The 72,089-nt window shown below is 43.5% G+C and overlaps 1 long non-coding RNA gene across 1 annotated transcript; it reads left to right on the top strand.

The window, feature by feature from the left end:
* Positions 1-31,728: 31,728 nt before the first annotated feature.
* On the top strand, positions 31,729-47,775 carry LOC308458477. The gene is made up of 4 exons (XR_013977459.1): positions 31,729-31,851; positions 40,416-40,564; positions 42,495-42,691; positions 47,553-47,775. It is a non-coding gene; the product is annotated as an uncharacterized lncRNA (long non-coding RNA).
* The last annotated feature ends 24,314 nt before the right edge of the window (positions 47,776-72,089 follow it).

Genomic DNA, 72,089 nt, shown 5'->3' with positions numbered 1-72,089 from the left:
ATTGGATTCTCCAAATACTTTGAGTTTAAAACATTTGGACTTCCGGGGGCGGCGCGAACGGCAATGGCGGTCCTCTTCTGAACGGGAGAGGAGGCTCCGCAGGCAACGGGTCGTCCGCTACGGCGAAGCGGAGACCCACTCTGGAAAACCCCAGGCGGCAAGAGCCTGGGGTCTTGAGGCTCGGTGGGCGCCTAGAGCGACCCTCCAAGTGCAGAAGGAACCCCGTAAGGGGCTCCGGAGCACGGAGGGGGGTTGCGGCGCTGTGAGCTGTTTCACAGCCTGAGGAGCGAAGCCGCGCTGCTACTGTCGGTGAGCGCTGATCCCTTTTCCTGCTAAATTACGGATCCGGACGAAAAAGCAACTAACTCGTGAGTAAAAGACTGAATCACTTGAATTTGAGACTTTAAAAGGGAAACTTAAATTGGCTTGAACTTGGCTGAGAGCGGAGAGACGTGGAAGCAGGAAGTCCGTCTTCCGCAGCCATTGAACTTGGAAAAAAAGCAATCAGCTGGAGGAGTGGAGGCTGAAAGAAAGAGACTCTAAGTTTTACAGATCTAAGCATCTATTTGAACTTGCATCTTAAAGTAAAGACTTTAAGCTAAAGATTTGGGATTTCTATTTGCACTTGACTTTCCTCCTCTTATTGGATTACAAACTAGAAGGTGAAACCCAGAATCAGGAGCTGCCTGAGTACTAAGGGAGCTGTCAGTACTGCAGATTTGGATACTGTATATTGGAACTTGAAACAATCTGAGGGTATTGAGACCTTTTAAATTTGAAACATTCTTTTTGGAGATAAATAAGCACTGTCTGCAACAAAGTGACCATTTATAAACTCTGCTAAACATTTGTATTTGAAGGTTCTTGGACATTAAATTAGACTCTGAAAGACAGATTAAGCTCCCTCTAGAGGATTGGATTATAACAGTGATTTTACATACACTTTTTACTTTCGATTCCCCTTGCTGTTTGCTTGCTCTGGACCTTTCCATTCCCATGGGAACAACTCAGTGTGACCTTGACTGACAGATAACGTTGGAATGAGTGGCACAAGAAAAAGAGGGAGAGCTAAACAAACAACTCTAACAACTCTAACCTCAGCCTCACAGACACGCAGATCATCTGTGCCTACTTTGCCCTCAGAAGTGGAGGGAGAGGGCGAAGCAGAGCAGTTACAACTGGAAGATATGGCCTCAGGAGCATCTGTTTCTGTACTAGACAAAATTTTTGAAAAATTGGAAGCTTTGGACAAGAAAGCAGATGCGCAATCAGCAAAGATTGATAAAAACACAGAATGTCTAAATAAATTAACCACACAAGTGGTACAGAATGCACAAGCAATTGGACAGTTAACGGAGGCCTCAGCAGAAAATCGGAAATTGACTGAGGACACCAGACAAAGATTTGAAAATTTAGAGCAAGAGGTAAGACCACTCACTAAACAAGTCGGGGAACACCAGATTTATCTCTCGATGATAGAACTGCGAAACCGTGAGAACAACTTAAGGATTAGATCACTACAAGAGGCAGAAGAAGGACATCTAACTGAGTTTTTGACCAAAGAATTCTCCAAGTTCTGGAACTTGGAAGAAAAGGACTTTAAAATTGTGTCAGCTTTCAGACTTGGAAGATTTATAAAGAAGGAGAGGCCCAGAGACTGTTTGATAACATTGAGATCAAAGGAGGAAAGGGATAAGATTTTGGGACTACACTTTGTAAAATCACTGGAGGTGTTGGATAGAAGAATTGAAATTTATAAAGATATCCCAAGACTACTGCTTGATCTTAGAGCCGCCTATTCTGAACTTGTTAAACTACTAAGGAGCAACGCAATTCCATTCAGGTGGGAATTTCCCCAAGGATTATCTTTTACCTTTAGAGGGAGAAAGGTCAAAGTGAGAACACTTGAAGAGAGAGACAAATTCCTGTCTACATACGGAGAGGACCTTCAAAAAAGAATTGAACTACCTTCTGGGCCTGAGGCAACGCCAGTACCAACATCAGCATCTGTGGAACCTGAAGACCCTGAGAAGATACCACCCCTTGAAAAATAACCAGATAGTTCAGGATGTCTCTGCAACTGTTGAGCTGGAATATTAATGGTTGTAACATTCCGGAAAAAAGGAAGAAAATATTTCATATATTAAAAAAAGAACAATTGGACATTATTTGTTTACAAGAAACACATGTGACGAGGCTCCACAGAAAAGTGTTAATAAATAAAAGATTGGGCCAGGAATTTGTATCTTCGGACAAAGTTAAGAAGAGAGGCGTGGTGATATATGCAAAAGAGAGCCTGTCACCTAAATTCCTGTTTAAAGATGAACATGGAAGAATTTTGGCTATTGAGATACAATATCAAGGAGAGAAACTGCTGATATTAGGAATTTATGCACCTAATGAAGGGAAATCGGAATTTTACAAGAAGCTGCAGGAGACAATGCTGGACTATCTAGACTACAACAACATCATAATGATGGGAGATATGAATGGGGTCGTATCAACTAACATGGACAAGTCACAAAGTCAAAATGTTACAAAAGACGGCAGACTACCTAAAACCTTTTTCGAAATGATTGACAATATGGATTTGATTGACATTTGGAGGACAAAGAACCCACTAGGAAGAGAGGGAACATTCTTTTCTGAAGCCCAACTGACCTGGACAAGAATCGACCAAATATGGATTTCTAGAGGCCTGGCACCTAAGGTCAGAAAAGTGGAAATCTGCCCAAAGACCTGCTCCGACCATAATGCAGTAAAGATGGATATGACACTATTACCAACTGGATCCTTTAGATGGAAGATGAATGACAATTTGTTTAGAGATCAGGAAATTACCAAGAAGGCCCAAAAAGTTTTGAAGGACTATTTTGAGATAAACATGAATAATATGGTGGAAAAAAGAATAATCTGGGACGCAAGCAAAGCTGTAATGAGGGGATTCTTGATACAACAGAATGCAGTGAAGAAAAGAACACAAAATGAGAAAAAAGATAAGATCTTGGATAAAATAAAAGAATTAGAGAAGAAATTAAGAGTGAATCCGAAGTCACAGCCAACTCTGAGAGAAATTAAACTTTATCAAACACAATATTCTAAATTGATAAATCAGGAAATTGAATGGAAGGTTAAATTAATGAAACAAAAAACGTTTGAGTCGGCGAATAAATGTGGAAAACTGCTAGCTTGGCAGTTGAAGAGAAGACAAAGATTAAATACTGTTACAAACTTAGAGGTTGATGGAAAAAACATCCAGAATCCAGTGGACATTAGAAAGTGTTTCCAGAGATACTTCAAAAAACTATACACCCAAGGGCCGCAAGATGAGGTTGAGATTAAACAATTTTTGGCAAAAAACGGACTATCTAAATTGTCACAAGAAAATAGGACAACCCTGAATTCTAAAATAACACGACAGGAGATCGAACAAGCTATCCAGAACATGCAACTTGGCAAATCTCCAGGACCAGATGGGCTGACCTCCAAGTACTATAAGACATTGAAAGACTATTTGATACAACCTTTGATGGAGGTCAGCAATGAAATTATGGAGGGGAGGAGGGCACCGGAGTCGTGGAAGGAAGCGTTTATCACATTAATACCAAAGTCGGAAGCTGAAAAGACACAACTTAAGAACTACCGTCCCATCTCTCTTTTAAATGTGGATTACAAAATATTTGCAGACATTTTGGCAAATAGATTTAAAAAAGTTTTAAATGAAGTAATTCATAAGGACCAGGCTGGCTTTCTCCCAGGAAGACATCTGTTTGCCAATACAAGGAACATTATTGACATTTTGGAACTTTTGCAAACAGACATAAACACAAAAGCAGTTTTAATTTTTATAGATGCGGAGAAGGCCTTTGACAATATCTCCTGGAAATTTATGATGGGAAATTTGAAAGAGATGGGAGTGGGACGGGGTTTTGAGAATGGGATTGAGGCGATATATTCAGAACAGAAAGCTAAACTGATAGTTAATAATGTGGTTACAGAAGAGTTTAAAATTGAAAAAGGGACACGACAAGGTTGCCCTATCTCCCCTTTGTTATTTATTTCGGTTCTGGAAGTGCTATTGAACATGATTAGAAGGGATCGGTTGGTGGAAGGAATTCAGGTCGGTCAGAAACAATATAAATTAAAAGCTTTCGCAGATGACCTGGTTTTGACCTTGCAGAAGCCAGAGCCCAGTACGAAAAGAGTATTACAATTGATTAATGACTTTGGTCGGGTGGCTGGATTTAAATTAAATAAACAGAAAACTAAGGTTTTGGGGAAAAACTTGACTAATACAGAGTCAGAACGGTTTCAGAATGAGACGGAACTTAATGTGGTTAAAAAAGTAAAATACCTAGGGGTAAACATAACAGCAAAAAATCTAAGTCTATTTAAGGACAATTATGAAAAATGTTGGACAGAAATTAAGAGAGACTTAGATAGTTGGTCAAAATTGAAACTTTCTTTGTTAGGCCGAATTGCTGCTATCAAGATGAATGTATTGCCAAGGATGTTGTTCTTATTTCAAACACTTCAGGTTTTGGACAAAACGGAGTGCTTTCAGAAGTGGCAGAGAGACATTTCTAAGTTTGTCTGGCAGGGCAAAAAGCCCAGAATTAAGTTCAAGATATTAACCGATGCAAAACAAAGAGGGGGCTTTGCCCTGCCAGACTTAAAGTTGTATTATGAAGCCGCAGCGTTCTGCTGGCTAAAAGACTGGCTACTTCTTGAAGACACTGATGTGTTAGATTTGGAAGGGTTCAACAATACCTTTGGATGGCATGCATATTTATGGTATGACAAGGTTAAAGCAAATAAGGCCTTTAAGAACCATATTGTCAGAAAATCATTGTTTAATGTCTGGACAAAATATAAAGACTTGCTGGAAAATAAAACACCAAGGTGGCTTTCACCTTTGGAAGCCAAGGCCCGAAAAAGACCCAATATGGAGGCTAAATGGCCAAAATATTGGGAAATACTAGAAAAGGATGGAGACAATTGGAAATTGCAGAGTCTGGAGAAAATGAAAGACAAAGTGCGAGATTGGTTACATTACGCTCAGATTAAAGAAGTTTTTAAAAATGATAAGAAACTAGGGTTCCAGGTGGAGAAATCGAAATTAGAAACAGAATTGTTAGAACCAAAGATTAAGGTACTTTCAAGGATGTATAACTTGCTGTTGAAATGGAATACACAAGACGAAACGGTTAAATCGGCTATGATAAGGTGGGCACAGGATATTGGGCATAATATCATGTTTGAGGACTGGGAGAGGTTGTGGAGTAATGGATTGAAATTTACTGCATGTAACGCCCTGAAAGAAAATGTAATGAAAATGATTTATAGATGGTATATGACCCCAGTCAAACTTGCTAAAATTTACCACCTGTCTGATAATAAGTGTTGGAAATGCAAAGAGTGTGACGGAACGTTCTTCCACCTCTGGTGGACTTGCCCTAAAGTGAAGGCGTTCTGGGAAACGATTTATAATGAACTGAAAAAGGTATTTAAATATACCTTCACTAAGAAACCAGAGGCTTTCCTTTTGGGTATTGTCGGCCAAGGGGTGGCAAAGAAGGACCAGACATTTTTTATGTATGCAACAACAGCAGCAAGGATACTTCTCGCAAAACACTGGAAAACTCAAGATCTACCCACACTGGAAGAATGGCAGATACAACTGATAGACTACATGGAACTGGCTGAAATGACCGGCAGAATCCGTGACCTGGGAGAAGAGAGGATTGAGGAGGACTGGAAGAAATTTAAGAACTATTTACAAAAGTATTGCAATTTGAGTGAATGTTAAATAAGATGCTAGATCAAAATAACTGAGCACCACTAAATTTAGAAGTTTTTAAGAAAATAAGTAAGACTGTGAAATTTAGCTTCTTCTGAGAATTATAAGATTAGGAAATATAGAAGGGATATAAGAATTTAAATAAGAGGATAAATTGCTGACAAAATGTTTTAACGATGAAAATGGGAGCGGGAGATGTGAGGAAGTCCAAAGAAAATGTGAAAATATGTTAAGATCAATGTTACATTGTTTATCATGTTTATTTTTATTGTAAAATTTAATAAATTGCTTTAAAAAAAAAAATAAAACATTTTGATTTTGTGGGCCCTTTGATGGGAGCATGAAAGAAACTGAAGAGACTGACAGTTAACATATTCTCAAGTCTTCCTGCTGTTTAGTCTATGAATAAAAGGCTTTTGTTCACATGTGATAAAATGTGTTTCACCGCAAAGGTAAAGGGGGGGGCATATTGCCATTGTTAAGCCTTTAGTCTATGCTCTCACACTCATAGCCACAGCTTATATTCAACCTAGCACAAAGGTTAAGGTTCCACCAAGACAAGGATTTTCCCATCTCTTCCCTCTGTGCACCTTCCTAAATCTGTCTTGGGAGTTCTCCCAACCCTCCAGAGCAGATATAGAGGAGGAGAGGGGGGAATTCCTGTTGCACTGATGGGAATCCCTGCTGTAGTTTCCACTAGCATGATGAGTTAGGATCCCATGCTGTCAAGTTACATTTATAACACAGCAAGAGCCTTTCCTGGAGTTTGGAGGTGCTGGGATGGGAACCCAGTAGGGAGCTTCAAAAACCTGACAGGCAGAGGCCAAGAAAATTCCAGCACCCCATTTCAGAGGTTGTGAGATAATCAGAGAGTGGGGTAACAAAATACAAGTGGGTCTAGGTTTGTGAAAGTAGTTCTGGTAAAGGACCTGGAAATCTCAGTGCTCTCCATGGCTAATTAATGGATACATGTGACAGGTTAGGATCCAAATAGCTGGAGTGCTTGTTGTTGTTTAGTTGTTTAGTTGTGTCCAACTCTTCATGACCCCATGGACCAGAGCACACCAAGCACTCCTGTCTTCCACTGTCTCCAGCAGTTTGGTCAAACTCATGCTGGTAGCTTCGAGAACACCGTCCAGCCATCTCGTCCTCTGTCATCCCCTTCTCCTTGTGCCCTCCATCTTTCCCAACATCAGGGTCTTTTCCAGGGAGTCTTCTCTTCTCATGAGGTGGCCAAAGTATTGGAGCCTCAGCTTCAGGATCTGTCCTTCCAGTGAGCACTCAGGGCTGATGTCCTTCAGAATGGATAGGTTTGATCTTCTTGCAGTCCATGGGACTCTCAAGAGTCTCCTCCAGCACCAGAATTCAAAAGCATCAATTCTTCCGTGATCAGCTTTCCTTATGGTCCAGCTCTCACTTCCATACATCACTACTGGGAATACCATAGCTTTAACTATGCAGACCTTTGTTGGCAAGGTGATGTCTCTGCTTTTTAAGATGCTGTCTAGGTTTGTCATTGCTTTTCTCCCAAGAAGCAGGCGTCTTTTAATTTCATGACTGCTGTCACCATCTGCAGTCATCATGGAGCCCAAGAAAGTAAAATCTCTCACTGCCTCCATTTCTTCCCCTTCTATTTGCCAGGAGGTGATGGAAACCAGCTGGAGTGCAGAAGGTGATTTTTGCCAGTATCACAACTGGGAGATTGAGGCTTAAGTTCCCTCCTCTCCTGCTGCCCTTGCCCCAATCCTACTCAGTGAGTATTTACTATGTGCCTGTCAGCAATGCAATATTGCAAGTTCAATATTGCATCTAATTTGGCCCTAACAGCCTTACCATGGAATCAGAGGCGTGTTTTCTGCAATTGAGCCCTTTTAGCAGCCATATAATATTTACCTATTTGTGAAGTCACTTACTTATTTCAGAGCATTCTTGGCAATGCAGTAACTGTCTTGGAAATAAACCTTAATAGATGTAATGTTCGTTACCGAACGAGCATGCAAGTGCATCTGGATAGTCTTGTGGCAATTTATTTTAAAGTCCTACCAGCTGCTAAAATGAACCATATTAGAACGGTGTTCTTGCTAAATTGACATGCAGGTCTTGACCTGCACAATAGACTAACATATCCTTTCACAAACATCTGTTATATAGAAACTCATTATTCAGAACTTGAAATATCACAAGTAAATACTTTCGGCAAGATTATTAGTGTCATGTATATCATTTAAAAACTTCAATTGTCATTGGTGAAGTATACAAGCTGCTCAATTAAAGCAGGCGTGTGGTGCAGTAAAAACAAAAGCTCTGTAAATTGACTTCATGTTCATTATAACTGACTCTATATTTTTCCCAAATAACGGTGTCAACATACTATTGTCAATTACTTTGCCAAATACCAAAAGGACTCATAAAAGGAAATGCTAATCAGAACCATGGGGATGAACTGCCAGGCTTTGCTCATAAATATTTTTAGTATTTTATATTTAAATATAAATGACTACATCATTTCTATAATGATTACTCCTCAATAAGATAATTGGTTTGCAATGTCTTCTCAGACTACATTCATTGTTGCTGCTCCTTTGCCTTGAATGAACACCTAGACTAGGTTCTTTCCTAGCCCCTGAGTGTATACCATTAGACTACTATAATAAAAGTTTATTTATTTCCTTTTGGATTTGGTCTTTGGTGGGAGCCAGGACCCCAGAAGAGTGAGGTGTCTACACCCTAAAGCCTTGCTTAATGGCTCCCAGCTTGGGTGAATATATGTTCTCTGATGGGAGAGTTTGGAAGGACTGCCATGTGTTGTGATAACCCACAATAATGGTGGGTATAAAGTCCATCAAAGTAAGAGCAACTGAATTACCCCAGGTGGTAGGTGGGGCGAGGTCCTTGGGTGTTGAAGATTGAGTCTCAGACCAAATGTTCATATCCCACTCCTACTTTTTTTATTCTTTTTTCTTCTGTTTAGTTTCAGTCCTTTAATTAACCTAGCTTATTTGCATTGTTTTATGCAATGGTGTTTAGTTTAAGCTGTTAAAGTAGGTTAGTTTATTGTTTATTTATTACCCAATATTGTATGGCCTAGGACCCTCGTACTTATGGGACTGCCTCTCCCGGTTTGCCCCATGGAGGACCTTAAGGTCCATAAATAGCAACACCCTAGAGGTCCTGGGCCCTAAGGAAGTCAGATTAGCCTCAGCCAGAGCCAGGGCCTTTTCAACACTGGCTCCAGCCTGGTGGAACGCTCTGTCTCATGAGGGCCCTGTGGGATCTGATTTCTCTCCGCAGGGCCTGTAAGACAGAGTTGTTCCGCCTGGCATTTGGCTTGGAATCAACTTGATCCCCCTCCCCTCTTTCCTTTTTCCTTTCTCCTTCTGTGATGGAACTCATATTTGGGGACCTCCCTGGCTTTTTTTCTGGCCCACGTAGGACCAGTTTGGATAGTTGGCCTTGGTGAAGATTTGACATTTTCATCCCCAAAAAGTTTTTGATTTGAGTTTCTACTGCAATGAGGCTGCATTTTAATGTTTTAATGTTGTACTTAATCTTGTTTTTAAATTGTATTTTAATCAATTGTTTTTACCTGGTGTTAGCCACCCTGAGCCTGGTCTTGGCTGGGGAGGGCAGGGTATAATTTATTATTATTATTATTACTGAGTGATGTATATTTTTGGTATTCATTGATACAGTGGTACCTCAGGTTCCATACGCTTCAGGTTACATGCACTTCAGGTTACAGACTCTGCTAACCCAGAAATAGTGCTTCAGTTTAAGAACTTTGCTTCAGGATGAGAACAGAAATCGTGCTCTGGCGCTACAGCGGCAGCAGGAGGCCCCATTAGCTAAAGTGGTGCTTCAGGTTAAGAACAGTTTCAGGATAAGAACGGACCTCCGGAACGAATTAAGTACTTAACCTGAGGTACCACTGTACTGTGATTTATTATTGTTTCTAATGCTTCTGAATGGTTATAGTAAGAGCCAGTGTGGTGTATTTATTGGTTACAGTGATGGATTAGGACCTGGGAAACCAGGGTTCAAATCCTAGCTCATCCATGAATTTCACAGGGTGACTTTGGGCCACTCAGTCACAGTCTCACAGCCTAACCTACTTCACAGGGTAGTTGTGAGAATAAAATTGAGAGGAATCATGCACCTCACTTTGGGCTTTCCTTAGAGGAAGGGAGAGATATAAATGCCATAAATAAATGAATACTTATTTGAAATGTTGTGAGTTACTTTGAGCACAAACAAATGGTGATACGCCCTCTTCCATTTGTCTAAGCATATAACATTGACATCTCAGCTCCTGTAATCCTCTTGTGAGACCTTTGAAATACCAGGTTACCTTCTCCTAAGAAAGAAAATCCAGACTGTAAAACTCTTATGAGACAACGAGCAGGTAAAACACGGTATTACCCATGACAAGTGTCTCTTCCTCTGTAGGCTAGTATATTAATGGCTCACACACATGAATGTATATTATGCATTTGTATTTTGCCACCTCCAACACTTGAAATAGTATTTGTGTAATCAATTGACCCCCAAAGGGACTCTGCTCTTTCACTATTGTAACATAGCTACATTGTGCAGCACAAGGGGTTTAGCAGCAATCCTATCCTCATCCAGTCAGCATTACTCAAGGACGGGAATGCACCTGGGAATTAGACTTTTGGCAATGTTATCTAAAGTAGCTGCTAAAATCTGAAGCCAAGTAACATCTTTTTGGAATCAGAAAAGAGATTGCAAAGATGATGAGTTGCAATAACTATTTTCATCTAGGATTTTAGGAGAGCTTCATTCGAGCTTCCCATATTTTTAATTTGAGTTGCTGAAAATGCCCTACTGCATACTCAACAATGTATATTGATCTTTATTGACTCACCATGCTGTACAATAGCAGGTAACTTGATGATGTTTATGACACAACTTAATTGCATAGTATTTTGAAGTTAATTTTTCACCATGAAATAAAATGTGTGATTATGGTAACAAACAAGAAGACCCCCTTTGCAATAACCCTAATTACTTAGATAACAGCTGTGCTATTATTTCTAGATGCATGCATCAATTAGTTCAGTGGTGTGCTGTTCTTAAAACACACACACTTCTAAAAAGTCATCTTGGGGAAATTGTTAATCTTATAAATAAAAAGACACCCCTAACTTTTCCTCTATGATGACAATGTCTGTATTTCCAGTAGAGTGGAACCAATTTTCCCTTCCCATTTTGTGGGGAGCATTCTTCCTTAGTGAAAAATGAGGAGGTGAATTCTACTCATATGGGGGAAGTGGGCAAAATATTGAAGTTTTCTTTTTCTTTTTTAAAATATATTTTTATTTGGTTTTACAAATTTGTTCACATTCATATTCATGTAGTAAACAAACAAACAAAACAAAAACATAAAAAAACTATTCACAAGATTCTTCTGAATCTCTAGATTTCCCTCCTCCCTTCCATGGGTTCTTTAAGTGACTTTTAAACTGCATATTGTAAGTCCATCCAATTTACTGTCCTCCACTGCATCCAAGAAGGGACGCGGGTGACGCTGTAGGTTAAACCACAGAGCCCAGGACTTGCCGATCAGAAGGTTGGTGGTTCAAATCCCTGTGACGGGGTGAGCTCCTGTTGCTCAGTTCCAGCTCCTGCCCACCTAGCAGTTCGAAAGCACATCAAAGTGAAAGTCGATAAATAGGTACCGCTTCAGCGGGAAGGTGAACGACGTTTCCATGCGCTGCTCTGGTTCGCCAGAAGTGGCTTAGTCATGCTGGCCACATGACCCGGAAGCTGTATGCCGGCTCCCTCGGCCAATAAAGCGAGATGAGCGCCGCAACTCCAGAGTCGGTCACGACTGGACCTAATGGTCGGGGGTCCCTTTACCCTTTACTTTTACTGTATCCAAGATCTATGTATCAATGCTAGAGTTATTTAAAACCTGCTAAAGAGTTCAAGTGTTTACAGTGGTATTTCAAGTATAATATAAATTTGTCCCAATCTTTATTGAAGCTTTGATCCTCCTGGTTTCTGATTTTCCCAGTTAATCCTGCCATCTCTGCATAGTTCAGTTGGAAATGTTGCAGAAACTGGGTTGCCATGCCTTAAGCAAGGTGGCGAGAAGTTTTCTCTGAGCCCCTTTTAAACTGTGACAGATACTTGGCATGGCTACTCACAGCAGACACAACTCATGCTGGTACTTCCTGGCATAGGAAGCTGCCATATACAGAATCAAGCCAGTGGTGAATCTAGCAGCACTTGGGAAGACAGGTGAACAAATGCCAGTGTACTGGAAGAAGCAAAGATCACCAGCGTCGAAGCAATGATTCTTCAACATCAACTTCATTGGACTGGTCATGTTGTGCGGATGCCTGATTATCGTCTTCCAAAGCAACTACTCTATTCTGAACTTAAAAATGGAAAGCATAATGCTGGTGGTCAACAAAAAAGGTTTAAAGACTCTCTCAAGGCAAATCTTTAAAAAACCAGTATAAACATCAACAACTGGGAAACACTGGCCTGCGAGTACTCCAATTGGAGAACAGCCTTTACCAAAGGTGTCATGGGCTTTGGAGACACTCGAACTCAGGACGAAAGGGAGAAATGTGCTAAGAGGAAGGCATGCTTGGCAAACCCTCACCGTGATCAACTCCCGCCTGGAAACCTATGTCTCCACTGTGGAAGGATGTGTGGATCCAGAATTGGCCTCCACAGTCCCCTACGGACTCACTGTTAAAACTGTGTTTATGGAAGACAATGTTACTCGGCTATGAGTGATCACCAAAGAAGAAGAAGTAGAATACACCAGTGCCATGCAAGGAAAACTTTCATCTACCACATAACTGTGTGCCATGGAGCTTAGAATGGTCTATAACAGTGTTTCTCAATCTTTTTCCAACCGTGGCCCCCTTCCAACCTTGTTTCCTTCATGTATGCCTCCATCCTACGAGTAGAAAGGTAGCTATTTTGTTTGTAAACAGAACATGACTTTTATTTATGATTTTTATAATATAATTGTGCCTGTGGCCTTCTTGGAATATCCTGGGGCTCCCAGCCCCCCCCCCCAAACCCACTGGTCTAGAAGAAGTAGACTAATAACACCGTGGAGCCTCCTAGTTGCTCCTACTAGTCATGAGGTAGGCTTGTTCCTACCTGGAATTTAACCTAGGCAGATGCTGCACTTTATTTCTGACTCTAACCCCAACATCCATATACAGTGGTACCTCAGGTTACAGATGCGTCAGGTTACAGACGCTTCAGGTTACAGACTCTGCTAACCCAGAATTACCGTAGTACCTCGGGTTAAGAACTTTACCTCAGGATGAGACCAGAAATCGTGCGGCAGCGGCACGGCGGCAGCGGGAGGTCCCATTAGTTAAAGTGGTACCTCAGGTTAAGAACATTTTCAGGTAAAGAACGGACCTCCAGTACGAATTAAGTTCTTAACCCGAGGTACCACTGTATTAGGTATGGATGTCTTTTTTATATATATTAAAAAAAAAGCCTATGAGATCCATCAACACGAGCTCAGTATTGTCCACACCAGGAGTGGGGAAGTGGATCAGTCCAGCAGGCCACAACATTATCTCCCACTCACCCCATGGGCCAAATTTGATAGGCTGCCCATATGCCAAACCAGCTAACATCACAATGATGTTGGGTGGACCTTTCTGTCTGCACAGTTCAAAATCAAACTATGCGAGCAAATGCAAAGTGCCGACAACCCCGCAGAGTTTATTTTATTTTGTTTATTTTATTCTAACTTGTAGTATTGCTACTTTACCGCCACAAGCTTCCAGCTCAAAATGAGCACCTGACAAACAGAGGGACACATTCTATTTTATATGCATAGCTACAACATAGTAATAATGTATTCAGTACTGTAACAACTAATTCCATTTCCCAGGACTGCAAATGAGATTTGAAAGCTTATCAGATTTTAAACTTGGATATCCAACTTCAAATAGAACTAAATATTTTGTAATTAGATGAGCATTGGTTTCTGAGCAGATGTAGAATTTGGATAACAGTTGAATTGGGAGCATTCTCTGGTGGGGTTCTTTCGGACCAAGTAATTAACTTTTGTTTTCTGAGTCTGTCCTGAACTTTTGGTATAGAGAAGGTTGATACACTGTGGAAAAACTTTTTAAGAGCATCTGTGTTCAAGGGCTTGGTACAATGTTTGTCCTTTGTCTCGGGGAAAGAAAGGAAATGGTGGGACTAATCTCTCTCTCTCGAAAGTGCACAGCAGATTGGCAACCCAGTCCTATGTCAACACAGCTAAAGTAGCTTTGGGTCGTTGGCTGGCAGCAGGGCATCAATGATCTCAGTGCCCTCATTCTAATGTCTGTAACATGAAGGGGTTTGGTGGCAGAAACCAATTGCGCCAGGGTGAAGAAATACCATCAAGTTACCTCTACAGCCTGGAATGCATGAAGTTGCCTTGAATTGAGTCAGACATTGGTCTACCTAGTTCAGTGTTGGCTACACTGACAGGCAGTAGCTCTGGGTTTCTGGACAAAAGTCTTTCCCATCTCTATCTGAAGATGCCAGGGTTTGAAGTAGGGAGCCTATGCATGAAAGGCAAAGTTTGTACTATATATATATATATATGTGTGTATATATATACACACACACACACACACACACACACACACACACACTGTATTTTTCGCTCCATAAGAGGCACTTTTTTCCTCCTAAAAAGTAAGGAGAAATGTCGGTGTGTCTTATGGAGTGAATGTGTGGTCCCTGGAGCCGAATTGCCCAGGGGCAAAAAGCAGATCGTGCTTTTTTTTGCTTTTTTTTTAGAAAGAGGGAAGGGGGTGTTGAAACAAAGCTGCTGATCAGCTGATCAGCAAGTGATCGGGAGGGAGATAAGGGACTCTAGAGACGAAGGAGGCTGCCTGGGAAGGGGAAGGTAAAAGCACATAGATCCTCAGGATTTTTGCATTGGGTCACCCCAAATTCACCATCAGATCACATAGCATGTCCATGGCTACAGCCTGCACCAAAAAACCCACACACCCACTGTTTCCTGGAGTGGTTGGGGGTAGCCTAGGGTGTGGTTGGTTGTCTTTGGTTGGCTGTAGTGAGATTTGTTTTTGTGTGAGAGTGGGGTATGCGTGTGTGTGTTTTGGATCCAACTCTTCTACACATCAATCATAGAAAAAATATGCAAAATAACTAAGCAAGTATTAGAAGTCTCCTCAGAACTTGGGCAGAAGGTGAACTCAAATACAGAATCTATTGAGAAACTGCTGCAGGAATCTACTTTGAATCGAAAAACAGCTGAAGAAGCCAAGGAAAAAGCATTGGCTGTAGAGGAAAAGATAGAGGAAAAGATACCACCGATATGTAGGCAGCTGGAGGATCACAAGTCATTGCTGTCTATGATCGAATTAAAAGAAAAACAGATAAATCTAAGGATCAGGGCTGTACCTGAACTTGAGAAAGACAATTTGAGTGACTTTCTTACGCAGGAATTTGCAGACTTTTGGAACTTAGACTCAGACAAGTTAGATTTCAAGATAGTAAGTGCTTTCAGACTTGGAAGAGGGGGGAGAAAGAACATGGTGAGAGACTGTTTGATTACCCTCCGATCAAGAGAGGAGAGAGACAGAATATTGAGTCTGCACTTCCAGAAGACCTTGGAAATAAAGGAATCAAGAGTGGAGATATTTAAGGACATTCCTAAACATCTTTTGGATCTTAGGTCCAATTACGGAGATTTGGTGGCCCTGTTAAGAGGAAACAGAATCATATTTAGGTGGGAATTCCCTCAAGGCCTATCTTTTACTTTTAAAGGGGAAAAGTTTAAAATAAGATCAGTGGAAGATAAAGAAAAATTTCTGAAAGATCACGGAGAAGACCTGCAAAAAGAAGCTGAAAAAGAGCCAAGAGCTTTAAAACCAGGAATACAGGACATAGTACCACTACCTTTGGGATTGGACAAGTTAGAGAAGGTGATACCACCAACAGAACAAGAACAATTACTTGGTGCAGTTGGAGGAAAAGTAAAATAATTACACCATGTCTCTGCAACTATTAAGTTGGAATATTCATGGATTTAATTCCCCAGAGAAAAGGAAAAAAGTCTTTCATTTATTGAAAAAGGAACAATTGGACTTGATTTGTTTGCAGGAAACACATGTGATAAGGCTCCATAGGAAAGTATTGATTAATAAAAGATTGGGTCAAGAGTTTATTTCATCGGACAAGGTTAAAAAGAGAGGAGTTGTAATCTACGCGAAAGAGAGCCTATCACCGAAATTTATTTTTAAAGACGACCAAGGAAGATATGTGGCAATTGAAATCCAAACACAAGGAGAAAAATTTCTGATAGTAGGAGTATATGCACCAAATGAGGGGAAATCTGAATTTTTTAAGAAGTTGCATGAGATATTGTTAGACTATATGGATTACAACATTATCATGATGGGAGATATGAATGGAGTGGTATCCACAAACATGGACAAGTCGCAGAGACAGGTAGTTACCAAAGATGGCAGACTACCAAAAACCGTTTTTGAAATGACTGACAATATGGATTTGATTGACATTTGGAGAATAAAGAATCCCTTGGCCAGAGAGGGAACCTTCTTCTCTGAAGCCAAAATGACATGGACAAGAATTGATCAAATCTGGACTACTAGAGGACTGGCACCTAAGATTCGAAAAGTGGAAATTTGCCCTAAAACCTGCTCCGACCATAATGCTGTGAAAATGGAGATGAAATTAACACCTACCGGTTCCTTCAGATGGAGGATGAATGACACCTTGTTTAGAGATCAAGAAGTTACCAAGAAGGCTCAAAAAACCTTGAGAGACTATTTTGAGATAAATATGAACACTACTATTGAAAAAAGAGTAATCTGGGACGCAAGCAAAGCAGTTATGAGGGGGTTTCTAATTCAACAGAATGCAATAAAGAAGAGAACTCAAAATGAGAAAAAAGATAAAATTTTGGAAAAAATAAAAGAGGGTGAGAAGAAACTGAGAGCGAAACCAAAGTCACAAGAGATTCTGAGAGAAATAAAGTTATACCAAGTTCAATATATGAAGATGATGAATCAGGAAATAGAATGGAAAATTAAACAGATGAGACAAAGGACATTTGAATCGGCTAATAAATGTGGAAAACTGTTAGCTTGGCAAATGAAAAAAAGACAAAAACTTAACACTATTACCAACTTGGAAGTGGAAGGAAAGAACATCCAGAATCCAGTGGAAATTAGAAAATGCTTCCAGAGGTACTTTAAACAGTTATATACACAAGGGCCACAGAAAGAGTGTGATTTAGACCAATTCTTATAAACAAATGGACTTCAAAAAATCTCCCAAGAAAATAAGTTGATGTTGAACTACAAAATAACAGAACAGGAGGTGGAAGGTGCCATCCAGAACATGCAGTTGGGCAAATCTCCAGGGCCAGATGGCCTAACCTCAAAATACTATAGGTCTTTGAAGGATTGGATAATTCAACCACTAAAGCAGGTTTGTAACGAAATTTTGGAGGGGGAAAAAGCGCCAGAGTCATGGAAGGAAGCTTATATTACACTAATACCGAAAAATGAGTCTGAAAAGACACAACTTAAGAACTACCGCCCCATATCCCTGCTTAATGTGGATTATAAAATCTTTGCAGATATTTTGGCTAAAAGGTAAAAAAAAAGTATTAGTGGAGGAGATACATAAAGACCAAGCTGGCTTTCTCCCGGGTAGACACTTGTCTGACAATACGAGGAATATAATCAACATTTTGGAGATGTTGCAAGTGAATATTAATACTAAAGCTGTTTTAATTTTTGTAGATGCGGAGAAAGCCTTTGATAATATTTCTTGGAGTTTCATGAAGAAAAATCTTCAGGGGGTGGGGGTTGGTCAAGGGTTTGAAAATGGTATAAGTGCAATCTACTCAGAACAAAAGGCTAAATTAATAGTTAACAATGTGGTGACAGAGGAATTTAAGATAGAGAAAGGGACACGACAAGGCTGCCCAATTTCCCCATTGCTTTTTATTTCGGTCCTGGAGGTTCTGCTAAACATGATTAGAAGGGACCGTCTGATTAAAGGTATACAGGTCGGAGCTAAACAGTACAAATTGAAAGCTTTTGTAGATGATTTAGTATTGACGTTACAGGAGCCAGAATCTAGTACTAAAAGAGTATTAGAATTGATTCAGGAATTTGGTCATGTGGCAGGATTTAAGTTGAACAAGTTAAAAACTAAGGTGCTTGAGAAAAATTTAACACCGATTGAGAAAGAGAGGTTTCAGAAGGAGACAGGTTTAACATTGGTTAAGAAAGTAAAATACTTGGGGGTTAATATGACCGCTAAGAACTTAAACCTATTCAAAGACAATTATGAGAAATGTTGGTCAGAAGTGAAAAAGGATCTAGAGATACGGTCAAATTTGAAGCTTTCCTTGTTAGGTCAAATTGCTGTTATAAAGATGAATGTATTGCCAAGAATGTTATTTTTGTTTTAATCATTGCAAATCTTGGACAAAATGGACTGTTTCAAGAAGTGGCAGAGAGACATTTCCAGATTTGTCTGGCAGGGCAAGAAGCCTAGAATAAAATTTAAAATATTAACTGATGCAAAGGACAGAGGTGGATTTGCCCTGCCAGACCTCAAACTTTATTATGAATCAGCAGCATTCTGCTGGTTGAAAGAATGGCTGCTTCTTGAGAACACAGACATTTTGGATTTAGAAGGTTTCAATAATGTTTTTGGGTGGCATGCATATTTGTGGTATGACAAGGTTAAAGCACATAAAGCATTTAAAAACCATATTGTTAGGAAAGCATTGTTAAATGTCTGGATAAGATATAAGGACTTACTTGAAAACAAAAGCCCAAGGTGGTTGTCACCGATGGAAGCAAAGGCTCAGAAAAGGCTCAATATGGAGGCCAAATGGCCGAAATATTGGGAAATTTTGGAACAAGAAGGAGACAAATTGAAATTGCAGAGTTTTGAGAAATTAAAAGATAAAGTGCGAGACTGGCTTCATTACTATCAGATAATGGAGGCTTTTAATTTGGACAAGAAAATTGGCTTCCAGGTGGAAAAATCAAAACTAGAAACAGAACTGTTAGAACCCAAAACTAAGATTTTGTCAAAGATGTATAACTTGCTGTTGAAATGGAATACTCAGGATGAAACGGTGAAATCTGCTATGATTAAATGGGCACAAGATGTTGGACATAATATTATGTTTGCTGACTGGGAACAGTTGTGGACCATAGGTATGAAATTTACGGCATGTAATGCCCTAAGAGAGAATATTATGAAAATGATATACAGGTGGTACATGACAACAGTCAAACTGGCAAAAATCTATCATTTGCCCGATAATAAATGTTGGAAATGTAAAGAAAACGAAGGTACATTCTTTCACCTTTGGTGGACGTGCCCAAGGATTAAGGCTTTCTGGGAGATGATCTATAATGAACTGAAAAAGGTATTTAAATATACCTTCTTGAAGAAACCAGAGGCCTTTCTCCTGGGCATAGTCGGCCAATTGGTGCCAAAGAAGGATAGAATTTTTTTTATGTATGCCACAACAGCAGCAAGAATACTCATCGCAAAGTATTGGAAGACACAAGATCTACCCACCTTGGAAGAATGGCAGATGAAGGTGATGGACTATATGGAATTGGCGGAATTGACTGGCAGAATCCGAGACCAGGGAGAAGAGTCGATGGAAGAAGATTGGGAAAAGTTTAAAGACTATTTACAGAAATATTGCAAAATTAATGAATGCTAGAATGATGTTGGATAGAAACTAAGTGGTCTTTAGCTATGTTATAAGGGAATATGAAAAAATGGATTATTAATAGGTAAAAATTACAATACTTTAACGACTAGGATATACAAAGAGGGGAGGGATTTGCTGAACTAACAAACTGAACTGGAATACAAAAAAGGGAGGCGTGAGGAGGTCCGGGAAATAAGCAATGAAGGATAAGTAATGGAAAGAATGAATTGTTTTTAACTATTTTTATTTTGCATTTTTCTTTTTCCTTTTTCTATATTGTAATATTCTGAAAATTTTAATAAATATCTTATTAAAAAAAAAAAATAGAAGTCTCCTCAGAACTGGCCCTACTAAACATCTTTAGGGAAGTTTTTTAATGAGTGATGTTTTAATGTATTTTTAATCTCCTGTTGGAAGCCACCCAGAGTGGCTGGGGAGGTCCAGCCAGATGGGTGGGGTATAAGTAATAAATTATTACCATTATTATTATTATTATCATCATCATCATCATCATCATCATTATTATCATCTAAGATAATAATGCCCAATCACATCATAAAGACCTAATAACCCACCTACCCTCAGCAGCCAGAAGCATCATAGCCAGACACTGGAGAGACCTGTCAGGAGTAAGCATGGAAAAATGGAATCAAATAGTATGGGAAACAGCCTTATTTTTTAAAAAAACTAACCAATAAACTGAAACTGACATGGGGACAAATAGAAGATGCCTTCACTCTGGTATGGTTTCCCTTTATACATAGCCCAACAAGAAGGGACACGGGTGGCGCTGTGGGTTAAACCACAGAGCCTAGGACTTGCCGATCAGAAGGTCGGCGGTTCAAATCCCCGCGACGGTGTGAGCTCCCGTTGCTCAGTCCCTGCTCCTGCCAACCTAGCAGTTTGAAAGCACATCAAAGTGCAAGTAAATAAATAGGTACCACTCCAGCAGGGAGGTAAATGGCGTTTCCGTGTGCTGCTCTGGTTCGCCAGAAGCGGTTTAGTCATGCTGGCCACATGACCCGGAAGCTGTACGCCGGCTCCCTCGGCCAATAAAACGAGATGAGCACCGCAACCCCAGAGTTGGTCACAACTGGACCTAATGGTGTCCCTTTACCTTTACCTTTAGCCCACAAGACAACAACAAGAATCTGCTGACAGCATACAAATCAATCTGGCTAACCTGATCCAAAGGTTATAGTTCTGAACTACAGCCTTTCCCTAAAGCTGTGACTTTCCCCCAAAGCTAAGGATATTCCCCAAGGAATCTAGCTCAGTGTGGCCCTATTTAATTTTTATATTTGTGTGATCTGCGGTCTAAGGCAGAGAAAGCCGGCAGGACGCAGCGGAGATTTTTGCCTGGTGTTAAGAGGCAAAGGAGAGCTGCGGAGTTGAGAGCAGCTGGAAAATCGTTTCTCCACGGATGGGTGCCGGAGGAGCTTGTGATCTGTGAGTACAGCTTGGGGCCCCTTGGGAGAACGGAAGACAATGGCAGGCAGCCAGGTCTTGGAGGACATTGCGTTTGAAATGCTCACTCTAAGAAGTTCAGCAAGGGCTGTGCTGGGGTGTGCTGTGAAGCTTCAGCAGGAGACCAGAGCCCTGGAGAAGTATTGAGAAAAGCCTAGAGATGGCTGGTGCCCCTGTTCCTGATGCTTTAGCCTCAAGGAGTGCTAGTGAGCAGATCGGGGGGGCGAAGGATTCCAAAGGCAAGTGTAAAGGCTTGTCCACTGTGCGTGCTGGAGTGGAATGTCAACAAAGCAGGTTCCCAGAAAGCCGCAGTGGGAGCCAGGCCAGAGGGGGCGGAGCTGGCAAGGAGTGCTTTTCCGGAAGAAGGAGAAGGAGGCCAGCTGGGAGGAGCCCCGGGCAGTGTTTTTCCACTGGAGTTCGTCGTTGCTGCCCATGGAGAGCGGAGACAGCTGGGCAGGAAGGTCCCAAGGTCAACCAGCTGAGTTCTCATGGGAACCAGTCTCGGAGAGGAGGCCAGCGTGGGAACGCAAGGGAAAGACGTGGCTCAGACGCTGGGGAGGGTTGTTTTCTTATCACTGCTTCTATGGCAACTGTGAAGAACAACTCCAGCCAGGACACGATGACGCGCTGGGTTTTGAATACTGCTGTTGGTCGTCACCTGCTAAGCGAGCCTGCTGGCGAAATGCGGAACTGCAGGGCTGTTTCAACAGGACACAACTGTGATGTTAGCAGACGGAATGAGAAAGTCGGTTTCTGCTGTGGCTAACATGTTTTTTTCTCCTTTACAGGAGGAGCTAGAGGTCTACGTTGTGCCGGGACTGAATTGTTGTTTGTTATCTGTATCAGCTCTAATGAAGCAGGGATACAAAAATGACACCTGTTCCATTTTCAGAGGGGGGAAACAAGTGGCCAACGTGAAAAGGGGGCAGAACAATCTCTTTGTTCTGGAGTCACCTCTGGAGGGTGGTGGGAATGCTGGAAAAGCACAGGCGCAGTGTGCTAAGGTTCCCAGTCATGTGCAAAAGCTGCACAGGTGCACAAAAGGGTACAAACTCCGGAAATGTGGGAGGTCCCTAGGGTGCAGGGCATGCAAGGGTGCACAGGTACATGGTTTTCCCGGGTTTGGGAGGGTAGCCAAAGAGCCCTTTGAGCTCTTTGAGGCAGGTGGTCCAAAGGTTCAGGAAATGATCTTCTGTGGGTGGAAGTTTGCATACCCAGAGGGTGATCAAACCAAGCTGCTGGTCAGTAAGCAGGCTGAGTTCTGTGAACAGGATGGGTGTTCAAGACTCAGGGATAGTCCTGATTTTTCTCTCAGAATGTCTGTCTGATTCTGAGGAGGAAAGGGAGGCAGAGGCTGATCCCGGTGATGGGGACCAGGTCCAGGATCAGGGTTCAGAACCCGGTGATGGGGACCAGGTCCAAGATCAGGGTTCAGGGCAGGTCTGGGCATCTCCAAAGGTTGTGAAAGGAGTGTCCAGGTGTGAGGCTTCATCTCCGGTTAGCGTAATGGAGAAAGCTCACAAACAGGGTGTCAAGTCAGAGGGGGAAGGATCTGACGGAGAAGACACAACTGCTGGCCCAAATGGGTCAGTAGGGTTTCAGGTCACAAGTGCGTGGAAAAGTGTCGCACAGTGTGATTCTGGGAGTGTTGAAGGGGTTCAACAGGTGCCTGGGAAAGATGCCGGGAAGGGGCACAAGGCAAAGGGAAAGGTGTTGAACTCAAAAAGGTCTTGTCAGAATGGTTCGGCAAGAGGGGGTGTTGGGTTTGGAACTTAACAGGTTAAGTTGTTCCCATGATGCCTCAACATTCTGACGTCAGCTTTAGAAGCTGGGAGGAGTCTGGGAGGAGTTTCGTTTCTGTTCCCCTCTGGTCTCTGTGAGAGAGAAGGTGGCAGTCTGTCATGGCTGCGGTGAGCCCAGGAGATTCCTGGGGAATGTCGGAATAAAGATACTGTAAATGGACAAACCTGGTCTCTGTGTGTGTTTGTCTGAAGCTAAGTGAAGCTACGTGACAGTTTTCACCGCTGTGTTCAACTCTGCTGAGGCGTGACTGGAGAGCTACTGGAGACGGAGCTGAGTGGCGCAGCTTGGAGAGGAAGCGCGCCGGGCATAAAGAGCTAATTGGGGATCGTAAATCAATTAGCGGGGGTCACGCCAAATCAACAAGTCCACAGGTTATGGACCCTTAATCACCAATTGTAAAACTGTCACAGGAACGCTTTGAAGTGCCGGAATGCGTTTGAAGTCTGCGGTCTAAGGCAGAGAAAGCCGGCAGGACGCAGCGGAGATTTTTGCCTGGTGTTAAGAGGCAAAGGAGAGCTGCGGAGTTGAGAGCAGCTGGAAAATCGTTTCTCCACGGATGGGTGCCGGAGGAGCTTGTGATCTGTGAGTACAGCTTGGGGCCCCTTGGGAGAACGGAAGACAATGGCAGGCAGCCAGGTCTTGGAGGACATTGCGTTTCGTTCTCCCAAGGGGCCCCAAGCTGTACTCACAGATCACAAGCTCCTCCGGCACCCATCCGTGGAGAAACGATTTTCCAGCTGCTCTCAACTCCGCAGCTCTCCTTTGCCTCTTAACACCAGGCAAAAATCTCCGCTGCGTCCTGCCGGCTTTCTCTGCCTTAGACCGCAGACTTCAAACGCATTCCGGCACTTCAAAGCGTTCCTGTGACAGTTTTACAATTGGTGATTAAGGGTCCATAACCTGTGGACTTGTTGATTTGGCGTGACCCCCGCTAATTGATTTACGATCCCCAATTAGCTCTTTATGCCCGGCGCGCTTCCTCTCCGAGCTGCGCCACTCAGCTCCGTCTCCAGTAGCTCTCCAGTCACGCCTCAGCAGAGTTGAACACAGCGGTGAAAACTGTCACGTAGCTTCACTTAGCTTCAGACAAACACACACAGAGACCAGGTTTGTCCATTTACAGTATCTTTATTCCGACATTCCCCAGGAATCTCCTGGGCTCACCGCAGCCATGACAGACTGCCACCTTCTCTCTCACAGAGACCAGAGGGGAACAGAAACGAAACTCCTCCCAGACTCCTCCCAGCTTCTAAAGCTGACGTCAGAATGTTGAGGCATCATGGGAACAACTTAACCTGTTAAGTTCCAAACCCAACAGTCTACACTCCTGTTCTGATGCTAAAGCATATGCATATTGCCACCCTGGGCTCCTTCTGAGGAAAGGGTGGGGTATAAGAGGAATAAATTCAATAAAATAGATTATAGCCTTTAAAAAGAGATAGTGAAGTTCTTCTTACACTGTAAGCAATTTCACGGGAAAGAGCCATTTATCTCAAACCATGCCCACAAAACTATAGTTTCTCTGACATGGGCATTTTTGAATGTGAGTTATTTAAACATGAAAGTTGGCCTCAGGTTCTGTGGCAGAGGGGTATGCAGATACAATTTATTAGTGCCTGGTGTTATACTGCCCAGTCAATGCAATTTGCTTGGGTGTTTCATAATGAAATGATTATCCTTAAAACTGCAAACATTGGCCGGGTGTCGGGGGCGGTTTGGAGAGAGACTGGCTATCTGAAATGAGCTTTATTTCCATTCTCTTATTTTCAGCATATTAAAGGCACCAATTAGTTCCGTAAGTGGCTATTCAGAGCTTTTTAAAAATTGTGTGAAATGAAACATTTAACTAGTTTAACTGTAGTGGTATTTTATAAATTACTTTTAAGTATTAGATAAAATGTAGGGTTCTCTCTCTCTCTCTCTCTCTCACACACACACACACACACACACACACACGTCTCTTCATCTTTTTTGGATATTTAGGGAATACTCACCACCTTAGCAACCAAATACAATCTAAAATGAAGGCAAGCATATTAAATATGAGGCACAGCCCATGTGTCAGCGTAATTTCCACTGATGTGCTAATCGTGCACTTGCAAATCTGTAGGAGCAAATGTGTATATTCTCTGCTTGACGACAGCGACCTTTGCTGCGAAACGCAGAGAAACATCCTACGCAGGGAGGAAAAAGTATTATTTTTAATGCATAGCAATATATAGCTAAGCTCGTTTAAAACCCATCACTTTCAAAGGGAATTAACTGTGCATAACCGAGCGCAGGATAGTGACCTGTGCAAATTATCTGTCAGAGAAAGGTTGCCATCGTCTTCCTAGCAAAAGTGCAGAAAAACAAATTATCTCTCACCGTATTATTCTTTACCCACCCAGTTCCTATATATAAACCACTCTCTGCTTTTGAGCTATAGCACAATCCACATCTCTTATCCATCTATAGAAATTATGCATGCCTGCAAGCAGATGTATCTCTGTGTTGACATTCTCTGCTTGACACATGTTAGCTGCTGGAGCAGAAGATGTCCTGTCTGAAAGCTCAAACGCAGTGGAATATAATAGGCTATTTAGTCCCTCTGTGCCCTATCACCTCCAAGAAAACTCCTTCCCAAGTTGCCTTTGCCCACACAAATCAAAGAAAGAAAACAGAAAACTGCCTCAGGTTCTAGGCTTCAGGATCTTTGAGACATTGTTATAAGAAGTCTAAGGTCTCTGATATAGAATAAATATTCATAAATGCACACATATCTAAATATATAAACCATGTGTCTGAAATAGTACAGGAGAGCAATCCTGAAGCCATTTTGATTCTCCCAATGACCTCAAATATTTGTCTGCAGTAAGGTAGGCAAATGGGGAAAGCCTTCCCATTGTCTTTTCGTTTACAAATCCTGTCTTAAGGGCGTATCTGTGTATAAATAGGGTGAGCCTGTGACCTGGCTTCAGGAACTAAAGTATTAACCATCACAAAAGAATGGCCAGGCTGCCCAGGTAATGCAATCAGTGACCATTATCAGGTGTCCTGGCAGACAGGCTTTCTGCTGTAGACCATCTCCTATGATGTATGTATGATGATTTTGGGGTGGTCTTTGGCTAAGAGGGTTGAGCAATGTCAAAAGTCTTTAAAGGTTCCTGCACACTTTTGGTCTCTCCCTCCTTGGAAAGAGAGGAAGAAACTTGGATGCCACGGAAAAATAAATATCTGCCTTGCTTTCTGCTGGATCCTGCCTCCACCCATTCTTCTCTGACTGATCATGGACTTAGGGGACTCAGAGTCCCATAGGGAGTTGGGGAGCAAAAGCCAAACGTCAAATTTTTACATCAACATCACTGGCCAATCTGACAATAACAGTTCCAGTTATTTATTTGTATTTAATTATTACTATTTTTAAGTTCACCTGCCTACCTAAAATGTCACTCAAGCTGTTACCTATTAAAAAATACAGTAAGTTCCATGTCTTACTGCACTGGAATACTGCTGGTTCACACTGAACCAATGCTTGCATTCAACTATGGTTTGATATACGGGTGGGGAAACTCCAATCTTCAAATATACTCGGAGTCGAGAGTGGATTTCATGCTCTTTATTCAGCTCATAGTGGTGAGGAAGAATGGAAGTTCCCCCCGAATCTCTGCTTTAGATACATTATTTACACAATGGGCCCCACATGATTGGCTAATTCCGGGATTCACCAGTAGGCCAATCAGGTTGCGGATTCACTTCCACCTGGAGCTGGATTGGGTAGCTCCTGTGGACCAATTAGACTGCTGCATTCTGGACCCTATAGTTCCAGAACCAATCAGACTGCTGCATTCTGGACCCTATTGTTCTAGGACCAATCAGACTGCTGCCTTTTGGATCCTATTCAACTCAGTACATAACAAATCTACAGACCAATCTTGGCCGGCGAAGCCATTTCCCCCAAACCACTAATCTGTCCTTCACTTCACATTACTGGTGAGGTCAGCTGATGACAGGAGCACAAGGTTTAATCCTGCACTGGCTGCATGTCATGTTCCCAGCATGAGACAGGATTGCACATCCAAGGCAGCAGAATTTAATCTCTGCTCAGCATCCCCTCACAGGGGAAGCTGCCCTTTTGAGAAGTGCTTTAAAACTGAAAATGGGACTATGGGGTCTGTCTTAAAGTGTTGTTTGAAGCACCTGACCTCCTTCTCCTTTATGAAGGGGGCTGCTTTTAAAAATGCTTTTGAAAAGTGCTTTAAGGCAGCTGAAACGGGGCTGGGGGCTGCCTTAAAAGCACTGCTTGAATCAGCTTGGGTGCTTCTCCTGCAACCAGGCAGGTGGATTAAAGATTGGAGCAAGATCTTGCACTTAAAAAGGAGAAGTCATCTTTTGTTGTCACTAAAGGAAAGCTTCATTTTTGCAGGCCAGCCACTATTTTATGGTGGATTGGAGGCCACTGGAAATGGCATCGGGGAATTATGAAGGGGGGAAAACCAAACATTTAAAGAATTCCCTATTTATACATAGATGGATGGATGTAGACTCATTTCAGGCAATGAGAATTCTGAGTTCAAATTAGTTATCCCCCTTTATTCCACCTGAAATGGCTAAAATAGATTTGCAGCAACCTTTAATGAGTGCTTTCCATGCAATGCCATCCTAAGGTTGTTCACTTTGAAGTGACTCTCAGTGAATACATTTGGGCTTCCTAGTAAGCATTCATAGGAGTCTCAGCCTTCAGCCAATTGAATTTAGGCTTCACATCCTTTCACCTACATACAGTGGTACCTTGGTTCTCAAACTTAATCCGTTCTGGAAGTCTGTTCCAAAACCAAAGCGTTCCAAAACCAAGGCATGCTTTTGCATAGAAAGTAATGCAAAACGAATCAATCCGTTCCAGATTTTTAAAAACAACCCCTAAAACAGCAATTTAACGTGAATTTTGCTATTTAATGAGACCATTGATCCATAAAATGAAAACAATACTATACTATAAAATAAATAAAACAGTATTGTAGATGATAAAAATTAAAATTATTTTTTTTCTTACCTGCACTGATGATAGTCATTGTTTGCATGGGGGGCTGTTATCCATTTCCACAGTCATACAATCAATCAATCAATCAATCAATAGCTGAACTGGGATCCACATAGTCACAAAAACAAATTAACTGAAAAAGCCTCAAAACAAAAATCGCAAAATAAATACCAAAAACAAAAGCACCAAATATAAGCTCCAAATATCACCTTAGAACACCGCAATCAGAAACAGAAGGCTTAAATTACAATGGGGGGGCAGGGGATGCAAATTAGCAGCGCAACAGGAAACACAGAAACAGAAGGCTTGAATTACAATGGGGGGGACGCAAATTACCAGCGGAACAGGGAACACAGGGGGACGCAAAACGGAGCATGTTTGGTTTCCAAAAAAAAGTTCAAAAACCTACTTTACTTTGCAGTGTTTGGGTTCCAAGTTGTTGGTGAACTAAGCTGTTTGAAAACTGAGGTACCACTGTACTTCTTATGTTACTGGTTTTATATGAAACTATTGTGCAAGTGCTATAAATGATCTAATTCAGTGGGGGGGGGGGTCCTAGAAAAATAGGTGCCGGTACTCACCCTGAAGTTGTTACAGTAAGTGCCACAATTTTTAACAACGACAAAAAGAGGTGCCTGGGCTGAGTACCCCCTGAAAAAAAGCACTGATCTAATTGTTCTTTCCCTTGATTTTCTACCTATTTGCTCAAAGTTATAGGTGCACATCTGTAGTTTTAAAAAAAATGGTGGGGGAAGTATTTTAGATGTGAAAGGGATAATTGTGTAGAAAATAAAAGTGATGAAGATCACGTGATATAGGCTTCATGTTATAGGGCCTTACATCCCAAACAATGTAAAATCGGTCAGAAATAAAAGAGAAGGACAACTTTCCTCATCCTTGTTCAGGAGTTTTATCGTCTTCGGCTGTGAGTGAATCTCTCAGATACATCCATTGGTGCGCAAAGCTCATTTGCTTTAACTGACCTTGTATTCAATGCAACACTTTGAGGATTGGACCTATCTGTCTCCAACAGCCCAGCAATAAACTGAAGTATAAAGAACAGAAAGAGGGCGAGAGAGACTATGATTCCTCATAAAGGGCAGTCTGAGTGAAATCCAAATGTCGGACATAAAATGGATGGCATTCTGAAACAGGGTTATAATGTGAGAAAGAGAGCCGATTCCAAACGAATAAGTTTGAAAGATATATAGCTGCGTATGAAACCATCCTCAGGAATCTTTTACACATATATTTAAAAAGTAGCAGGAAGAACCAGTGAAACTGACCCAGTTGGTTATATTCTGCAAGCAAGTCTTTCCATTATTTCGTATGGCCACTGCCAACACAGATGCTTTCTGGCTGGGCCTGCCAGAACTCTCCATGTATTCTGGAATACTTTAAATGTCAAAGCAGGACTGTTGCTTCATGAGTACATTGTTTCTGAACTGCTCTTTAAAGCTCATTCCAACATTGTATGGTTGGAAATCTGTTTGTGCAATAGGACTCCCTCTTTCTCTCTGCCCCCTCTCCAACAAATCTGTCCCAGAGGGTTCCCCAACAATCCAGTAGGATAAGGGGGGAATTTGTTTGGTCCACTTTTCTCAGCAGACTGATCTGCTCTGACAATTCCAAACTTGCTTGCTGATCGGAACTGGATGGTGAACATATTTGAATTTTGCTACGCACCAAAAGCACGTGTATTTTTTAATTAAAAGATGCACATGAAGTGCATATTTGATGTATGAATTGCCTGAAAAGTTCATTCAGTTGTACTTTAAAGAATGCATGTTATGTTAAAAGTAAAAATATAATGTGCATTAAAGGTGGACTTTTTCCAAAGAACCTACACAAAATGGAGTGCAACAGACCTATGATTGAGTACCAGCAAGATTGAAATGGGATGAAATTAGGCTCTGGAGCAGATTGGAGGGCACATAGGTGAGAAGGGAGAAATGGGAAGTCTTGTTTCGGTCCCAGTTCCATTGATGTTAACTGCTTAAGTTCACCATGGACAGAGTGAAATGAAAATAGAGAAATAACTGCATCAGAATTTTGGAAGAGAGAAATAAGTTAGACAATTGGGACTCCCCCCACTCACTGCCTTGCATAGCCAGCTAGTAAGAATGTGACAATTTCTGTTCAGACCCATGTTTGTTACATGCAGTGCTGTTTCCATTCCACTGCAGTTCAGCAACTTACAAGTATTTTATTTTTTAGTATAATTTATTTTATTTTTATTTATTAAAATTATACACCTCCCAGCTACAATCTCAGGGCAGTTCACAGAATAAAAGGTAAAAACACAAGTAGATAATGTTAAATTGTTATTCACCTTGCTGCCTGTGGAATTATGTAATTAATTGTGTGATTATTATGTTATCTCACAAAATTCATTTCACTGCAACTCACATTTTTTTTTAATGCAAAAGAATTGCAATGCAAACGGGGGGAACGTGATCAATTGTTGTATCATTTGCAGACTGAAAACCGCCGTAGATACTGACTTTATTTGCTAGATTGATTTCTGTTCTGAGCATAGGAAAAATACACTAATATCAGTGATTTCTGCCCCTATTTCCATTTCTATGAGAATTGTCTGACATCTCTTCTACTTAGTTGGCAGCCTGGGTTCTGATATACAGGATAAGTTGGGCTACATTATATCAAAGAACTCCCACTGTTTTGGCTCAATAAATGTGTATTTCTGCCATTTGAATAGCAGAAATACAATACTGATTAGGTCACACATTTATATCAATTCAGCAATAATTAACTGGAGGATTCATTAGAGGCCTCTTGTGTGATCATTGTCGCATCATTATAGATAAAATTATTTCCCCGTTGATATATGAATGATGAATTTTTACAATCAGAGTGATAAGAAAGACACCCTCTCTCCACTAAAAACTCATTCAAGATAATTATTTAAAATATGCATTTTCTTTTTGGAGGCAGGTGAACTCTATAATAGAGTTCTTACATACTTAGCATGATCAAATCACATTTGAATGTCTTCCCCATAAGAAAAATATGCAGGCTGGACATTGGTCTTGATACGTCATTTAAAGGAGAAGTAGGCTCAGGGCTTGAAGAAACCACAGGAAATAGCTTAATGAATAAACAAAAATATAGGAAAGACATTCCAACCAAATAAACAGGCATGATCTTGAGTCTTAGGAAATAAAACAAGAGAAGTCAAGAGCTATATAGCCCATGACTACATTAGCTTTAGCACTGTTGAGTATTGGAACATAAAACAGATTGCATGCCCTTCCCAGAGCACAAGTAACCTTGAAAACTGGGAACACAATTAAGGTCCTTGGGAGGGAGTAAAGGTAAAGGTAAAGGAACCCTGGACAGTCCACTCAAAGGCAACTATGGGCTCATCTCACTTTCAGGCCAAGGAAGCCATCGTTTGTTCACAGACAGCTTTCCGGGTCATGTGGCCAGTATGACTGAACCGCTTCTGGCACAATGGGACACTGTGACGAATGCCAGAGTGCACAGAAACACAATTTACCTTCCTGCTGCATTGTTACCTATTTATCTACTTGCACTGGTGTGCCTTCAAACTGCTAGGTTGGCAGAAGCTGGAACACAGCAACGGGAGCTCACCATGTCATGGGGATTCGAACCGCCAACCTCCCGATCGGCAAGCCCAAGAGGCTCAGTGGTTTAGACCACAGCTCCACCCGTGTCCAGAATAAACAAGCACTCAATCACTGATAAGTCCACCCACCATTGTGAGGCTCAGAGCAATGAAGATGATGCCTCCCCAGCTGTTGCCATTGGCTGTGGGTTTCTTGTGGTGTCACAAAAGCCCTTGGCAACTGAGTGGATATAAATGCAAGCCAAGGGAAAAGCCCTTTTCTATTTCCAGCAGGACACACCTGGCAATGAATGTGACATTCAGCACTGTCCAGGTTTCTTCCACTTGGAGGAGGCAAACTGAAGAATGGAAGGAGGCAATCCTCAGGCAGTGAGATGCTATGGAGCAATAATAAGGTAAGTTTGCTTGCTTGAAGGCTGCTGGTATCTGTGATTAGAAGCTGGCAGACGTCTCATGATGGACCTGACAGTAGCTTCTGGCACAATGGGATCAGCAAGCCCAAGGGGCTCAGTGGCTTAGGAGGGTGTAGAAGTACAGTGATCTGTGAGACTCACGGGTCACTATGATTGTAGCAGAGGTAGAAACTTTAATTCAATGGTCTATTGCTGGAGACCTTGAAGATCTTTCCTTCTTTCAGAATAAATACTTTTCAGTGACTGATGGGTCTCTTGAGAGATGCACTCCACAAAGCCACAGACTGTGCAAGAGTTAAGAATGAGGCGCTTGTATAAAACAGATCACAGCCACGTTATCTCTTCTTGCTTAGGAGAGGTTCCCCAGTTATAATCACATGATTGTGAACACAACTCCAACTTGATCTGCTGCTGTCCAGCTAAGGCTAGCTTTCAGCCTACAGAAGCTGAGGCAGCTTGCTAGAACAGCACTACAGTTACATTTGCTTCCCCGGGCTGTTTCTATTTGCATTTGTTGTTTTATTAAGATCTAAGGTGAGGCAGAGAGTTCTTGAGATTACCTAGCAGTGAAAGCGCCACCATGCCAGAGGAGAGATCTTGCCATTTTCCATCTAGACCAGAGGTGTCTCACTTTGCCCTGGCAGTACCTGAGTTTCAGGGCTGGTTCTGTCCTTCAAGGACACATGTAGCCAACCTAGCAGTTTGAAAGCACACTGGTGCAAGTAGATAAATAGGTACCACTCTGTTTACATGCTCTGGTTTCCATCACGTTGCACCATAAATGGTTTAGTCATGCTGGCCGCATGACCTGGAAATATGTCTGTGGACAAACACTGGCTCCATTGGCCTGGGAAGTGAAATGAGTGCTGCAACCCCATAGTCACTTTTGACTGGACTTAACCATCCAGGGGTCCTTTAGCTTTTTTTACTCCTATCCTTCAAAAGGGCCTCCTAAGTCATTCTCTTTCTGTTTAGTAATCAAATGTGAACACATACAGCTGTTCTTTTAATCAGGTATTTATTGTGAAACTGTTGCAAATTGGATGGGTTGCTGTTATGTACTGAGTTGAATAGGATCCAAACTGAAGCAGTCTGATTGGTCCTAGAACAATAGGATTCAGAATGCAGCAGTCTGATTGGTCCTAGAACAATGCAGCAGTATGATTGGTTGGCAGGAACCACCCAATCCTGCTCCAGATAGAAGTGAATCCACAACCTGATTGGCTTACAGTAGAATTCCAGAATTAGCCAATCATGTGCAGCCCATTGTGTAAATAATGTATATAAAGCAGATACTGTGAGGGGACATTATTCATTCCTCCTCACCACTATGAGCTGAATAAAGAGCATGAAATCACTTTGCGACTCTGAGTATATTTCACTGGCGACGAGGATGGGATCCCGCTGAGCTGACTGCCACACACAGCACCGCAGCACCGCCAACTGCCGCACCGCTGCCTCGCACCGTGTATCCAGGCTTCAGCTCCGGGGCACAAGGAACTCAGAATGGCAGCCAACAGCAGCTTCTCGCCATTCAACCCAGCATCTGGAGACTGGGAAGCGTACGCCTCCCGTTTCACCTTCCTCCTAGAAGCCAAAGGGGTCACCGACGAAGAAGACGCCAAGAAGAGGGCGATATTCTTCAGCGTCTGCGGAGAGGAGACGTTTGAAATTGCCCGGGCTCTCCTTGCGCCTGAAGACGTCGCTACTGTTCCATACAAAACAATAATGGAACAGCTGAAGGGGCACTTTTCGCCGCAGCCCTCAGTGGTGGCTCGTCGAAATGCCTTCTACGCAAAGCGGCAAGCCCCTGGGGAAACCATAACTGGGTTTGTGACCTCTCTCCGCCAAGCCGCCCGGTTCTGCAACTTCTCAGAGCTGGAGAACATGCTTCGTGACCGCCTCGTCGGTGGCCTGAAGGATGAGAAGCTGCAACGACGCCTCTACGCTAAGAAGGACCTAACGTTCCAGGTCGCTCTGGAGGAGGCCCTGGCAACAGAAGCTGCCGAGAGGTCGACCCAAGAGGCACGGCCGAGCCTGCCATCCCAACCGAGGGTCCACCATGAAGACCTCACCGACGACTCAGGATCCGACAGGGAGGAGGTGCACCGAGTACAGCAGCGCACTCAAGCAGCGCACAGACCACAGCTGCCTCGACGAGAAGGAGGGAACTGCGCAAGCTGCGGGGAGAGTCACGAGAGGAGGACCTGCCGTTTCCGCAACGCAGAGTGCAGGCAGTGCAGAAAATCGGGACACATCGCCCGGGTGTGTCGGGCTCGGCCCACCCGACACCAGGCATCAGATGACCAATCCAAGAGCCCCAGGTCCCGGGGCCCAACGCACCAAGGCAACTCGACGGAGCTCACGGACTTCCAGGTATACCAGTTGCCCCACCCCAACGTAGAGAAAATTTATGTAGAGGTACAGATAGAGGGGGCCCCATGCCGCATGGAGCTTGACACGGGTTCAACTCTATCCATAATCTCGGCAAGGACCTTAAGGAAACTGTGTCCCACTGGGGGTCCCAAACTCAGGCCGGCCCCATTCACCCTCCGGGACTTCCAGAAACGTAAGGTCCCCACAATGGGGGTGGGGACCTTCAGGGTGCAATACCGAGGGCGGACGCGGCAACTGGACTTGCTTGTGGTCAAGGGCCCCTACATTAGCTTACTGGGATTGGCATGGTTTGGACCACTGGGGCTAGCTGTCACCGGGGTGAACCACACTAGCTTACAAGTGGACGTGGACGCCATATGCAAGGAATTTCCAGGGGTTTTCGATGGGAAATTGGGACAGTATACGGGCCCCCCCATTGCGCTACAGCTTGACCCCGCAGTACGACCGGTCAGGCTCAAGGCCCGCCGGGTCCCGTTCGCCTTGAAACCCCGTATAGACGAGGAATTGGACCGACTCGTAGAGCAAGGAGTGCTGGAGCCGGTGCCTAATGCTCCCTGGGAAACCCCAATCGTCACACCCGTCAAGCCTAATGGTTCGGTCCGCATCTGCGCAGACTACAAATGTACCATAAACAAGGCCCTCACGGCCCACACATACCCAGTGCCAGTGGTCAGCCATGTCCTTGCCACCCTGGCTGGGTCGAAAATTTTTGGCAAGCTGGACTTGGCCCAAGCATATCAACAGCTGCCAGTAGATGAGGCCACAGCAGAGGCACAGACGATTGTGACGCACAGAGGAGCGTTCAGGGTAAAGCGGCTGCAATTCGGTGTCAGCGTGGCACCAGGCATATTCCAGAATATAATGGACTCTCTCCTTAAAGGGATTCCTGGCGTCACCCCCTTCTTCGATGATGTGTTGATTGCCGGCCCCACACCAGAGGAGTTTGAGGACCGCCTCCGCACCGTTCTGCACCGTTTCCAGACGGCGGGTCTCAAGGTGAAGCGGGAAAAATGTCTACTAGGAGTGCCTCAGGTGGACTTTCTGGGATTTATGGTGGACGCAGAAGGGGTCCACCCGACTGGGGACAAGGTACGGGCCATTTGTGATGCCCCAGCGCCCAAGAGCAAGACTGAACTTCAGGCCTTCTTGGGACTATTGAACTTTTACCATTCCTTCCTTCCCCACAAGGCGGCGGTAGCGGAGCCCCTACACAGACTCCTGGACAAGCGGGCCCCTTGGGTGTGGGGCCAGCGCCAGGAGGCCGCATTCCAGGCAGTCAAGGACTTGCTTGTCTCAAACTCGGTCTTGGCACACTTCGACGAGAGGCTGCCGGTGGTGCTAGCATGCGACGCCTCACCCTATAGCATTGGAGCTGTCCTGGGGCACCAACTCCCGGATGGAAGAGAGGTACCGGTGGCGTACTTTTCCCAGACACTCAACACAACCGAGCGGAACTACTCGCAAATCGACAAGGAGGGTCTGGCAATCGTAAAGGGAGTAAAAAAATTCCATGATTTCTTGTACGGGCGGCCCTTCACCGTGGTGACTGACCACAAGCCGTTGCTTGGCTTGTTTGCCCCCGAAAAGCAGACCCCCCAAGTGCTGTCTCCTCGCGTCCTCAGGTGGTCAATTTTCCTTGCCAGCTACCAGTATGCACTGATTCACCGACCTGGGAAGGCGATGGGCCATGCGGACGCCCTCAGCAGGCTACCACTACCGGAAACAGGCCCTGACCCAGCACCTGCACAAGAGGTTATGAGCCTGGAGCTGCTTCCCGACCGCCCCATTCAGGCACAAGAAGTTGCACACCATTCCAAGAAAGATAGGGTCATCTCCCGGGTCCTGGACTGGGTGTGGAGGGGATGGCCCAGCAGCAGCCCCGGGCCAGAATTCGCCGGCTACACAACCCGCAAACATGAACTGTCGGCCCACAAGGGGTGCCTGTTATGGGGAAGCAGAGTCGTTGTTCCCCAGCCCCTCTGCAAAAGGGTCCTCACAGCCCTACACGAGACACATCCAGGGGTAGTAAGAATGAAGGCCCTTGCCAGGAGTTATGTGTGGTGGCCGGGGATCGATGGAGAGATAGAGGCCTGGGTCAAACACTGCCAGGCCTGCCAAGAATCCCGCCCAGATCCCCCAAGGGCCCCAGTCCAGTCCTGGGAGTCCGCCCGAGCACCATGGTCACGCCTGCATGTGGATTTCGCTGGCCCCTTTCAGGGGAAAACATTCTTCATAGTGGTGGACTCCTACACCAAATGGCTGGAAGTCGCACTGGTACCGTCCACTTCCACGTCCGCAGCCATCCGGGTACTACGCAGGCTGTTTGCAACCCACGGGCTCCCTGACACTCTCGTCTCAGACAACGGGACTGCATTTACGTCAGGAGAATTCCAAACCTTCACAGCGCAGAACGCCATCCGCCACATCCGTTCGGCGCCGTTCCACCCTGCCACCAATGGCCAAGCAGAACGCATGGTGCGGACCACCAAGGACACCCTTCGCCGCATGACGCAAGGGGACTGGGAGTACCGCCTTGCCACATTCCTTCTAGCACAGCACAGCACCCCCAGCTCAACGACTGGCCGGAGCCCCGCTGAACTACTAATGGGTCGGCGCCTTGCAATCAGATTGGACCGCCTTCACCCCGATAGAGCTCAGGATGAGGTAGTGGTGGGGGAAGGCAGGAACCCCCGGACCTTCGAGGCCCAGGACCCAGTGTACGCAAAGAATTTTGGGGCAGGCCCAGCATGGGTACCCGCCACAATCACCAGGGTCACTGGCCCCATGTCGTACAGAGAGGACCCGTGAGGCCCCGTGTCGTACAGAGAGGACCCGTGAGGCCGAAAGGACACCGGAACCAGAACCACGACTGAGCGAGCCGGTTGCACCAGACCAAACAGCCGCATCACAGCCAGCATCCTTGGAACACGAGCCAGAACCCGGAGCCCGGACCAGGGAACACCCCAGGCCACAACGCACACGTAGGCCGCCGGCATACCTTGAGGACTATGAATGCGACCTCCCGGGCAGGACTGGAACTTAGAGGGGAGGGGTGTTATGTACTGAGTTGAATAGGATCCAAACTGAAGCAGTCTGATTGGTCCTAGAACAATAGGATTCAGAATGCAGCAGTCTGATTGGTCCTAGAACAATGCAGCAGTATGATTGGTTGGCAGGAACCACCCAATCCTGCTCCAGATAGAAGTGAATCCACAACCTGATTGGCTTACAGTAGAATTCCAGAATTAGCCAATCATGTGCAGCCCATTGTGTAAATAATGTATATAAAGCAGATACTGTGAGGGGACATTATTCATTCCTCCTCACCACTATGAGCTGAATAAAGAGCATGAAATCACTTTGCGACTCTGAGTATATTTCAGTTGCGCTCCCTCTAAAGGATCAGGGGCTCAGCTTGCAGGTACTTCTGGGACTACTACTGTCATTCAAGGCTCAGGTGACCTTGGTGGCATTGAGTGTCTTCCATCAGCTCTCACTGGTGGTTCAGCAGCAGCCCTATCCAGGACAGGGAAAGTCTAACTTCTGTTGTTTATGGTCCGGGAACATCTAAGTTGGACTGCTGCAGTGCATTATACATCAGGCTGCTTTGCAGACAGTTTACAAACTGCAAATGGTGCAGAATTCAGTGGCCATTCACCATCACAGGAAAAGTGGTACAGTCATACCTTGGGTTACAGATGCTTCATGTTGCACATTTTCGGGTTACGGATGTGTCGAAACTCAGAAGTACTGGAACGGATTACTTCCTGGTTTCAGTGCTTGTGCATGTGCAGAAGCATTAAATCACACTTTGCGCATGTGCAGAAGTGCCGAATCGCAACCCGCACGTGCACAGACGCGGTGCTGCGGGTTGGGGACGCTGCAGGTTGTGAACGTGCCTCCCGCATGGATCACATTCGTAACCTGAGCGTCCACTGCACTTGCCAAACTTTTCCTTGCAGCAGTAATTTCTCTTGCATCCAGGGGTTTCTCTCTGCTGATAGAAGGAATCAGTGGAGCAGGTGATGGTGGTAATTTGTGGTGATTTTAGTGATTGGTGAATATCCTAATTTGGGCCGGGGGGTGCCCCAACAATGAAAGGAGATTTTTGGGAGAATGGGACTACGGGGAGGAGGGAGAAACCTTCCTCCCTCTCCTGCTGTTGATAGATGCCTTCTATCAGCAGATGGGACGCAACCTTAAGAGTAGAACTGCAAGTGAGGTTTTAAGAACTAAAGAAATCATCACACAAATTGTATTTCTTTCCTGAGAAAACTTCATTAAAATACTAGATCAAGCTGCTCACCACTGAACAACCTGCCCAGTTTCTAAAGATCCTGTGGTTAGCATGAATGGAAAGAAGAACCACGTTACATTGTTACATGCATTGAAAAATCAACTGGCTTTGAAGAATTTCTGGGCATTCTCTTACGTTCTAATTAGATGTTTCCAACTAACAAATGCCACTGAATTCCACCCAACTTTGAGCTTTCATCTTAAAAACATTGTCCACCAGACCTGAAATAGGAATCAGAAGTATAGAATGCTATCCCTGTTTGAAACTCATTGTGTTAGATGTTTTGAATGGTGCGATAGAAGCACAAAGCAGTTGTAGGTGTGTGTGTGTGTGTGTGTGTGTGTGTGTGTGTGTTTCTCTTTCTTCCATATGATATTGCTTATTGTTTTCTGCTCTAAAAATATTAAGGAGAAACCACACACACAATCAGGAATTGGCCACATTGAAGAAACCCTTTTCTTTCTCTCTCTCTCCCCCATGGCTTTGAAACAAACACCTCATTTGATTTGTGGATCTGGAGCAAAGACAGCTGTGACAAATTCCAGTGACAGATTATAATTAAACTCCACAGAAAAGGGGCTCAGTAACAAAAAGAGAAAAGGATCATAGAAGCCTACTGTCAACATATATTTTTCCTCATACTGATATTAAAATAACAAAATGTACTGACAAAAGGAGCTGTGGCAATGCCATGTGGGCGGCATGTTGCATCCAATGTGTTAAGACAGGATTTTAACAGTTTGCTCACACATGTTGCTTGGTATAAGAACTCACGCTTTTCTATTGCAGTTCCCATCAGAAAATGACGTACACAACCTGATTCAGCCTCGGTTTGTATAACAATGGGCGGGAGCAGGTTCATGTCTCCATTGTGCAAACGCACATAGGCAGCTTTCCATGAAATTGGGAAACCAGCCTTTTCAACTGTGATGACCTCTGTGTACATATAAAGGTGTAAAGCGGGGATGCGGGTAGCACTGTGGTCTAAACCACTGAGCCTCTTGGGCTTGCCGATCAGAAGGTTGGCGGTTCAAATCCGCACAACGGGGGGAGCTCCCGCTGCTCCGTCCCAGCTCCTGACAATCTAGCAGTTTGAAAGCATACCAGTGCAAGTAGATAAATAGGTACCGCTCTGGCAGGAAGGTAAACGGCGTTTCCGTGCACTCTGGTTTCCGTCACGGTGTTCTGTTGCACCAGAAGCGGTTTAGTCATGTGGCCACATGACCTGGAAAGCTGTTTGTGGAAAAACACCAGCTCCCTCAGTCTGAAAGCGAGGTGAGCACCACAACCCCATAGATGCCTTTGACTGGACTTAACCATCCAGGGGTCCTTTACCTTTACCTTAAAAGGTATGTTGCAGACTTGCCCACAAAATAATGCACAAACAGCAGAATACAGAGCCTGTTGCCTCTTGTCATACAAGCAATTCTGTGAACTGGGCTACTGTTGATGTCAGGGGTTCTTAGGCAAAAGGGTTATTAGCTGAAACTCCATTCATTACCTGGCAAGCCCAATTACTGCATAGTGCCCACATCACAGAAGCATCTGTAAACATCAATGTACATGCATCTGAAACTCCAAATGGACCAGAGGTCTCAGACATACTGTATATACATACATGGATGTTTCAAGTCATATGCAGAATGTTCGTTCTTTACACACCAGTATATTTTCAATGTAAAGTGTGGGGCTGCTGATTCTTGCAGATCTTTGGGGCCTGTCCATTTGAACTATTATTTTGAAGTTAATTAATGACATGGTATACTGCAGAAACCCCAAATAGATTGTAGTATTACCATAAAGATTTGGTCAATGGCACTGACCTTGACATTATTGTTAATGCACCTAACAGCTTCCAAAATGTAAGTTGCAGCTAGCTGGAGAATGTCAACTGCTCATTTCTGAATGCTATGTCAGAGGGTGAAATGCTGCAATCTTTTCAAAATGGGTCTACCATAGAAGATCAGCCAATGGACAACAGGCAGACATATTCACAGACAGGTGGGCTTTATTTGCAATCCTTTGGAGCAGCAACCATAAGGAAGAGAGTCAACAGTGCTTCTTTTCCTTATTGCAGTGCCTTTTTATCTGATTCTATCATGTAAGGCAGGGGTCAGCAAACTTTTTCAGCAGGGGGGCAGTTCACTGTCCCTCACAACTTGTGGGGGGGGCCAGACTATATTTTGGAAGGGGCGGGGGAGAACAAATTCCTATGCCCCACAATTAACCCAGAGATGCCTTTTAAATAAAAGCACACATTCTACTCATGTAAAAACACCGGGCAGGCTTCACAAATAACCCAGATGTATTTTAAAAAGGATACATTCTACTCATCTAAAAACAGGCTGATTCCTGGACCGTCTGCGGGCCGGGTTTAGAAGGCGATTGGGCTGGATCCGGCCCCCAGGCCTTAGTTTGCCTATCCATGATGTAAGACATCTTGAATGGGTTTCCTAAAGGAAACCTCTACATATTTACAGAAATAAACAGATAAAAAAGACTAAAAGGGAAACTTTTTATTTTATTTTTTTGGAACACCTCTCTCTCTTTGTGTGTGTGTTTGTGTGTCCTTAAAGTCACATGGTTCCTCTCTCCCTTACTGCTACTGTTTTGGGGATAACCTCTAAGGCATCAGACCTCTGTATCTGGATATTAACTTGCACAATCTAGTACCCTGACCACCCTGTGGATCAAGGCACTTTCACCATTGCATTGACTTTCTTTCCTATTCCAAGAAAAAGTCTGTCTTGAACCTGTGGTCAGACTCCCCTTCCTCAGAGGATGAGGCTGGGGATTGAGATTGGGAAAGGGAATATCCCTCAGATGCAGATACTGAACCAGAAGCACTTGCCCCAAAGGCGCCCATTTTGCCAGGACCTTTCTGACCCAAAGACTCCAGCTCAGAAGACCTTGGGCAATCACAATCTTTCCTGCTCATTCATAGTCAGTGATTGCTAATGTATGCTGTGCCCCTTTAACTGAAGACAGTTCTCTCATGGAAAGTGGAACTAGGTGCAGCACCTATTTAAAGCTCAGTTCCAGGATGACTGCTGCTGAAACAACATTTGAGCTCATCTTCTCCAGAGCTCTGCATGGAGAAGCCTTGCTGTTGCTGCTGAACCCACTGCTCAAAAAGAACATAACCCTAATTTGCATTTCCTTACCTTTGCAGTAGCACAGGCATGTCAAACAGGTAGATCGTAGGCTCCCCTAAGAAAAGCTCAACAACTTTGACCTGAATCCCAGGGCTAGATCACTGCCAGTCCTTATGTCTGTGAGTAGATCACAGTCCCTTGGAAGTTGGCCACCCCTGAACTAGCAGAACCAGTCATCAAAATCCACTGAGGATGCAATGGCATGGTCCCTAGGAGATGGACCCAGAAGCCATTAGATGTGGGCTGTCCTCTGAGAGGGAGATCTCACAAGGCTCCGGCCAGCTGTTGTGGAAACCTTAACAACCCCTGCTTTACTAATGTCAGAGCTGTATTATTGGTTAGTAGTGACAGATCAGGGGATCACTTGAGTCAGAAGGATCTACAGCCTTCCTATTTCCTTAGCACACCCTGAACCAGGAGATGGAGACCTAAAGGAATGTTTCCACCCCCATCGTTCAGTCCGGACACTGAGGTCCAGCTCCGAGGGCCTTCTGGCAGTTCCCTCACTGCGAGAAGTGAGGTTACAGGGAACCAGGCATAGGGCCTTCTCGGTCGTGGTGCCCGCCCTGTGGAACGCCCTCCCATCAGATGTCAAGGAAATAAACAACTATCTGACTTTTGGAAGACATCTGAAGGCAACCCTGTTTAGGGAAGTTTTTAATGTTTGATGTTTTATCGTGTTTTTAATATTCTGTTGGCACCGCACAGAGTGGGCAGAGTATAAGTAATAAATTAAATTATTCTTATTCTGGCATACGCATTCTCCCTCTTCTTAGAAACCATGTAATGAAAATTGTAAAACGAAAAAGAAAATCCCAGAAAGGGAAAGAAAGAGAGAATGAATTTTCTCCCCACTTAACCATCCTGCTGCCTGTCTGGAAGGCTTTGTAAGACTTGGATTCTCTGCCCCCGCCCACCCCGCCACACACATTCCTGGTGGGATTGCTCTGCCTGGAAGCTTTTTGCGAACAAAGTAAGTATCCATTTTTGTCATGTAATGATTTTATTGCCAGTGACTTTGGAGACGGTTAAAAAACACACACCCTAGGAAAAATTACCCTTAAGATCAGCCTGGGCAACCCTAGTGGAATTTAGTGCACCAGGATATAATAGATCACCTTCCTGGCTGAATTAAGTGCATTGACAGATTCTTGGTTATCTTTCTACCTTCCCCAAATCTCATGTTAACAGCTTGTATATGAACCTTTTAGTGAATAACTAAAGGCTTTGAAGGTTTACAAACAAATCTTCATGTTCAAATGAATTGACCCAAATGAATAGTCTATCTACAGCTTGAAGAGTCCATCTAACAATGCATATTCTATACTTACAAACTGGCTGAAATCTTTGCTGCTAGGCTTGGGGGCTTTGGCACAAGAGAACAGGCAACTGTTTAGCAAAGCTGAAATCTTTGCTGATGTACAATTTTTAAGAAGAAACTGCAATGCAGATAAGAGCCTTGCCATGTAAACTGCAGGGCACTGGGCCGTGTGTTGATTGAGTGAGTGCAGAAAATCTAATTTAAACCAAGTGGGCAATTATAGTCCCACAATTGGTGATTACCTGTTCCACATTTGTCTTTAGTGATATTTATCCCTCTCTTTCCCTCTCTTAAGTTTCCATCATAGCACAGACTGCTTTTCTCTTTAAGATACTTTACAGACTTAGCATTTTACTGGTGGCAAATATGAACTGCTCAATGTGGACACAAATTGGCTCCAGCTGCCATCAAACAAAACAGCTTCGAGAATCAAATCTACTACAGCAGCCCCTGTAGGAAACCATTTATTCTAAGGCTTCTATTATTTTAATTGGAAATTCTCTCTGTTTATGCTGCCAAGGATTTGAGACAGTAAAGATTGGCTCCAAAGTGCGTTGCGTGGAATTTTAGCATGTTTGCTGAATGATTCCTCCATCCCCTTTTTCTCTCTTTTTAAAAACCACAGTATATTATATATAGGCTTCAGTCTTGCACACAGACTGCCTAAATACCATTGAAGTCAATTGGATTCAAACAGAATTGCAGCTGTAATGTGTAGCTTGTGTTTACTAGTCAAGCAGTGGAGAGAGGTGAAGCTTGTGTTTCCAGCTCTGATCTCAAGTTCATTTTCATTGATTTTTTTGATGCTTGTCCACTTTGACCTCTTGCTTCCTTTTCCATCTCAGTCTTCTTCACTAGCTAAGCCATGACTTTGAACCTGGTGTGAAGAAAAGGACTAAATGCAAAAAGAAGAGGCGGGACTTGTTGATGCTTGAGAACAAGCACGGGGCCAGTGGAAGATTTTCACATCTTCCATATCCCTCCCCTGCAATTTGGGTGAATAGGTATGAATGGGAAACATTGCAAGCTTCTCTGTGGAATCACCCTATGACACTATGGTAACATTTAAAGCCCTGCATTCACATGGGCAACACCAAACACATACCTATATACAAGAAAGTCACCTTGTTGGGATTGACCAATCCTTTTTCTTGCCCCCTGCAGGAATGAATCACAATATAGTATTGTTCTCGTGGGCTATTCTTTTCCAAGGATATAGATGTGCTGCTGAGAGCAGCTTGAAACAGTGTCAAAGGCTTCTATCTTTTTGTAGAAGTGAGTGAGAAAGAGGGAAAGAGACTCAGTAATCTCATATTTAAAAGGACAAAAATCCTTAATATTCACGCATTCCCCTGAAAATTAATCTAATTTACAGAAATTTCTGGGTCAAATACTTCAGTCTAACGCTAGTTGCAATTATTGTGGCATGAAGATACTTTCTGAATAAGATGTTTAATTGCCAAGGCATAAGGCCAAAGTGAATGAATCTTATTCAACTAGAGCAACTAGACTGAAAGGAAAGAGAGAGAAAACAGAGAACTGTGCTATCAACCCACACATATCTGAGCAGATACCCACTTATACTTCTTGAGAATGTATTCCATCTGCAGAACAACAGTAGGTGGCTGGAAGCAGTCTTGAAAATTCATTTGCAGTTTAAGAAATGTCAACAAAACTTAAGGATTATGTACTTTAAATGTAACAGTCACATATAAGTAATCTAACCACCAAGAGATGCTATTGTCAAAACACGAAATTCAAATTATCAGTCTAAATACAATTATTTTGAAGTAAGCGCTATTGACCCATAGGAACCACTCCCAAATAAATCTGTGCGGAGTTACAGTTGAAAATAAGTTTTATGCACATTTAAAACCTGGCAACATTTCACAATTTTTAATGTTCATTTAAAAAAACCCACAAAAACCCACCACCACAAACATCTTAAATTTTGATCCTTGCTGATGACTTTCAACAATTAATTGAAACATTTTTTCTTCCCTAGTAGCTCCGGAACCTAATGTCAGCATTTCAACCCATTAAGGAAGTCTTTCAGAGAAAGTTAGCACAAATTTAAACATATGCAAAGTCAGTTCAGATCATTGAGGGAGCTGGCATTTGTCCACAGACAGCTTTCCAGGTTATGTGGGCAGCAGGACTAAACTGCTTCTGGCACAATTGGACACTGTGACAAGTGCCAGAGCACATGGAAACGCCATTTACCTTCCCCCTACAGCAGTACCTATTTACCTACTCACACTGGTGTGCTTTTGAACTGCTAGTTTGGCAGGAGCTGGGACAGAGAAACGGGAGCTCACCCCATCATGGGGATTCAAACCACCGACCTTCTGATCGGCAAGCCCAAGAGGCTCAGTGGTTTGGACCACAGCGCCACCCATGCCCCAGTCTTTACCAGTCTGTGTGCAAGTACTTCCCATAGCCTTCCTCAGGAAAACACTCTCTTGATGCTGAATTGGAACAAACAGCATTTTGAGTTTTCTGCAGAATTGTTTCCAATGGGTTTTCATGGAGAAAGTGCTGGAGGTAAAAAATAATAATAGCAGCACTCTGACACGGAGCTTTAAAGCATGAACCTGTTTCTAGAAATGCGGCACACAAGGAAGTTCCGATGAGCCCTTAATTTATGGCAGATCCAGCAATGTGTACTTGAAACTACTCTTCTACCCATCTCACAATGACCTCTATGTTTTAAACTAGACTTTTTATTATGTATTTTACAACTAAAGGAGATGTAAGAGGGGCACATAGAGGGGAAAAGTTAAGGCTCTGCTTATAGTCCCATCATTTGAATTGATAGGACACAAAGAGAAAGGAAATTAATCGTAGAAATTGTGTCTTATTTTACGAAAGGAAGAAAAATGGGGAGATAAAGACAGAAACTGATTGGTACAGAAGTATGATTCCATTGGATCCAAAGTGTTGGATATGGGTGCATTTTTTTTTTTTTTTAAATAAAGGTTTTCTTTTGTAAAGTACACACATTGTCTCTTTTTCAGGTTGGGTTTTCTACAGATCATTTATATTTGTTGCGAGACATTAGTGTTGTATGTAATATAAGATTGGGAAGAGAAAAAGGGTGGTGGGGTGGTGGCAAATAATATAAGTTCTTCTACTTAATTTGTGTGGGATTTTTTGGTGTCAGCGTCAACTGGATAGGTTTGCTTTTTATTTGCTTGTTACAGGACCTTGGTAGGGAGAGGGATTGGGAGGGCAGCGTGTGGTTGGTTGTCTGTGGCTGGTTGCAGTGTGGTTTCTTTGCAATTGTGATGGGAGGAAGGCTTAGAAAGCCAAAAGTATTTGGATGATGTCGGTGGGTTCTTGTTGTCGTCTTGTTGAGCTGTGTATGTGATAAAGGGGAGCCATACTGGGGTGAAGGCATCCTCTTCTATTTGTCCCTGTCTCAGTTTGTTTGCTTGCTTTCAGGTCGAGGGAGCCGGCGTTTGTCCACAGACAACTTTCTGGGTCATGTGGCCAGCATGACTAAACGGCTTCTGGTGCAATGGAACACCGTGACGGAAACCAGAGTGCACAGAAACACCATTTACCTTCCCGTTGCAGTGGTACTTATTTATCTACTTGCACTGGTGTGTTTTCGAACTGCTTGATTGGCAGGAGCTGGAACAGAGCAACCAGAGCTCATCTCATCATGGGGATTCGAACCGCCAAACATCTGATTGGCAAACCCAAGAGACTCAGTAGTTTAGACCACAGCATCATATTTTTTGTATTGTTCTATGGAGTATTGTTTAGTTTAAGCTGTTGAATTAGTTTAAGGCATTTGTATTGTTTTATATAATGTTGCAGGACGCCGGTGGCGCTGTGTGTTAAACCACAGAGCCTAGGACTTGCCGATCAGAAGGTCGGTGGTTCAAATCCCCGCAAATTCCTATAACAGGGTGAGCTCCCGTTGCTCGGTCCCTGCTCCTGCCAACCTAGCAGTTCAAAAGCACATCAAAGTGCAAGTAGATAAATAGGTACCGCTCCAGCGGGAAGGTAAACGGCATTTCCATGCACTGCTCTGGTTCACCAGAAGTGGCTTAGTCATGCTGGCCGCATGACCCGGAAGCTGTATGCCGGCTCCCTCAGCCAATAAAGTGAGATGAGCACCACAACCCCAGAGTCAGTCACAGCTGGACCTAATGGTCAGGAGTCCCCTTACCTTTACTATATAATGTTGCATATTGATTTTTATTTTTTGTTTTTACTTATGGTTATTTCTAATAATTTCTACCATGTTTTTTGAACTGTTGCTGTTGATTTGATATGTTATGAGCCTCTACAGGGATGATTTGATGGGAAGGAGATGCGGAAGGCATCAGACCCTGCAACACTCAGACTCCATTTGGCTCATAATTTGGCTCAGGAAATGTAGAAGCTACTGCCTCCCATAACTCAGGAGGAGCTTGCTGAGTCCTATTCAAAAGACTACCATGATCTATTGCTTTTGCAGTTGCCAATTTTAGCTATTATTTCTCTCATCTTATTATTTTAGGAGGAGCACTTCTTTTGAATGGATCAAGACATGCATATGTATTACCTGAAAGGTGAAGCAGGGATAACTGCAGTGCCTTAAGGGTTAGTCATAAAAATGACAAAGCAGAAGGCGAAAATACCAAAGATGGAATTCTTACTTATCTATGTACCATGATGGTATCTCTGCTGTTTCCAGTAGGCACAAAGAAAGAACATCGTGTACCTAGACAAGGGAGGTTGTTAAGGGCGCATAATCATAATAGTAATAAAATATATATATCCAAAAAGAGATGATAATTCTCTGACAGTTGCAGTCACACAATTACTTGCAATTTAATCGAAAATAGTACTCTTGTCATTTTCAGCCACTTGCAGAGAATGACAGATGGTAGTTCTGATCTAGTCAGTTCATAAAAAGATACCAACATAATGTGAAGATTATTAGAGCTTATAACAATGCTCACAGACCAGGGGAAGTGATTTGCTCCATGTGAATAATGCAGCAGTAAAAGTAACAAGTATATGATTGTTGATTTCATTTAGAACTATTAGTGGGGAAATTGCTACCACAAGGCAGTAACATATTGATAAATCCAATTTAACTCAGGAGGCCTTGCATCTGATTAACCATGCACAGGATTGCACTGGAAGGTCCCAATTCATGTTAATCACTTTTACCAAGAGAGCTTATTTTGTGTGTTTCCCCAGAACCTTTTCCCATTTTGCCTGAAAATTTATTCAGATGCTGTTGGTGGGTTCTTGTGGTGGTGGTGGTGTTGTTCTGTGTATGTGATAAAGGGGAGCCATACTGGGGTGAAGGCGTCCTCTTCTATTTGTCCCGGCATCAGTTTCCAAACTAAATGTTGGAAGATTCAGGACAGATTTCGAAAAGTAGTCATGTAGTCTATAGTGAAACTATGAAACACAGTTCCAATGGAGGTGGTGATGGCTGCCATTTTGGATGGCTTTCATAGGCGCCAACCCTATGGGGCTGAGGGCAACTCAGCTCCCCACCCCACCCCAATATGCAGTGATGAGGTTGAGCACCCCATTCTTGAAGGGCTGGCCCCATTGGGCCTACCCATGGCAGTGGAAGGCCTTGGCAGGCTTACCCACAGTGGCAGAGGGCCTTGCTGGGCCCTGTGGCCTCTTCCTGATGCACCTCTGACAGCTTTAAAAGAGAACTGGGAAAAATCATGCAAGATAAGGCAATCAATGGCTACCAACGATGATGGCTATGCCCTGCCTCCATGATTGGAGGCAGTAATGCTTTTGAATATCAGTTGTGTAGCCTTACTGGAATTCACCGATTGGGTCTGCGTTGCTCCGGGACAGGAGGAAGGAAGTCAAACGACACCTGAGGTTGATTCAAAGAAAGAGTTTATTCTGCTCTCCGGATAGCAGAAGACACTTGCGTGATCAAGTCCACAGCAAGTCCAAAGAAATGAAAGGTTTCACGCAGTTTATATATCCTCCAGGCACCCTCTCACTCCTCCCCTAGGAGCCCAACCACATCGGCCTACGTACACAGGTTGCCATCACATATGTTCCTGCTCTGGTACTCTCAACCATAAAAGGATCTTCCTTCCTGTACTTCTGACCATAAAAGGATCTTTCTCTTCCTACTCTTATCTGGGAAGACGTCATAATCTCCAGGAACACGCTTTTGGCGTTTCCCCCGGACATTGGTCTTGTGCGTATTTTGTGGTCAGCACATAAGATAAAGTTCTGACGTGTTTTCGTTGTTCCCCTGGGGAGCCAAGGCCATCCCTTGCCTGTCCTGATAAAGGACAGAACTGTTTATGCAGTTGTGTCCTTATTATGGTTTTGCTCAACAATTCAAGTTTTACACATTTAAAAGTGCTCTCTTTTGAAAGAACAAAAGGGGGGGTTGAGTCAGTTTTTAAACTTACTACACAGAAACCCATTCCTTCAGTTGATGAAACCCGCAGGAGGGGCAAGTGATTATGTGCTTAAACCTTGTTTTCTCCCTGCCAGGCTTAGCAGAACAGCAGCAGCCCTGTTCAGTGGCGTAGGAAGGTCAGGTGGTATCCGGTGCGGAAAATTTCTTGTCACCCCCCCCCCCCCACATTGAAATCTAGTTGGACTCCCAAGAGCCTGCGATCTACTCACAGTATAAAAATACTGACTGTGATCTACACATTGTCATTGTTGAGCTTTTTTAAGGGGAGGGTCGGCCAAAGTTGTTGAGTTTTTTGGGGGTTTACAGGGTTTGGATCCTGACTTGAAGGAGCTTCTGCTTCTCTCCTTCCCTCCACCCTCTGCTTGTTTACTCGCCAGCCTCCATCCCACCATCTCCCTGCCTGCCTCCATGCCTCCTCCTGCAGCCTGGGAATGCAGGGCTGTCAAAACGAAGGGGGAAGGGGGGAAGGCCGCTGGCAAAGCGGCACAACTCCCCCCCTTCCCCTGACAGCTCGGGGCAGGCAGGAGTAGTGCACCAAATGTCACCCCCCTTGGTGATGACACCCAGGGTGACCCGCCCCCACTGCCCGCACCTTGCTCCACCCCTGGCCCTATTGCTTTATGAGGTTTGGATCTGGTGTAACTTTGTGCTGACTTAACATACGCCAGCTGCTTGGGCATAGGATTTCTCCCTTGATGGAAAGCTTGGGAAGGCTCCATTGACTAAGCTGCTATGATCTGCTACACGTGACTGTTTGAGCTTATGAAATAAATAAATAAAATCTACTACCCTTCTGAGAAAAACCCCGCCCCACCCTCACACTATATAGAAGGTACTGGTGACTTCTGTTTCAGTGTACCTGAAGAAGCGTGCATGCACACAAAAGCATATACCCAGAACAAACTTAGTTGGTCTCTAAGATGCTACTGGACAATTTTATTATTATTATTATTATTATTATTATTATTATTATTATTATTATTTATTTCGACTGTGTCAGACCAACACGGCTTCATACCTGAGCTTATGAAGTTTCAGTATGTAGTATATTCACTGACCTTAAAGAAAATTCTAAAGGATTCTTCAAAATTCCATGGAAGACAAAAGTGTTTAGAGAGGGTGGGGAAATAAAGAGAAATCCTACAAATGTTTCCCTCAGAGTCATTTGAGGTCTGGGTTTCCCTCAACATGCAAAATGGAAAGCGTAACTATAATGAGCAAGAAGCAGAGCTTTAAATAAAAGCGACAGGGATGGGCTTCTTACAATGCCCTGCCTGTTCCACAAGAACAGTTACAGTAATTTGGGGATATTCATTTTCATTCTTACCAGCCTCTAATGGCAGAGGGGGCGGGGGGGTAAGAAGCAACAGGTTATTTAATTTAAATTTAAATGACTCTGTTACTCAAAATAGAGTTTACAGGAAAGCCTTTTGGAAAACTCCCATGGAATTTTTAATAGCACATTATACCAAATACGGTTATGAAGCATGAAAAGCTAATCAATGAATCTATCCACATTTTCCTCTTGGGCAAAAAAAAATAAAAAATGTGGGCATGCATTGGATTCTAAATAAATAATGATGGGGACAGTGAAAGTTCCTGAAAAACAAAAAAGACCAATTCAAACAAAAAAATGTAAAGGGGAAAGTGTCACATTCATTCACCTGAATACTTGCATGCAGAAGGCTGTATGTTTGCTGCTAACCTTTGTTCTTATGTCCTGGTCTCCACAGGGAGATGCATATGCGTCTGTATCAATATCTGTGGGGTTACTCTTTTCAGTAGCATACCAATATCTTTTTCTGCAATCCCTGAAGTGATGACATTGAAATTCAAGTTTCTCTGCCTGCCCTCTGTGACAAAAAGTTGGTTTTGCTGGATCAGTTGGATCAAAAAAAAAAAAAAAAAAAAAGTTCCTTCTTTCCCTGCCAGCAAATGGTTATTGAACGGCAGCCTCTGATTGGCTGTGGTTCCAGGAGGGAGAGTTTTAAAGGAGAGGATTTGAGAGAAGTTAGAGTGAGGTTGGTTGAAGTGGGTTGGAATAGAGGTTGGAGATGTCGGGTGACAGATAGGGAGACAGGTTGAGGTAGAAAGAGTGAAAGCAAGAAAGAGTTGGGAAGAAGAAGAAGAAGAAGAAGAAGAAGAAGAAGAAGAAGAAGAAGAAGAAGAAGAAGAATTTATAATAATTTATTATTTGTACCCAGCCCATCTGGCTGGGCTTCCCCAGCCACTCTGGGCAGCTTCCAAAAAAATATTAAAATACTGTAATACATCAAACATTAAAAGCTTCCCGAAGAAGAAGAAGAAGAAGAAGAAGAAGAAGAAGAAGAAGAAGAAACTTCCACTCTGAGTGTATTGTGAAGGACAGAGTGTGGTGTCCTGTAGGAGGAATAGACCAGAAATTTTACTGGAAGGCAGAGGTTGAGCCAGGAGAAGTAGGAGCTGGAAAGGAACAGCCTACTTGGGACTCAAATCTAGTCTGGAGGGGAGATCTTCTAAGGAAAAGAAGAAACTCCCAAACCCAGTGAAGGGAGGGGTGTGTGGAGAGCCTTTGGGTCTATTGCTTAAGGTACCTCAGGAGCAGGATTGTTAAAAGGGGTGGATAACTGAAGGAAAGTATCACCGTATAAAGGAACCAAACTTATAATGCAAAAACAACTGAGGACGAATTAAAGTGTAATCGTACTGTATGCCTGAAGTAACCTAAGTTTAATCGATTTGTGTTATATACTATCTTGCCTTAAATAAATCTTTATTGTTTATTTAAAGAAAACCTGTCTGAGACTACAACTTACTAAATATCCCCTCACAAAGGTCGCCCGCAGGACACTCTGGGCTAGAATTTTAAGAGGAAAGGAAAAGAAACCTTCAGGTAAAGTGTTGTTCAGTGAGGTGGGGGCAATTTATCTAAGTTAGAGTGGGACCAACGGTGTGAGAGGAAAAAGGGCTGTTGCGCCCGTGGCACCCTCTATTTCCCTAGCAGCTGCTTGTGGAACTACATTGCATATTGCATTTTTACTTATGAAACATTAGCAGGGGGAGAGAAGAGTAAAAGATATGAGACTGCTCTTTTTCATGGGAGTCACAGCTCTCCAGTGATTTTAACTTCTTCCTTCCGTTGATATAGTCCATTGGGGGATGTAATATATTACCATGTACTAGTCAGAGTTTGAAGGAACTCTTAGGTCTAACTAAAACCCTGGCAGAGTTTAACAAAGCAAGGTTTGACCACCCTATCTAGGTTTAAAAAAAGGTAAAGGACCCTGGACGGTTAAGTCCAGTCAAAGGCGACTATGGGGTTGAAGCACTCATCTCGCTTTTAGGCCGAGGGAGCCGGCAATTGTCCACAGACAGCTTTCCGGGTCATGTGGACAGCAGGACTAAATTGCTTCTGGCACAATGGAACACCGTGACATAAGCCAGAGTGCATAGAAATGCCATTTACCTTCCTGCTGCAGTGGTACCTATTAATCTACGTGCACTGGTGTGCTTTCGAACTGCTAGGTTGGCAGGAGCTGGGACAGAGAAACGGGAGCTCACCTTGTCAAGGGATTCAAATTGCTGATCGGCAAGCCCAAGAGGTTCAGTGGTTTAGACCACAGTGCCACCTGCTTCCTGAATAAACAAGCATACAATCACTGATAGGTCCACCTGCCATTGTGAGGCTCAAAGCAATGAAGATGATGCCTCCCCAGCTGTTGCCATTGGCTGTGGGTTTCTTGTGTTGTCACAAAAGCCCTTGGCAACTGAGTGGATATAAGGGCAGGCCAAGGGGAAAGCCCTTTTTTATTTCCAGCAGGACACACCTGGCAACGGATGTGACATTCAGCACTGTCCAGGTTTCTTCCACTTGCAGGAGGCAACCTGGAGAATGGAAGGAGGCAATCCTCTGGCAGTGGGATGCTAGGGAGCGATAATAAGGCACGTTTGCTTGCTTGAAGGCTGCTGGTATCTGTGATTAGAAGCTGGTGGATGTCTCATGAAGGGCCTAACAGTAGCTTCTGGCACAATGGGACACCGTGATGGAAACCAGAGTGCATGGAAACACAGTTTCCCTTCCTGCTGCAGAGGTTCCTATTTATCTACTTGCATTGGTATGCTTTCGAACTTCTGGGTTGTCAGGAGCTGGCACAGAGCAACGGGAGCTCATCCTGTTGTGGGAATTTGAACCACCAACCTTCTGATTGGCAAGCCCAAGAGGCTCAGTGGTTTAGACCACAGTGCCACCCACATTCCTAGCCATGCTGAACATGGTGACCGGGATGAAAGTTGGTGGGTAGGCAGATGGTTGTGCAACCCTGGAGCTGGTGCAGTGATCAAGCCTGGTTTGGGATTGATGCCATCACAGGATGGCTGTGAAGCTGGCTCAGGATCCAAGGCCAACTAAGACTCTTCCCCTTCCTACATCCCATTTGGGGGTTTTCTGCTGGCTGCTGCACTTTCACCCATCTGCACAGTTCATAAGCAGAAGGGGAAGTTCCATGCTGTCGGAGTGATGCTGGCATCACATTGCAAGTGAAGCTCAGAAGTCCTGGGTCTTCTGAAGAAGACTATTGTATTTGGCATTCAGGGGCAGGGAACGGGGGTTGACAGAAAAAGAGTTGTACCTAACTTCCCAATTCACTACAAACTTCCAGAAAAATTGCAAACTAAACATGCTTCTTCCTCTTCCTTTAAGAAGTCTTCGTTTCTTTTTATGAACAGATGATTGCCGGTGGCTTTACAATGTGATTGCATTAAAGCCAACACTCCAGTTTTTACTGTAATGCACTCTTAAAATAAAATCACAAATTTCATATTCATCGCTAAACTTGTGCCTTTTTTCTTCTCTTTTCTTTTCCCATTGTCATTGTATCCATGTGGTTTGGTCCTAGTATGGAAGATTGCAAAACTATTAAGGCACCAGAAATACTGTAACCTAAGAATGAATGTATTCCCACAGTCCACACACCAATGGTGAAAACATGCAATGGGATAGTGACTGCAGATGTTTTATGCTTTAGAAACAGCAGCATTTCTGCCTTTTTTTTTTTTTTTTTTTTTTTTTACAAATCCTCAATTAATTTAATCATGATTTGAGAAACTGACAACATTTTGATGCATGGTATGAGGCCTACATAAATATTTCCAGTTGCGCCCATACTAGTTCAAATGCAGTTTGCTTACTGATGAAGTTTTATATGAAAGTAGCAATAGGACGTGAATCCCTCTACCTGCAACACATCTCTAGGTAGGGCTGAGAATGTCCCCTGTAGAACTGCTGTACAATACTGTGGAAAATATTACAGCACAGTGGTACCTCGGATTATATGCACATCAGATTACATACGCTTCAGGGTATAGACTCCGCTAACCCAGAAATAGTACCTCGGGTTAAGAACTTTGCTTCAGGATGAGAACAGAAATCGTGCTCCAGCAGTGGGGCAGCAGCAGGAGGCCCCATTAGCTAAAGTGGTGCTTCAGGTTAAGAACAGTTTCAGGTTAAGAACAGACCTCCGGAACAAATTAATTACTTAACCAGAGGTACCACTGTACAATATTGTCCATTATTGTATGGACAACATTGAGCTAGATGGGCACCACAATTTAGAGGATGCAGAAGAGGGCAACCAAGATGATCAAGGGTCTGGAAACCAAGCCTTCTGAGTAGCAGTTGAAGAAGCTGAGTGTGTTTAGCCTGGAAAAGAGGAGACTGAGAGGAGATATGATAGCCATCTTCAAATATCTCAAAAGCTGTCACATGGAAGGTGGAGCAAGCTCATTTTCTCCAGCTCTGGAGGGTGGGACTCAAACCAATGGCTTTAAGTTACAAGAAATGAGATTCCAACTAAATGTCAACTTTATGACAGTAAGAGCTGTTTGACAGTGAAACAGTCTCCCTTGGGAAGGTTTTGGAATCTCTTTCTTTGGAGGTTTTTAAGCTGAGGTTGGGTGGCCATTTGTCATGGAAGCTTTAGATGAGATTCCTGCATTGCAGGAGGTTGGACTAGATACAATTCTATGAATCTATGATCCAATAATCAAACTTTGTATAATGTAACTTCCTGTGTGCTTACATCCCCTAGTTAGGAAACATAATATGGCCTTCTCTAAAAAGGAGAGGCCATTTAAGATAGGCCAAGGGAGAACTGAAATACAGTTCTGATTTAGTAAAAGAGAGCCCTCAAAGCTGGCTGTTCTAGCCTATGAGAATTGGAAACTGAGAAGTTTGTTATACTTTACAAATAACTGGCAGTGCCAAACTCAGAATGATTGAGGGCAAGATGCTTGTCAAACCTATCCGGCCAGTTTCCCATTCAAGGGCAACACCTGAAAGAGCAAGGCCAGATAAGATACATAATAAAAGGTTTGTCCCAGTAAGGTCCTCAGTATTTGCAATAAGCTGCCAAGTATAAAAATTGGGGCAGTTAGCTAAATGGATTTTCAGTTTATGAAAGTAAAAATATCAATGGAAACAAGTAACATAACACATTATAATTATGGTAGGTAGAGGTAAACCTGCCCTAGATCTGGGAATATATTTGAGGTACATAGACAAAGTGACCCTTTATGAGCTGCCACATCCATAGTAAATATGTGAGCATTTACAACAGAACAAATTAACTTTGGTGTGGATATAAAAAGCTCACCTTGTCATCGGGAGGAGATACTGTCAGAGGATTTGCACTGATGCAGATGACAAGTGAAAGGCAAAGGGAATCGAGGTCTAGATACCAAATGAAAGCCCACTTTCATGACCACCTCTAGCACAGGAGCCTCTGTTTGTGATGCCCGCAAGTCTCCAGAACCACACTCATTATGCACTGCAAGTGTGTGCTCATTTGAGAGCCAATATACCTTAGTGTCATGGTGGGGGACTTGTGGCTCTCAAGGTGTTTCTGGATAGCTCAGTTGGTTAGAGTGTGGTGATGATAATGCCAAGGTTGCAGGTTCGGTCCCCATATGAGACAGTTGCATATTCCTGCATTTCATGGGTTGAACTAGATGATCCTCAAGGTCCCTTCCAACTCCACAATTCTCCACAATTCATCCCTCTTGGCTGGGGCTGATGGGAGCTGGAGTCCAGCAATATCTAATGATCCTTAGGCTCCCCATCCCTGTCTTCATGGCTGAGCAACTGAGCTGCAGACCCTAATGTTTTCAGTTCAGGTCTTCATTTCTTCCATGTAATCAGTAGCTGCTCTTACAAAAGCCATAATCTCTTAGCCTCTCCACCCCAAATGAAGGGATACCCATAGCATATTCCTGCAAATGGCTGGCAGAAGAGTGCTGAAATTCAAGAGTGGGCATGAAGCAGTCTGGTGTGTGTCACTTTCCTATTCATTTGTTAATAAGCTCCATCCTGTTCCAGCATTAATCTGCAATTTGTAAAAATCTGCACATGAAAATTGCATTCAAGTGGGCTTGTAATCAGACCGAGAAGCGACCAATACATTGAAGCTGGCTGTGAAAATGGGTTCTGGCCACGAGTCTTCAGTTCTTATAGGAAATAGCCTTTGAAACACACCCCGTTATCCTTTTCTTCTTCAAGCGAACTGTTAACATCCCTTGAATGTGCAATGAAGAACGAATATAAATAAGTGAGTTTGCCTTTTAAAATCATAATCTATCAAGGTTTGTACAGCTGTTGCTAATATTTATGAATAGAAATTATATGGAACGCTGACATAAGCAGAGAGTTTCTGCAGTCGGCTTGACCTCATGCAAATGAAATCATCTTCAGGAGACATTTCCCCTCACAGCCTAGAGCTAAGGCTTTCGTTCACTCTCTGTCACTGGAGATCCTTCCAACCCAAAAGTCCAAAAAGCTGAGGTCATGCTCCGGCGGTGACACAGCAGAGGCAGCAGATCAGTTTTAATGTCCAAGGGACAAATTAACTTCCCTCCTCCCCTGCCTTACTAATCCACCTTGAGTCACCCAAAGATCTTGTCTTCCGCCACCAGTTCAGCTCTGACACTATGAGCCTTCTGGTTGAGAGAAATGTGCTTAAGGTGATGGAATGGGAGAAAATGTGTGAAAACTGGGGGAGATTCAGCTAGCCTCACCCACAGGCCCCTTTGGATGCTAAATCAGACCCCACATCCAACAGGAAATGAGACAAACCAAATGTGGCTGTCCCCATATCTGACGAGTTAACATAAATGTTCCCAAGCTTTTAATCCCACAGATCACTCCTATAAACCATTCAGCCTCATTTCTTTTTAGTTTTAGAGATGTGACACAACCCCATTTAAATTTCAACCGTGTTATAACTTGCAAGCGCCGAAGTCAAGTGATTCAGTCAGAATTTATTTCCTTCTCTTTCATGCTGTTTTCTTAACGGCTCTCCTTTGAGTATTCTGTCACCATTAAAAGTTATTATTGCTTTGTAACCTTTCGCATCCACTTTTCAGTCTCTTGAAAATGGAAGGACATTTGTCTTTCTGAGCTACAATTATGAGGTTTGGGCTTCCTTTGAACTACAGCAGCAGACCCAGAGAAAGAAGCAGAAGCTGCAGACATGGTTTCTATGAACTCTACTTTCAGCCACACTGAAGTGCTAATCATGCTTTTCTCATAATCTTGAAGTGTTTGTTTCTAACGCACCGATCTTAGTGCATTAAGGCAACCCTTAGAACCACAGAGATCATACTCTCCTCAAAGAGTTATTGGCCAATCTTCTAAAATTGATTTTTCTCCCCCCCAAAAACCCCCCCACTCCATTCATTTGTTACTAAAACGAATGCTTAAAGCAGCCATTTCACTGGCATGTTTGCTCTTTCTTTCATCATCACAAATAGTCATTTACATTTTCCCTTACTATTTCAAAGGCCGTTCTGAATACAATTATTTTCAGAAGAGATCTCATAATAAAAATTGATCAGATATAGCAGGAATTCACTTCTTTAATTATTTATGGCTATGGCACCATTGGGATGTGTGCTGATTTACAGAAGAATAGATGGACGGGCTGTTGTCTCCCCTGACGACTTGTAATCGAAATTTCAACAGCAGATGACACAACAAATGGTTGGGAGGAAAGGAAGGAGCCCAGGCAAAAAGCGATCAATATGAGCAAATGCATTTCAGTTAGGGAGGAGGAATCCTAGATTATTAGACGGCCTGGATTAAAGCAGTTGCATCCTATCCTGCTGAATTCAGACCTGGTCTCAGCCATACATTTCCCAGTCACAGCTCTATGTCAAAGTGGAGTTCCTTCTGTGAGGCTAGTCTTGAAGGACCAGTTGCCCTGGGACTGGGCAAACCCCTGGCCTGAAATCCTGGAGAACTACTGTAGGCAATGCAGGCAATTCTGAGCTAGATGTGTCTCAATATGAGACAAATTTCAATGTTCGCATTCTGGCTCTTGTCATTAGCTTGGGGACCAACAGCTACACCATCAACCTCCCTGGAATAGCATCAAGACAAGAGAGAGACCAACCTGGCTCCATCCATTGGCCAGAAAAAGAGCAACTGTAAGGTTCTTCCCACCTCCTTGTATGAAAGAAATCTCCAAGTGATGGTTACTCAAGGACTGCAGAAGCAAGAAAAGGGGCACTCTGGCCAAAGGAACAAGCACCACCAATTGCTATTTAAGCAAGAAAACCAGCAAGGGAAAATCAATCCAACCTGAATTGGATGTCAATGGTCACTTATAAGCTGGCCATTTTGTTCTGACCTTGAGTAACTAATCTCCTCTGCCTTGCCTTTCCACCCCCCTACCCTTGTGTGTCTTGTCATTTTAATTCATAGGCCTGATGGTGTAGCCCATCATTTATTGATGTGACCTGCTTTGGGATCCTTGAAAAGCAAGGCTCGGCAAAGAAAGAAAGAAAGGAAGGAAGGAAGGAAGGAAGGAAGGAAGGAAGGAAGGAAGGAAGGAAGGAAGACTCTCCTCTGTTCCTCTCTCCTCTCCCTTCCCTCCTCTGTTTTTTGGGGGTTTTTTTTGCAGGTCTCTAAGTACAGAATGACTATCAGTATGGCCAATGAAGCATCTGTGTGGGAGGGAGCCCAACACAGGGTCTGGATTGTGTTCTTGCTGTCCTTGCATTGTTTATCAGAAATACCATTTCCTCCATCTCATTGTTACACCCCTTCTTCCAAAATAAGTATATTCTCTGTATCTCAAGTTTAAAGGACTGTCTAAATGTAAAATCCCTCCTGCCTTTTATCGCAGCATCACTGTGGGTGGGAGGGAGCCTGCGCCCAGCTTTATAAATCAACTTTCACCAGGGTGGGTGGGGAGGAACTGGCTTTGATACTAATACTCTCCAATTATCCTTCTGAGATACTTTGAGGCCTCCTAAATGTTCTTAGAATTAAAGTGGGCAGGGGGAGTACATAAGAGATAAAACTTCAAGAGGGCTAGAAAATTTCAAGAGGAAACATTTTATAGCTCATATAGGCAGACATTTAATAAGGGGAGATGGCAAGCATTGTATACGGAATTTCAGACACGATTTAAGTGGGACTTTTCTAAAAGAAATTGCCCACACAACTGAAGAGGAAGTAATTCTAAGAGTCTTTTAAGAGCTGAGTCCGTTTCCAGAATGCATCACGGATGAAGCTGGAAAGCACAGTTCCAATGCTAAGCAGTTCCTCGCTATAAAACAAAGAATTGGGCTCCCACCTTAGCGGAGACAGTAAGTCTCAGACGTAGGCTTTGACTTGAAAGTTTTATTGTATGAGGAAAGAGTACTAGAGATTAGAGACCATTGTTTCAACTAGAGACTTACAGATTTTTCCAACCAAGTACCTTACTTTCTACAAATATGCACACAGACTGTGGGAGAGGAAAGCGGTAAGACATTAGTCTTTAAACCAATCTGGACAGCATGGTGGGGTGGTGATGCTCACCTGAACTCCTGACAGCTGAGTTGCTGCTGTTTACTGGGAGGAAGAGAGTTGAGATGACAGAGAAGTTTCCATGGCACTAATTTCCCCACTGCCATGCCATTCCACCTCTCCTTCCCTGGTAGCAACAGCAGATCATGTAGGCAATTTCTTTCAGAGCATGACATTGACTTGTGCCCAGTATTGTGAAGGTGGTGCTGTGGTCTAAACTACTGAGCCTCTTGGGCTTGCCGATCAGAAGGTTGGCGGTTCGAATCCCAGTGATGGGGTGAGCTCCCATTGCTTGGGACACAGGTGGCGCTATGGTCTAAACCACTGATCCTCTTGGGCTTGCCGATCAGAAGGCTGGCAGTTCGAATCCCCGTAACGGAGTGAGCTCCCGTTGCTCTGTCCCAGCTCCTGCCAACCTAGCAATTCGAAAGCATGCCAGTGCAGGTAGATAAATAGGTACCACTGTGCCAGGAAGGTAAACGATCTTTTTGTGCACTCTGGGTTCAGTCACGGTGTCCCGTTAGGCCAGAAGAGGTTTAGTCATGCTGGCTACATGACCCAGAAAGCTTTCTGTGGACAAACGCCTCCTCCCTCAGCCTGAAAGTGAGATGAGCACCAGAACCCCATAGTTGCCTTTGACTGGACTTAACCATCCAGGGGTCCTTTACCTTTACCTTTTTTATTGTGAACAGGTATGGGTTTCAATCTGAACTTATTGTCTGTTTCATCTCTGTAGATCACAGCATAAGTCTAAAGATTGACATAACTTAAATTTGACGAGCGTTCCCCCGTTATGAACCTTGCCAGTATACATAAAGGAGCGTCTCCACCCCCATCGTTCTGCCCGGACACTGAGGTCCAGTGCTGAGGGCCTTCTGGTGGTTCGCTCACTGCGAGAAGCCAAGTTACAGGGAACCAGGCAGAGGGCCTTCTCGGTAGTGGCACCTGCCCTGTGGAACGCCCTCCCACCAGATGTTAAAGAGAAGAACAACTACCAGACTTTTTGAAGATATCTGAAGGCAGCCCTGTTTAGGGAACTTTTAATGTTTAATAGCAGACCACTGTATTTTAATACTTTGGTGGAAGCCACCCAGAGTGGCTGGGGAAACCCAGCCAGATGGGCAAGGTATAAATAATATATTATTATTATTATTATTATTATTATTATTATTATTATTATTGCTTGACCTTGGTACGAGCCTGATCTGAGCCCCATCTTCTGAAAGGCATTCAGGCATCTCCTGAGTCCCTCTCACCTTGTAAAGTTTAACACATGTAAATCAAGTTGCCAAGTACTGTGCTTTCTAACTCCTGAATGGAGACCATCAATAGAATGGTAAGGCAGACAAAAGCAGACAAAAGATTGCCAGTTCAGTCACAGCCGACTAGGGTGATTTTCATTCAAACACTTCATTTGCAAGATGGGAGAGGTGAGAAGAGGACAGGAAATTATGGGATGAATTCAACAGCACTGTAAAACTAACTGCTCAGTTCCTCTCCATGCCTTGACCAAGAAAATAGCCCACATTCAAAACAGTCATTTTTGCTGTCCCCAGCCGAGGACCTTAATTCATTGTTCAAAAGGAACAAACACACATGTGCTTAAGGACAGGTATGCTCTCACCTCCACAACTTACATTAACTTCTATTAGTGTGAATGCTGCTGGCAAAATTGCCAGGCTCACTTCTGTAGGCTTTTGAGAGTAGGTAGGGATTCTTCCACTCTTTAGATCAAGGTGTGCATCTATGGAAGTATTTGCTGCCTACTTAAATTGCAATTTTACTGTCTAAAACGGCACATATGTATTCTGTCATTTTCATGTCATATAATAAACCAAGCTTTCTTTGTTAACGTGTCTCTCAAGAATCTTAATGTAAAGATATTTGTATGCCTCTTAAAAATTACTGGGTTGCCTGTCTGGCATTTAAGATGTCCTTAGGATCGCCAGTCCAGAATTAAGTACCGGGTGTCAGGAGTTTTATTTCAGTAGTAATAGAGGCAAACGCATATTCACAAACAGATGGATGTTATAACTGTAGGAAAAGATCCCTCACCTCTTGTTGGTGTGTGCATCTGAATACATGCGAGTGCTGGACTCACATGTGGCTTCAGACAGATGCTGTAACAATATGTTTAAAATGAAATGCTAATGTGAACTATATCACTATTTTTCTTGCAGAAGTCAGATATCTTGCAGAAGTCAGATATCTTGCAGAAGTCAAATATCTGGGACAAGCTTTTGACCCTAAAATGAACTTCCCCCTCTGTGCCCATATATATATATTTCGGATACTACCACTGCTTGAGGGTGTTTTGTGATGGAAACGTGAATACGGATTGTGGGGAAAAAGAAGTAAATACATTTTCTAGACTAAACCCTTCAAAAGTCTAGACTTGCTGAGAATACTTGATGTATAGTCAAAAGGATAAGAATAGCTTTTTGAAGAGATTTTATACACGATGGGCATGTAAGACTGATGTTTCAAAAGGGTTTTCCATGCTGAATAATCCCTAGATTCCCTCTGACTACTGCAAACTATTTTCTGCAACTGGAAGAAAGACTTCTATCAATCATTTTCCATACTTAAAAAAACCAAGCCATTCCTATGTAAAATGTAGGGTCATTTTTTTCCTCCACCTAGAAACCTATCCTAGTGAGCTGAGAAGTAATTTATGAATGTCTATAATATCACCGAACGAAGCTTGAAAACGGTAGACACTGAATATATGAAGTGACGGTGTCCAGCTGATGGCAACGTAAGGAGTTATATCCCTTTCCTGCAGCATGGTTTAGGACAAACTACTTTATTTTTCTTTTCCCTTTGATGACCCATATTAATAAGAGAGCAAAGAAAAAGAGCACAGGCTGAAGGAAAGAGTTTTGCACGCAAACTGGAGCAGCAAATGTTATCTGTACGGGTTCTATGGTAATTGTCTGACAGTAGCAGATAAGGTAAATCTCCACCTCTGCCCAGACCAAATCTATAAAAGATGGAAGATAAAATTATTTTCCCGATGTTACTAGTTCCATCAGCTGTAGTTGCTTCTTTCTCTTAAAACTCTCCAGTTCTTAGTAGGGTATTTTGATAGTATCTCTCTCCCCACTCCACCCTGAAACTTATCAGCAAAAAGTAGTACCGTACAGTTTTTGTATGGACAAAGGAAGGAACAATACGAAGTCTGGGTACTAAACAGACCACATTATTAAACTGGCACGTCAGTGCAAAGCTGGCTAATAGGACCAATATAAAGGTGAGTTACTAGCCTCAGGGATGAGATATTCAGATCACAAGCTTTTACCCTTTTTACCAGCTAAGAGCTACCACTAAACTCTTCAGATCATTCAGAAAATACAAACCACCCACCCATTCACCCTTGCTGGTTGTCTCATTCCTCTGCTACCAAAAGCCATGAACCATCTGGGGTCTTGAAAAAGAAGAAGAAGAGGAGTTTGGATTTGCTATCCTGCTTTATCACTACCCGAAGGAGTCTCAAAGCGGCTAACATTCTCCTTTCCCTTCCTCCCCCACAACAAACACTCTGTGAGGTGAGTGAGGCTGAGAGAAGTGTGACTAGCCCAAGGTCACCCAGCAGCTGCGTGTGGAGGAGCGGAGACGCGAACCCGGTTCACCAGATTATGAGTCTACCACTCTTAACCACTACACCACACTGGCTCTTGAGAAAACCCTGCCACACCTCATTGACCAGAGACACCCCGCAACCAAAGTTGTAATGAAAAAATAATTAATAACACGGGAATGAACGAATGTGTCCTTCATCTTCCTATGATTTCTTTCTGGAAGGAAGGAAGGAAGGAAGGAAGATGTATTTTAGGACTTGTGTCTTCTTAGGGAACTCATTCTGTCCAGCTTTAAAATCAGAACTTCATGTGGAATATTACAAGACATACTTCACAGTAGAAAAATTAGCATTGCTATTTTTTTTGAAACTGGCAGCCTCTTTCTGATGGTGTCTAGTCAGTCACAAGTAAATCCCTAGCTTTTAGGAATGTCTTCTGATTTTGTACTTTCAGATTAACACCTGTTTTGAAAAATCTGGTGATTCTGAGTGGCAGACATTTCACAAAACCTTCGTTTGAGCCAACATGGCTGGATGAAAGTGAAAAGCAAAGGTAATATACTGCCATTGATACTGCTGTCAAAAGTGGAGACACAGTTTCCTTGCAAATTTATTAATAGTATATGTGATGAGCAATGGGTTTTTTGGGGGAAGTTAATTAGCAGGTGAATCTATTGTTGAAAAGTAGGTCATCTTTCAAGGTAATTGGATTTGCAGGTATTTGACCTTCTTATCACCTGGCTAGGAAAATAGGTTATCTCAAAATAAAACTGAAATTCAGGACATGACTGACGCAAATTGTGTGTGTGTGTATTTATTTATTTATTAAAAAATCAAAAATGATTTCACACACATACTTGTCAGAACTGGGTGTACCTGTAACTTACTTTTGGCTTTGCCCTTGTCTTAGATCACCTTTCCAAAATGATTTATTTTTTTGCTGAGTAAGAACACAAGGGGGAACCAAATGGTCCAATAGCAACCTTGACGACTTCTGCAAAGCCTAAAGTCATGTGACAACCCACTCTAATTTCTCTTTCTAAAACTGACGTTCAGAGGTCTGTGTTTCTATAAATAACTCATCCAGTAGAAGTACTTTACAAATGGCGAAGTAAGAAAATGCACAGAGGGCCCTACTAACCCCAAGAGAAGAAAAACCATACAGCAATGTCAAAGCTTTGCCACCAGATGGTACAAACAGGATGCTAGCTTTATACAGTCTACACTGACTGGCACATAGCTGTCAAGCGTCCCTTATTTGGAGGGACAGTCCTTTATCCCAGCGCCATGTCCCGCTGCTGTCCCTTATTGATGGATGTCCTTTAAATGTCCCTTAAATGATGCCCCTTAAATTTCAAAGGAAGCATCTCCTCTCCCTCCCTGCCAGCCAGCCAGGGAGGAGGGAGGCTCCAACTGTGTTGCTTGGCTGTGTTGATCACCCAATAAGAAGTCTAAGAACGACTGGGGGGTGGAGCTTGCATGCCTTGTGCTGATCAAATCGGCTGCGTTGCCTGGGGACTCGCCTTTGCTCAGCGCTTCCCAGCGGAGAGGTGACAGTGGTTTTCCTTGAGGCTTCGTTTGGCTGCTGGCTGGGCTTTCTGCCTTTGGCTTAGAGGGGCTCAGAAGTTGAACATACCTGTGCTGAGTGCTCGGATCGGAATCGGATGGCTACATCATCGACGGCCCACTCACCCTTGCAGGCGAAAAGGTATGTCTGGAGCGGGGGCACATGGTGGGGGAAAAGGAAAGGCGATCTCGTGGGAGGGGAGGCTTTTGAATTTGTTTTGGAGGCTCCTTTGATTGACTTATGGGGGGAAAGAAAGGAGCTGGTTGACTAAAATGGTGGGTGACTGGTAATCTCGTGGCAAGGGGGGGAGGCTGTGTGTGTGTGGCTAGTTAATGCAAGCTGAGGGGGTTTTTGAATGCTGGGCGGCATTTTGTTGCACGTGCTGCTGCAAACTTTGCAGTGCAAAGCCAGGCCGGGGAGCCATCTTAAGTTGAGGCTACATAGGCCTTGTGGTACATGTGATTCAGATTCTATTCAGTTGAACCTCTGGTTACAAAGTTGGTTAGACAGTGTTCTCGAAGCTACCAGCATGAGTTTGACCAGACTGCAGGAGGACAGGAAGACTGGAGTCCCTGGAACAGGTGAGGCTGCAGGTCCCTTATTTTGGCTGCTGATCTCTTATTTTCAAGGTTGCTGGTCCCTTATTTTCAAATCTGTAAGTTGACAGCTATGGACTGGCAGCAGCTCAGCACATAAACCCAGCTCACTATTATCCGCTGGACTGGCAGCAGCTATATCACTCAGCTTAGTTGCTTATTGGCAATAGCAGCAGCTCCACTGGTTAACCTAGTTCAGTATCGTCTACACTGACTGCCAGCAATTCTTACGTATTACCAACACCAACTGGCAGAAGCTCCATTGATTAATCTAGTTCATTATCATCTACACTGACTGGCAACAGCTCTCAAGATCAACCCGAATTCAGCATTGCCAACACTGGCTGGCAACAGATCCACTGGTTAACTTAGTCCAGTATTGTCTTGCACTGACTGGCAGCCACATTTTAAAAGGGCATAGGATGTCAATCAGATCAACCAAAGGCCTGGTTAAAAAAGAACGCCTTTGCCCAGCGCCTAAAGGTGTATAATGAAGGTGCCAGGTGAACTTCCCTGGGGGGAGGACCTGAGGGAAGACTTCCTGCTCCATTGGCTCTACTCCACGGCCCAGCCCGTGTCCTGGCCTGCACCCCCATTGGCCAATCTGGGATGCAGGCTAGGATCCGGTGTCTGATAGGCCCTCTCTGACTCGGGCTCTGGGGATCGGGGCCTCTGCTGTCCTGCAACGACGATGCACCTGAAAGGATGAGCATACTTCTCTTTCTAAAACTGACGTTCGGAAGTCTACATTTCTATAAATCATTCATCTGAATATTCAGATATGTGCTATCTGAATATTTTAAATGTTACGACTCTTTCAACCTGCAGTCCAAGTACTTTCATTATCACTGTACAAACACGTTATTTACCAGGTACTTAGGATGAAATATATATTGTCCAACCTAGAGCTGAATAGGCCAATATTTGAGATGTGTAGAAAATTGCCACCACCACATCATAGGATAGGTTTTTCCTTGTGTAATACTGAGTCAGACATCTTTGACTATGTGCCACTTGGAGTGGGGTGACCCGGTGACCCCATCATGTGATCTAACAGTATGTGGACGGGTCATACAAGCTGTGAAACTCAACGGTGTGCAATATCAGAGACATATTGATGTGACAGAACACATGAGTGATTCACCTGAATTGAGCTAGTCTGCCCTCTCCCTCTTTCTCTGTGGAGGGGTCAGTAGTCTATAAAAAAAAAACCAAATATGAGGTCCAATATCTTTTCACAACAAGAGGACTATACAAAGAGCAGGTTGCATATATCAAGGGCCTGCTCATATCATTTTAGCTGTCATGGCTTACCCCGAAGAATATTGGGAAATGTAGTCTTGAAAACTACTAGGAATCAAAGGAATCGGCGAGGGGTTCCCTAAAAACTCTCAGCATCCTTAACCAACTACAGTCCCCAGGATTTTTTTGGGAGAAGCTATGTGATGTAAGAGTGCTTTAAATGTATAATAAATTATAATTATTATTAGGATTAATTGTACCAAATAATCATTTTGGACTTGGGTGATATGTCATGATAGTAACCCTGTGACTCACTTGAGGAAAGTTATACATGTTTGTATATCTGGTTGGCACAAATAATCTGTGGGTTAACACTTAATTACATATGTTAGCATAGCTAATTTAAGAGTTAACTCGCAGATTCACTGGGTAACAATTTATTACTTTTTGAATGTTGTCTAGATTTCTACAACTGATTTAGGGTATTTTTGCACTGCTGAATCAGGAAATGGCATCCGTTTCTCTCCATCAGGTCAGGTTTACTGTAAACTGAATGGTGGGCATTGATAAAGGTACACGTAAATTGCATGTTGCTTCACCATTTTTCAAACTTCAGGGCTTGAACTTCCGTTTCTTGGAACTCCTGGAATGCTCAGCGGCAGGGAGGTCTCTCTTCAGAGCCCAACAATAGTCAGCCATCATGACTGCGTCCCAGTGACCCTGATACCTGGTCTCCATTTCTTTCATGTCCTGATGGAATCTCTCCCCCAGCTCGTCACTCATTGAACCCAGGTTCTCAGGAAACCGGTCCATATGTGAAAATAGGTAGTGCATCTTGACGCTCATGTTGCAGCCCAGGTTTCTGAAAGCAGTCAGCATGTTGTTGACAAGTTCTGCGTAGTTTCTGGCCTTATTGTTGCCAAGAATTCTGTCTCTGTCCACCAGAGGGTCGTTGATGACGTTCCTTTCTTTGCAAGGCACCAATTCCTCCTGCACAGGCCAGTCCTTCTTCGTGTAATGCTGAGCACGGTCCCTACTATCCCACATGCACAGAAAACATGGGTACTTGGTGACGCCAGACTGTTGTCCCAACAAAAAGTTCACCATCTTCAGGTCAACACAAATAAACCACATATGCTGATCATAACCAATTTTCTCCAGCACATACTTCACCGCTTCATAGTTCTCCTTCAGTGTACTCGAGTGAGCCAGGGGTATAGAGGCAAACTGGTTGCCGTTGAGTAGCAGAACACATTTCAGTGATCGCTTGCTGCTGTCAATGAACAGTCTCCAATCTTTGGGTTCGTACTGTGGCACTCCAAGCTTGAGCAGAAGCTGTGCAATATCTGCACAGTACACCAAGTCCTTCTCTTCCGAGAAAAAACGGAAGTACTCTTGATGCCTGTTGCGGAAGAAGCTGATGCGAGCACTGTCAGAGAGGAGGTTTTTTCCCTTCAATCTGGATGCCAACAGTTCGGCAGAGTCCTTTGACAAGCTGAGGTTGTGAACTAGATCATTCAACTCCTTTTGGGAAAATGGATGTGGAACATCATCTTCAAGAACCACTTCTTCTTCTTCATGTCCTTCAACACTGGAGGCATCTTTGTCACTAATGTCAGGAAGTTCTCCGAAGATAGGCACTGGAATTTCATCACAATGAGCTACAGGACAACGTGCTGATTGAAGATCAGGATACTTGAGGCTGCTCCGGTTCTTTCTGTTGATCGCAGCCGCACCAATTTATGGAAGATTTCGAGGTTTTAGGACTTCAAACTGATCCCTTTTCGACATAATCACCCAGAACTATCGGATCTGAATACTTCTTGTCATTAAAATAATCATTTTCAATCAAAACAATTATTCGACATGGCATTTTACCCCCACCAACTTCTTCTAAAATGCTCCACACAAGTGTACATGTGAACAAAAACGTAAAAAAACGACATGTGGCCATAGCTCACAAACTTGACCTGATTGAGCAAAACCAATTGATTTTTGGATTCAGCACATCAGATTCATCCTAAATCAACTGAAAAAAATGCAGACAACAAATTTGTTGTTGACCAGTGATTTGTGCCAACCAGATATACAAACATGTTGGTCGTGTGTAAAAGAAAAAGGAAAAAAAAATTCTTGTGGTGTAATTTCCTATTACTGCTACGTTAGGAGGAACTGTGGTTTGAAGAGGAAATCTGAGGATTTGTTACAGTCCTGTTCAATTATTGTGACTCGTTGGGGGGGAAAGGCAACATATTTATTTAATAAATGGAATGGACTTCCCTTCCCCCTTAATCCAAGAGCAATTATAAGAGAAATTTATATGCTCCTGTCACAAGATACCAATCCATGAAAATTAATCGACCATCCACTTCTAGGCGGCTGATAGGTGATTGTTAGGAACCAGCATAGCTTCTTGCAGCCTGCCAGCTTTGGAATGATTGGCTTTGACAGGTGTGGTTTCTGAATGAAATAAGAAAATTAGGTAGAGGATTCAATGAGGAACTTGCTGTGTTTCATAATGTGGCTTTTATTCATCTCCAGTTTTGAAAGTTTAACTCTTTTGCAACATAATCCCATCCAATGTCTAATCAAAGGTGAGCCTCATCGAGTTCAAGGGGGCTTCTTTCTAGGTAAAGGCGATGCAGAATTGCAGCTTTAGACTCTTAAAAGGAAGACTCAGTCTCACAGGGGAAACCAAACCAAACTGGGAGATGCCTGGGTAGGGTGGGGGTTTATGAACTTAGACAAGGGGTGGGAAATCTCAGTCCCAGGGGTCTCCCAGGGGTCTGCCAGGCCTCTCTATATGGCCATCAGAAGGCTCCCCACCTCTGCTTTCCACCCTCCTTGAGTGTTTTTGCCTGGCTAAGGGAGCAGATGGTGTTCATCTCACTTTCAGGCGGAGGGAGCTGGCGTTTGTCCACAGACAGCTTCCAGGTCATGTGGCCAGGATAACTAACCGCTTCTGGCACAACAGAAGACTGTGACAGAAACCAGAGCGCGCGGAAAAACCATTTACCTTCCCACCGCAGCTGTACCTTTTTATCTACTTGCACTGGTGTGCTTTCAAACTGCTAGGTTGGCAGGAGCTGGGACAGAGCAACGGGAGCTCACTCCATCACACAGATTCAAACTGCTGACCTTCTGATCAGCAAGCCTAAGAGGCTCAGTAGTTTAGACCACAGCACCACATGCTGCCTGAATAAACAAGCACACAATCACTGATAGGTCCACTTGCCATTGTGACGCTCAAAGCAATGAAGATATGCCTCCCCACCTGTTGCCATTGGCTGTGGGTTTCTTGTGATGTCACAAAAGCCCTTGGCAACTGAGTGGATATAAAGGCAGGCCAAGGGGAAAGCCCTTTTCTATTTCCAGCAGGACACACCTGGCAATGGATGTGACATTCAGCACTGCCCAGGTTTCTTCCACTTGGAGGAGGCAACCTGGTGAATGGAAGGAGGCAATCCTCTGGCAGTGGGATGCTAGGGAGCAATAATAAGGCAAGTTGGCTTGCTTGAAGGCTGCTGGTATCTGTGATTAGAAGGTGGCAGACGTCTCATGATGGACCTAACAGTAGCTTCTGGACAGCTTTCCAGGTCATGTGGCCAGCAGGACTAAACCACTTCTGGAGCAATGGAACACCGTGACGGAAACCAGAGTGCATGGAAACGCCGTTTCCCTTCCCGCCACAGTGGTACCTATTTATCTACTTGCACTGGCTTGCTTTCCAACTGCTAGGTTGGCAGGAGCTGGGACAGAGCAACGGGAGCTCACCCTGTTGCGGGGATTCAAACCTCCGACCTTCCGATTGGCAAGCCCAAGAGGTTCAGTCGTTATGACCACAGCACCACCCACATCCTGTGCCAAAAGTTTGCAGGAAAATGGGATGTTCATGAATAATAAATATCAAGATGAAGGTCTACCAGATCACTGCAAATGTCTGCAAATTTGACATGAAGGCTGTCAGGTTGTGTATCCATCGCAGTGATCAGAGGAAAAATTACTGCTGGGAGGAGCACAGAGAGAAGAAACGCCATAGTGCATCTGCAGCAGCACAACCAGACACCTTCGTCTGCCCCAGCTGCAACTAAACATCTCTCCCCCATATTGGTCTCTACAGCCACAGAAGATGCTGCAACCTTCCAACAGTCTGACTTCACCCCAAAGATTCACTTCCTCATTGTCTCTCGACGCTGATAGATGTCAACAAGAATATCTTGGAAAAGAGGAGGTGGGGATCTGGAACTCTCACTCTATTCACTCTCACATCTCCAATGTGAATCCTATGGGCACGCATATGCCTGCAGAGGCCTTCCTTAGAACCTGAAAAATCTTCCCATGGCTCAAGTTTGATCTGAAGGAAGAATTCTGTTGTAGCCAATAGAATAAGTTGTGGTGTGTGTTTCATTGTGGAGAACTATAATATCGAGTTCATCACTTTGTGAATGCTACTGATGTGGCCTACAAAACAGAAGGAAGCCATGCTTAAATGGAACACACATTCTTCTAGTCAATGTAGTGTGTTTTTTCATTCAATTTACAGATGCGGGAAATGCAAAAACCAATTTGAGAGCCACTTGTGAAAATAGCATAAATGTTTATAGATCTAATTCACATTTCACAACCTATAAAAAGAGCTGCATAACTACCTCTGAGATATTAAAGGCTTTCTACCCTTTGCAATATGTTTCTGGCAAAACACAGCAATAAGTATATTGATTTCTGGCTTTCCGAGTTGAGACCTAATGATGAATTCTGATTAGACTCTGTTATTATGTTTATTGCTGTTGTCTAGGGGAAACAGAAAGAAGAGAAAGTTTGC

The sequence above is a fragment of the Podarcis pityusensis genome, assembly GCF_964106645.2.
Source record: "Podarcis pityusensis genome assembly, chromosome: 11".
Taxonomy (NCBI): domain Eukaryota; kingdom Metazoa; phylum Chordata; class Lepidosauria; order Squamata; family Lacertidae; genus Podarcis; species Podarcis pityusensis.
The sequence above is the reverse complement of the archived record's forward strand: the minus strand, read 5'-3'. Positions and strand labels throughout refer to the sequence as shown.